The following is a 60,948-nucleotide window of genomic DNA, read 5'->3' on the forward strand; positions in this document are numbered from 1 at the left end:
ATTCTTTTTTTATAACATGAATATCTCTGGTCAGAATATTTTCAAGTGCATAAAATCAAATCATAGGATTACAAAGAATATTAATTGTATTGTGTGTGTGTGTGTGTGTGTGTGTGTGTGTGTGTGTGTGTTAAGAACTGGTTTATGGATACAAAGACAAAAAAATAAACTTACACTCTCAAGGATTGCTGTTATTTGTAGTGGGATGGGGCTCAGGAGTAAACATGTACATTATTTATAATCTTATATTTAATCTCTAAATAATTTATAGTTAAGTGGACTGTCATTCTGGTCTCTATCCATCATAGAACAGCCCTCAACTCCTATCAGATCTTGTTTTCCATCTATTGTTATTACTTGTCTGAAGACAAGTAGATGATTTATGAGGATCTCAGAAAAGATTAAAAAACATTAAATAGGGGTGCCTAGGTGGCACAGTGGATAGAGCACCGGGTCTGGAGTCAGGAGGACCTGAGTTCAAATCTGCCCTCAGACACAATAATTACCTGTGTGGCCTTGGGCAAGTTACTTAACCCCATGGCCTTGCAAAAGAAAAAAAACACATTTAAATAAAAAGGATTAAGTGCAATAAAAACTCCCTAAGAAAAAATGAGGAAGCATTTAAAGGATTAAAACCAACAGGGTTTATCTAGAAAACTTGGTCACTGTTTTCCTATTGTGTACCATTGTTCTGAGTCATTTTCTCCCATTTTGGAGTTATCTGGCAATTTTGACCACAAGGGAGAGATTGGGATTAGATAAAGGGTTTGGTCTCCATCTGCATAAAACAATCCTTTTCTTACTGCCTATAGCTTATTTCCAATTCAAAGATCAAATGTGTCCAAAACTGATCGACCTCTATTTACCCACAAAAAAATCTGCCCTCCCACCCAGTTATTTCAACTGAACACCACCACCTTCTCATTCACCCAGATATAAACTTTGGAGGATAAATCCCTTCTTCCTCAATCCTCACACCCAACCTGACTCAGAGATCTTTTAAGCAGCAGGTGGACAGCACCATGTACAGGTTGGACTAGATAACTTCTAAAAATGATGCTAACCGTGACCCATTGGTGTCCCTAAAAATATGGGATTCAGAAGAGTAAAAAGAAGCTTAACAAAACTACCTTTACATTAATTGGGGAAAAAAAATAAAATACTATTAAATTTTTTAAAGGGGGGGCAATGAGTAAGAGAAGGAATAGATGTCCAGCTTAAGCCTAGACATTTTTATTCTGTATTGACTCATTTACAAGGTCAATCAATCAACTTATAGCTGGGTTAGTTCTATACCAATTGATTAGGTTACAATTCTTTTTCTTAGCCACATGATGCAAAGACTCTTCAGTCTGTAAAGGAAGTAACGAGAGCTCTTGCTACAGGAGGTTGGTGTTTTTTTTTGTTGTTGTTAATCTGTAAGGTTGGAATTTTCTGCAAACGTCCTACAATTACCAGATGCCTTACTCTCAGAGGATCTTTTACATTCTGTGGAATGTAAATGCCAATGGCAAGCAGTTTTTCATCAAATGTTACCACAGGACACTAGACACAGGTTTGCAGAGTGCAATCTTGGAAGGTGAAGCTAGCTGTATTAGGCAGCTAGGTGGCACATTGGCCTCAAACTGAATTCCAAATACAGACCCTGGCCAAGTCACTTAACCACTAAAACATTAATTTAGTTTCCTTATTTGTAAAAGAGATGGTTAACACTTACCTGTTGGGATTGTTGTGAGGATTAAATGACCTAACAAAAGGATTTTGCAAAGCTAAGTTGACATAAATACTGTCCATTATTTTATGAGGAAGCCACAGTGGACCCTTGGGTCTAAACTTAGAAATCCTTTAGTTCATAGCTAAGTAGTATAAAGGATAGAATGTCTGAAAGCCTAAACTTCTTGAGTTCAAAGAAGACCTCACACTTCCCAGCTATGTGACTCTGGGCCAAGTCACTTAAAACATTCTCTGCCTGTTTCCTCATCTATAAAATGAGTCAGAGGAGGAAATGGCAAACTGGTCCAGTATCTTTGCCAAGAAAACCCCAAAAGGGATGAGGGCAGCTAGGTGACGCAGTGGATAGAGCACTCGCCCTGGAGTCAAGAATATCTGAGTTCAAATCCAGCCTCGGACACTTAATAATTACCTAAACTGTGTGGCCTTGGGCAAGTCACTTAACACCATTGCCTTGCAAAAAAAAAACCTAAAAAAAAAGAAAGAAAATCCCAAAAGGGATCATAAAGAATTAAACCGCAAATGAAAATGACTACAAAGGGATAAAAATAGAAACTTCATAATAAAAATCCAGGTGACAGAATGAGATCAATTTGGGGGTGTCACACTCTATTGTTTTAACTCCTCTTCCATAAGTAGACTTTAAGTCTTTGTCAAGGTAAAGAGCCATATTCACTGGATATGCAATTGTACATAAAATGCCATCTCTGTGCATGCTACACCACCTGATTGCATTTACAACATGGGCAACAGCTTGCAGAAGTACATAAAGGCAGGACATGGACTACCAAGTCTGAACAGATCCTAGAAATACAATTTAGCTGGGGGCAGAGGAAAGTTGGGGATCCTACCCCCAACCTTCCATCATGATGGAAGAGGGCACCACAAAGTTTCAATCAGAACCATTTATAGTATTTCTTGACCATTGCACATATATAAAACTTTCTTTTTTTTATTTTTGCAAGGCAGTGGGGTTAAGTGACTTGCCCAAGGTCACACAGCTAGGTAATAATTGTCTCAGTGGATTTGAACCTGAGTCCTTCCTGACTCCAGGGCCACTCTATCCACTGCACCACCTAAGCTGCCCCTACTCTTTCTTATTAAGTACTATCTTTAAAAAAAAAAGTAATGATTGGTAAAGTAAAAATTTTTCCCAGAAGCTCTAGGATTGCTTTTTGGGAAAACATGTTACAATATAACTGTACATTTAAGAGTATTTTTGCCTCTAGAGTTAAAGAAGTTCAGATCTCAATGTTTATCACTGTTGTGACCTTGGGTCACTTAACCTAAGATGAGGTTGACTAGTAGTAGCCTCACTCTTCCAACTCTATAGCTTTGATGACAATAAATGCATAAAGCACATTTTAGTACATTCATAATTTCATACTGATTCAGAGTCTTCTCTGAAGATGCAAGAGTAAATTCAATTCAAACAAGCATTTCCCAAGCTTCTCAGTGTGACAGATTTACACAAGGACAGTCAACTCATTTACTTCCTTCCAGTTGCTGGAACTATCATACAAGTTTCTATACTTTATTCAGAAGTTGGCTAAGATGTACCACATGATGGAAGTACTGGCTAGATTTGGACTCTTAGTTTCTGTCCTAAAATTTTCCTAATAAAAACTTCATAATTTATCTAACATCATCACATCACCTTTGAAAATGACTTTTACAGTCCCAGGCAAAGCTAGGTTTTCTCACATTCTGATCCATCAATAGTTTTGCAAGTCAGCCAAAGGAAGGATGCTTCAGTTTCTTTGGAAACTTTACACTTCTCTGAGAACTCAGTCTATCTTTCTGCATTTCAGCCCTAACTTTAGTGGTCTTTTGTCTCTTTTAAAAATTTTCACTACCTAAAACTAGAGAAAATGATCTGATGGCTCCCATTCTCCTTTTTTCCATTGACAAAATAAGTGAAACAGCTTCCTTATGGAAGAAAAATGTCCTATTGCTTCAACATGGTCTAAGATATCAGTAATCCACACTGAATTGATGCTGCTCCCTTAAATTGGTCCACTGATGCCGTACCACTTTATTCGAACCTATTTGAACTCTGCATTATTTAGGTCAGACTGGCAAGAAGAATTCAATCTAGAAAAGGGACATTATAAAGGCCTAAGAGCAAAGTTTTGTCGGTTAATTCTGTGAGAACCTAGAACCGCAGTGGGAATGAACCCTGGGGCACAAGGACTCAAGTGGACACAGGGCTCAAATCAATGACTCAGAATTCTTTCACATACACACTTTAAAAATTTTATTTATATAAAAAACTCATTTGTTTTTAAAAGCGTTAACAAGAAAGAGAAAAGGGCACGGAGCAGAAGACACGTCCCATGGTAGTGTTCGGTGGGGAGGTGGGATTTTTGGTTCTTCTGAAATTGAGTGTTTAGTGTTTTATAGTTACACAAAAAAATTTAAAAAGGTCCCCAAAGCCCATATCTGTACTGCTACCCACAACCCCACCGAGAAAACAAAAGAGCACCAGAGGAAAAGAGACAAAGGTGGAGGAGGGAGAGGGGGACCAAAAGGAGACCCAGTGCAGGGCAGGACCCTCCCCTCTGTGCAGTGTGCGCTCCTGGAGTCACAGAGAGAGCAAATGGCTCCCCTCTACCAGCAAGGGGTGGGAAGGAAATGGCGAGCACCCAAGCTTCAGGGCAAGGGACCTGGGCACTTCTACCCCTGCCCAACAATCAACATTTAGGGAGGTCTTCCAGTTGCATTGAATGTGGCTTTGAATTTTAGTGAGGGAGGAATAAGGTTAAAAAAACAAAAAACAAAAAACTTAACCACATAGCAGCTGACTCTTACTACCATGCTCAAATACACTAAGCTAGAGGGGTGGAAGAGAGCCCAGACTTCCCAGAAACCCTTCAGAGATGATACTGAAATTTGGGGATCATGTCTCACAACTTTTCCCCTGTTCCACCCTCCCCAACATTTTAAGATTTATCCAAGAAGGATTATTGCTGGAAATCCCAACTTTCACTGTTGGGTTGTAAGTATGTTAAGGCTGAAATAAAAGGTCATCCTCCCCCAGACCAAAAGGTTAATTTGAGTTTCTCTAGGCCCTAAGATCCAATCACTTGATCTCCCCTTAGAATCAGTGGGGGAAGCAACAAAATCTAATTTGCAAAATCATTGGATGAGGCTGCTTCGGCAAAGAAAGGCACATGGGGGAGAGGGGAAGGGGGACCACCCCAGGCTGAAGGCACATGGGAGAGGCAGGGCCAGGGCAGCCCCCCTGCACAGAATGAGGAAGGGCAGGAGCTATGTACATAAAAGTCCTTCTCTTGGCCAACCAAACCCCAGGGTAAAGCAAAGATAAAGTGTTAAAAAATAAAAAGAAAGAAAGAAAAGAAAAAAGAAAAGTTTTAAAGCTTCCCACCTCAACTTCAGACCAACCACCTTATGTACATTCCTCCCTGCTTGACAGATGCAGGAGCTGATTGTTTTTTTAATAACCTTATTCCCCCTTCCACTCCTCCAAACTCACTCCCCCAAGAACATTCCCATAACAACATAGCCTGATTCTCCTTCCTAAGACTTCTGAAGCAGATTTGGCCATTGATGAGGATGGCCAATTTGGCCATAGGATGAGGAATGAAGGGTAGAGACAGACTCAACAAGGAGTGGCAGTCACTTATAGTGAGTTAGAGTCAAAGTCCTTAGATGATCCCTATCGGGAGATGCAAGAAGATAAGGTCTACTGTGAAGGATCCCTTGGTGAGATGCCTCTTTCCCCAAATGGAATGTGCCAATGTTACCAACAATCTTTGCTTCAAAATCAAAATATTCATTAGGAATAGGAAGAGAGAAGAAACAAGAATTCAATCCTTGCTCAGAAAAAAAAAATTTCCTTGCCCACCAAAAAATGAGTCAGTCAAAACACAAGAGCTTTGATAGACACCACATACACTGAAACCAACTTCTAATTCTTCCCATGGCTTTAGATGAAGAATCTCAAACTTTCTCCCAACCTCCATATAGGATTAGAAGCTCCCAGGGAGCTGGCAAAAGAAATAATCTGCAGCAGTTTTTCAAGGCAGGAGAAATTGAGGCATCCTATGCAAGTGATTGAGTCAGACTCCTTAGGAGAAACTAGGGTCAGGAAGGGAAGGGCAGGCATCATTGGAAGAGGTTGGGGTTGAGAAAAGGAAGGCAGCCCGAATAGGGCAAAAAGGGCAGGAGGCAGCCTGGCAGTTGGCACAACAGTCCAGCGAGGGAGGGGGTAGAATCATCAGTCCATTTCACCACCAAAAATAAAAGTACATATATTATAAACCCGGATGAAGCTTGAAACAGTGGTGCTAAATCTTCTGCTGTAGAAAAAAAAAAAGAGAAGTTAAAAAAGTTGGTAGTGAATACAGTCAAGAAGGTAGGTAAATCTGCAAGGAGAAAAAGAAGCAGCACAAATGGGAGAGTCACATCACCAGCTGAATGTCCCAGCTTCCCAGAGGCATGATCATCGCAAAATTCCAAAGCCCAATATGGTCAGAAACATTCTTTGGTCAAATCTGATCATTCTGATTGACCCACAGCTGGCACACAAAGGTCTGATTTGAGAAGGACCTCGATGTGGCTGGAGGACATACCATGGAGGTATAAGACAATCGGTCCCCCTCATCATCCAATACCAAAACATCCAACTCTTCCTCCAGTGATTCCTGCCCTTCCTCCTGCTGTGAACACATGCAATTTGTTAGTATGTTAGTGGGTGCCAAACCCTAAGTAGGATTCAGAACTTCTGAAATGAGCAGTAACTAAACAGCAAGACAGGGATGAACTTTCAGGTAGAGTAAAAGCATATGGTTTAAGGAGATCAACAGAGGAGGGGGGTGTTAGTCATATCAAAAAGGTGCTTGCAGTCATCTTTTCCGCATTTCCATTATCTCACAGGGGATCCAAGAAACCTTGGGGTGGGGGGGTGGGGGGGAGATCTCTTTTCTTGAAGAGGTAACTAAATCAGAGTAGTGAGTGTGCTTTAAAAACAAACAAAAACCTCTCCATAGAGGAATAAAAAAAAAAAACAGACAACCTAGAGGAGCTATAGGACTGAAGAAATAGTTACCATTAATGGTGTTCCTTTCAATGGTTCCATTTCCCCCAGGTCCCCAGATCGGTCCAGTGTCCTATTGTGGTCTCCTCTCTCATTCAATGTGGCGTAATTATCTGACAGAAAAATCACACACAGATGTAATATACCCTGCTAGTCCCTAATCAAATCCTCATAAGTCCTTTTTGTGTCCTATATGAAATATAGACTGTCTTTACCCACATTTAGCACAAAACATATGTGAGAAAATAAGATCACTTTTGCTTAACACAGTATCTATTTATATACTGTCTTGTACTGTTTTCTAAATTATTTATCATATTTATCATAGACTATAAATGTGATAGTAGTTAGCAGTGAGCTGCAAGTCACAGATTTCATGGAAAAGGAACATGAAGAGGACCCTCTGAATATTATTTGGCTAGGCAACAAGAGGGTATAGCATTAACAGGGGTAATGAGAAAAAGCACAATTTGATGTATACAAGAATAAAAAAAAATCAGTCTACAACTTAACTAGAGCAGAGGAAATGAATAAAAAGAAAAATAGCCAGGGAGAATGAAATCAGCCATTGCCTTAAAAACAGAGCAAATGAGATTAAATTGTATACTGCTTAATTAGGAAGTAAAAGTTGCTGACAGTCAAAACAACTAGGAGAAAAGGGGAAATTAAAAAAAAAAAAAGAGTATAGATCTAGACTGCCACCCCAAATCCTGTTGAGAATCTACTTTCCTTATTATGGGAGAGTTAAAAACAAGAATCTTACCTGATGATTTGGTATTTGGACCCATGCTACTCATCTGAATTTCCTCCCGGTCTGGTTTTTTATCTAAATAAAGTCCAAGTGTGGCATGTCAAAAGCCAAACATTGAGGACCTGTACTTCCGGCTGTCATTTTTACTTTATTAAATATATAAACTTTCCATTAAACTACAACACAACCATCTAAATGCTCTTAGTAACTATCAAATTTCTCTGTTAAGAGGTTGATTTCCAAAATATATAAACACTAAATACTCAAAGAATATTAAAAAATACTCACAAGGACTATTGCAAACTATTAACCACTTGAAATAATTCAAATCACTAATAACATAAATACAAATCAAACAACCCAGTGATTTTATCTTGCACTCTGATAACTAATACAGCTCACAAACAAGTAAGTAAATGAATGAATGAATGAATGGCAAGGATCTGAAGAAATGAATCAAGTGCTACCATTCTGGAGAGCAATTTGGAATTACTCAAATAAAGTGACTAAAATGTCACCCAGCAACCCAGAGATTTTATTTCCAGGCTTATACCTCAAAGAGATCATGTATAAGAAAGTTCCTACATACACCAGAATACTTTCCATCAGTACCTTTTGATTGGGAAATGCCTAAATATACTGCAGTACATTAATGCAATAGCACTGTGCAATAAAAATAACTAATATGATGAGAACATCCCTTTGCAGGTTACAAGTCAATGAATGTTTATTACCTTCAATTTAGGGAGAAAAAAATTATCTTATTATGTAATTTTGCTATCTCTTATACTTTTCATCACATTCAACTGAGATCAATGTATACCATGGAAGCAATGTAAAGACTAACAGACTGCCTTCTGGGGGGGGGGGGGGGGAAGCAAGAATGGAGGGGAAATTGTAAAACTCAAGATAAAATCTTTCTTAAAAAAAAGAAGCCAGGGGGGGCTAGGTGGCGCAGTGGATAAAGCACCGGCCTTGGAGTCAGGAGTACCTGGGTTCAAATCCGGTCTCAGACACTTAATAATTACCTAGCTGTGTGGCTTTGGGCAAGCCACTTAACCCCATTTGCCTTGCAAAAAAATAAAAAAAATAAAAAAGAATAAAAGAAATCAATAAGTGTTGTACATATGTCTAGACATTTTTGATGTACTGATTGGCTATACTGATTTTTTCCCCTCTTTTTCTTGTTATATAGGATGGCTATATGGAAGGCTGAGAAGGGTCAGCAAGGGAAACTACAGTGAGGGGAAAAAAAACAATTAAAAAAACATGTTAAAACAGAAACCATTTAGATCCAGCACTTTAAGGGTATATTCCCAAGGGGGAATTACTGAGTCAAGGGATGACTAATTTTGTTACTTTTTTTGTTTGTTTGTTTGTTTTTTAGGGGGTTTTTTGTAAGGCTAGGTAATTATTAAGTGTCTGAGACCACATTTGAACCCAGGTACTCCTGACTCCAGGGCCGGTGCTTTATCCACTACGCCACCTAGCCGCCACCAATTTTGTTACTTTTATTGAGCATTTCTATATTCTTCCAAAGAGAGGTTTTTGCAAGTCTGAAATTCTACCAATAGTGAATAAATATATACATTTCTTTACAATCTTAACAGCATATGTTTTTTTATTTTACTTTCATAAATTAGATAATGTGAAATTATATAAAGGTTGGTTTAGTTTGTTTTTTTTTTTGGCAAGGCAAATAGGATTAAGTGGCTTGCCCAGGGCCACACAGCTAGGTAATTATTAAGTGTCTGAGGCCGGATTTGAACTCAGGTACTCTTGACCCCGGGACGGTGCTCTATCCACTGCACCACCTAGCCGCCCCTATAAAGGTTATTTTTAATTTGCATTTCTTATTATTAGTGAAATTTAGCATGTTTTTCCAAGTGATAGTCTTATATTTCTTTTTTTCTCAGTGACCATTATGCACTGGATGTTACCACAACTAATTGTCATTTTTATTCACTTGGAAACAGCCTTTACTGCAGTTTAGAAGGACTCATGTAAAGAATGAGAAATCCTAGACCAGGAAATTTCACAATCAAAAGAAAATGCATTAGTTTATGGTACACACTAGAAAAATGGGATTACTCTAAATTCACTAAGACATGCCCACTTGGAGAACAACAGCTTTCCCTTCATAAATGCAATCAACAAAATGAAGAAAGATAGTGTAAACTTTCCAAGAAACCTGTGCAACTATTTTCTAACAAAAGAGTACTCTGCAAAACAGTATCTATAGATTGGGGGTAGGGAGGAGAAGGTGGCACTGCTTTATCTTACCTGATTTTTGGTTCCTGTCAATAAGAGGGAGGGTGCTATCATCATAAGAGTGGCTGCTTTGGCTCCGAGAAGCATTATTTAGATTGACCTGGAGGCAAATGTACAAAACATATGTAAACTTCTAAGTTTCAAGTATCACCATGTCCTCTCTGTAGCAACTTTCCCAAATCTAATTTAACTTTGTCAAAATCACAAATAGGGAAATTGGCAGGCCAAATAAAACTATCCAATACAACATGATACTTGGTTAAGAGTTGCAGAGATATAATGGTATCAATAAATAAATTTAGTCAAACTACTTCAATGACTACCTCTTTCTTTGATCTATACAGAATTCTTATCAGCAGAGTAATGAATAGCTTTCATGAACTGCAAGTTAAAAAAAATAAGGCTGAATCAATTTTTTCATTTACTCTACTGTAACAGCGATATTGTTTAATGGTAGAAATGGTACACCGGGGGTTAGTTACTTTCAAGGCTACCAAAATATGAAAAAATTCCTTAAAGGAAGAAGAAACTTCTGTAAAATTATAGAAGACAATATAGAAGACTACTGGCAAATCTTTTTTTTTTTAGGTTTTTTTTTTGCAAGGCAAATGGGATTAAGTGGCTTGCCCAAGGCCACACAGCTAGGTAATTATTGAACTCAGGTACTCCTGGCTCCAGGGCCGGTGCTTTATCCACTGCGCCACCTAGCCGCCCCCTGGTGAATCTTAAATGAAGAAGAATCATTGTGATGAGAGCACAAGAAAGAACAGTGAAAGTATTAGCAGCTAGGATAAGAAACTGTCAAAGGCACTAGATTTTTCAGTACCTGAAAGTCTGATTTTTTCCAGCCTTCCTTCTCCAGTGGTTTCCTCAGTTCCTTGTACCCCCAAACTGTTTGTAAGACAAGTGCTGCTGCTCGAACCTCCTTTTCTGATCGATTACTATAGAGACAAAAAAACAAGAACCTGAATGAAAGAACATAATCTTTCCTCCCTTCTCAGAATATAGAGACATGAGCAATGCACATACACAAAGATTAGGCCTGTTCTGTTGATTTAATATAGCATTTGGCACCTGACAATTTTAGAATGTGGTATTAAAGAATCTGGGGTGACCATGGTTATTATCTTCTTTGGATCTATCTTAAAGGGTGTTTTTCCTTTAAATAGGTTTTGGGAAAATGGAACAGCTCAATTTACACTCTGTACGTGTGGGGGAGGGGGAGGTCTGTGGGGATGGTGTGTGTGAAGGTGGCACAAAGGCCAAGGAACTAAAGGAAAACGACTTCTCTGGCAGTGGAGTCGGACCTACCCCGACTTGTTGATGAGCACCAGCTTCTCGATGCCCTGGGTCTCCCGCAGTTTCTTGGCGGCCTCCAGGTTCTCTGCAATAACTTCATTGATGGTATTCAGCACAGAGACCACAGTGTCCTCTGAAAAGTTGCGGGAGGAGCCTGGCTGCCCCCCGGGCAGATTCTTCACCAGGTTGGGGATAGCATGCTTTCCTGTGCATTGAAAGAAGAGGCGAGGAGAGATCTGCTGTGAAACACTGGCAAAGGAGAGGATCTCCACTCCTCCATAACTGAGTCCTCCTCTGTGAGAGCTCACTGTGGGAGCCTGGGTTTATTCCAGGGTCCTGAATCTCCCCTGCTCCTCCCATACAACTGCCTGCCCCTCAGGCTGAGGCTCAGCCGACCCTCGTGAGAGCTGCCTGCTGTACCACGGCCACTCTGCTTTGCCTAGTCACATAACAAAGAGCCTCCTCCCTGGCTGGCTCACCAATCAGTTCCTTGTTCCGCGCATCCACAGCCAGGTTACGCAGTGCCCCAGATGCAGCTTTCACCACACGTTCATGCTCGCTGGTCAAAAGGTCAGCTATGGCAGAGAGGGCCTTCTCCTGGCGCAGAGCTGAGCGGATATAGCGGCCATACTAGAAGAGATCAGAGCAACACGCATGTGATGAAGCAATAATGATGGACCAGAAACTGGTTAAGCCCTAAGGACCCCTGACACAACAGCCAAACAGTTCTTTTTCTGGAGGAAATAACATTCAAGCATAGTTGAGAAAATGGATAAGTAAACACAAAATATGTACAAATGCAATATATACCAAGTGGATAGAGGAAGTTTTGGAGGGATGACCTAGTTACCACTGGAGGTAACCAGGCAAAGTCTTTGTAGAAGGTGGTACTTTGAGCTCAGTCTAGGGAGGGACGAGGAGAAGGAGGCAAAGAAATCTTGTTTATTGAGTGGGGGAGGTAGGGAGTGAGGGTTAGACCTGAATTTCATGAAAATCAGTTTTAATGGCTCTGAGGAGGTGTTAGTGTAGGGGAAGATGCCAGAGGCAGGGAACTCAAATGAGGTGATTCTAGTAGTCAAAGTGAGAGGTGATGGGGATCTGAATTAAAACAAAAGCTGCATGAGTAGACAAAGAAGAGAGACAGAAACAAGATTTGGAAAATGAGTGAGGAGCCAAAGAAGACACTGATATTATGAACCTGGAAAAATGAAGGAGAGTGATGCCCTAAAACTATAGTAGAAGAGGAGTGGGTTGGAAATGGAAGGAGGCTGAGGAGAGATGAGGATGTGCCTTGTAAATGTACCCAGAACACATCCAACCAAGTGTCCACCAAGCAGTTGGTGATGCGGGACTGATTTGGGAGTAGTTTGAGGAAAGATGGGAAAGATGGTAATGATAATGTGAGTAGGAACATAGAGTGGAGAGGTCCCAGGACAGGAACCTGGCCATACCCCAGGTGAGGAGTACTCATATAACTAAGAGAACAAGAAGGTCATGTCAGTCAGTCAATAAATGCTGAAGCCCTTCCAGCACATCATCCCTGCCTCCAGGATGCTCACATTTGAAAAGACAGCAAAAAACTATCAACACAGACAAAATACGTCCTGTGAATGGGAGATCATCTTCAAAGAATAGACACCACCAGGAAGAGATGCCTGCAGAAGGCTAAATCTTGAAGGAAGCCAGGGAACTTAGAAATTAGATGGAAGGAGGAAAAATCACTGCAGACCTAGGGAATAGCCACTACAAACTCTTGGAATCACAAGATAAGAGTGTTATGGGAAAGGAACGATAAGTAGAGAAATATGGATGGCTGACAGAATGAGAGAAAAGGAATAATGGAAAAAAAAAAGAAAAGGAAGAAAAGAAGAAAAAAAAGAAAAGAAGAAAAGAAAAGGAAGCCTAGAAAAGTAGGGAGAGGTCAGGTTGTGAAGGGATTTGAATGCTAAAAGGAGTATGTTATAGTATATCCTAAAGCTAAATAGAGATCTACCAAAGTTATTGAGTAGAGGGGAGCACCCATGGTCAGTTGAGCTTTAAGAAGACTACTTTGACAATGGAGAAGCAGCGTAGGGGAGAGACTTGGGACAGATAGATCAACTAGACAAATACGCAATAGTTCAGGCGAGAGGTGATAAGAGGAGAAGGGCTACCTTTTCATTCAAAGACAAAACTAAATGAGGAAATCATGAGGGAAGATAATAGTTTCACTGTGAAAATAAGAAGAATAGTGAAACAATTAGGAATCTGTAAGTAAAGGAACTACCCAATGAAGACCACTAAGATTAAGTAGTGGACTCAGTAAAATTTTTAATTTTTGACAACTTCATTCAATAACACATGAATAGGAGCAAAAGAGGCAAATGGTAAAAAAAAAATATATAAGGTCAAGTCATAGCAGGCTACAGAATACAAAAACCCAGAGTGGAGAGGAGTAACCATGAAGATAACAAGGAGTAACAAGGTCCTGGGAAAACAAGGTAGATGAGGCTAAAGAAGATGCCATAGTTAAGAGTTCATTTGAAGGAAATAGGTTTAGTTGAGTGTTGAGTGTTGAGGTTGGAAGCCAGATTGCAGGGGGATTAAGGAACAAAGACAAGAAGTAAAGGAAGTTGTTTAAGTGAAGACAGATAGTTGAAAGAATATGGGGGAAAGGTTGTGATTTAAGTTATATATGACAATTTCCTTTTTGTTTTTCCTCCTTTAAATCCATTCCATGAAGGTTGTGATTTAAGTTATATATGACAATTTCCTTTTTGTTTTTCCTCCTTTAAATCCATTCCATGAAGGTTGTTACTCACCGTCCAGCGGCCAGCACACAAATTCTGGATGGCTCCAGCTGAGGCCTCCAAAATGGCAGGGGTTCTGCTCTCCTTTAGAAGAGATATATATATACGAACCACCTCAGGCTGAAACAGAAGTTCATAGCCTGCATGGGAGAGGGAGAAGAGATAAAATACCCTCCCCCAAAGAGTTTTCACATTGATGAAATAAGACTATGAATATAATAAACTTCTCTAAACCATGACGCAGGAAACTCAGGTATCCACTTCCATTGCCTCCTGGAAGTCAAACTTCCAGGACAGCCTAGTGGGCACCCTAGAGCAGGGTGCCACAGGAAACAATCATGCCCTTTTCTTTTCTGCCTCCTTCTTAGCCTCAGGATTATATTTCCTAGGTCTATCCCTGATAGGGACACTTTTAGGAACTATTTATCTTCATTTTCCTAGTAGTACTCATAGCTAAAGAAGTTACCGGTCCTAACTCATTCATTTAAAAAAAAAATCAACTTAAGCCTGCCTTCTACTGATTCTTACACTTTTTTCCTTAAGGGATAATATATATTGTCCAATAAACAAATCTCAACATCTGGTCAACAGAATGAGCTGCGAATTACTGATGAGTTTTGTATTCCAAAGGCTTCATACATAAATCAGCTTTAACAACACAGCTAGAAGATCACTTGGAAATTTTTTAGGATCAATTCTACAGTGTTGTGCCATTTAGTAGATACAACCATGGTAGAATACAAAGAATACTATCCTTTAGATCAGGAGATGGGTGTTTATAAACCCATCTGGGCTGTAAAACTTACCAAACTATGTGTTTTTGTGAAATTCATTCTTAAAAGAGACTTAAATGACCTTCTTTCAACTTCAATTTCCTGAATTGTAAAGGCTAACAATTAAACTGATTATTTTAAAAGTCTATTGTAAGAAAAGCTCCTGTAAAACTTTAAAAAATTTCAAATCACAAAATGTTAATCACCATCAAAAGGAGAAAGAGTTCAAATTCTGCATGAAATCTACTCATCTACCAAAAATAACATTTTAGAAACTATTAGAAACTGACAGATCACTGCTTAAGGAGTCACAACCCTTTATTTAGTTTCTATTATGTGTGATGCACAAGATACAGAAAAGAGAATCCCTATTCAAGTCACTTCTATTTCACAAGGGAAACAATATATACACATAAATGCATAAAAAATATACAAAACAAATATACAAGGAGTTTCAGCTGCTGTGAGGCACTAGCAGTTGTCTAACTATTAACAAAAAAAGCCTAAAACAAAAACAAACAAAACCCCCACCAAAAAAAGATTTAATGTAAGAGTGGGCATTTCAGATGAACTTTAAAGCAAGCTTAGGGATTCTAAATATTAGAGGTAAAAGGAAGTTATGCCATCCAGATAGGGAACATAGTTTATACAAAGGCATGAAGATGGAAGCGGGAATGCTGTGTATGAGGAACAGGAAGTAGATCAGTTTGGCTGAACAACAAAGTATGTGAAGGACTAGAAAGGTGGAGAAATGTCAATTTGGGAAAGGTTTTCATTACCTAGAGGTAAGGAGCTATGGAAGCAACCTGGTCAGACCTGTGCTTTAGAACAATGCTTCTGCAACATTTGGCAGTCGTGTGGAAGATGTATTGGACAGAAGAGACTGGAGAGAACAATTAGGATGTGGTTCCAGTAGTCCAGGATTCAAGGAGGGTTACGATTTCTTAATAGAAGGAAAATGCTTACCTCGAGCTGGACTGGTTCTTTTTGGAAAATCTACTGTGTCAGTAGTTGGATCCTCCATGGGTTTTTTCCCTTTATAAAAGTAAAAAAGATAAAGGGTGATAAGAAATCAAATAACCAAAACACGGCCCTTTTCCCTTATTCTTCCTTTCCTTCAGTGTGAGTGAATCAGAGATATTCCATCCAAACACAGTACCATCTTCTTTCCTTCCTTCTTTTTTTAAATTAAATTCTCTCTCTGGAGAATAAAACAAAGGGCAAAAGAAACCATAGCTGCTAGTTTCTTCTAGCAGAGTCATGCAAAGACAAGGACAGTGGTGTGAGCCATATAAAGGTGGAGACAACCTATAACTATTATCATAACCTTAGGTGCTGCCAGGAAATAGCATGCCAAGAGCCATTAGTTCAACCTGTTTCATTGGGCTCTCCATACTATATTTCCCCTGCATGCACCCAAAGAAAAGGATTAAGACAGGAGGTGCGGTGCTAGAAAAGTTAAAACCAAAACATGCATATTAGATATAAGCAAGCCCCTCAAAAGAATCCACTCACCTCTGGAGAACCACTCATCTTCCAGTGCAGCACCCGGAGAGAGGAGGAGAGACAGAAAGGGAAGAAAATGCAGGAGAAGGATGACAATAAGACCGCAAATAGGCAGGAAAGCAGATAGGAAAAAGAATACAGGTGAAATGGGAAGAGTTGGGAATGGGGGAATTCCCAAATGAGTAGGATTCTCTTCCCATCACCACTATACCCAACCCATAGTCATCACCACTCCCAGGACAGCAGGGACACATACATAACATAACAACATAGGGGAAATAGCAGGACAGGGATGCTTATTGATATTCCAATCGTCCAGGACCTGAGCTGCTCGGCTTGTGGTTTGTATCAAGGGATGGAAGGGCTCTTTTCCTTAATCATTCCCACAGCAGAAGCAAGGACCAGGAGCTAGGCCTCACCTTTGCCTTTCTTAGACCCAAAGCAGCTGGCAGCATGAGGCCCTGTATTGTTGGTGACGTTAGGAGAAGATTCCTGGTATCGCTCTGCCTGGGGGATCTCTCGATGGACTTGGTATGATAGGTTCCGCAGAAGGCAGACACAGTTTTCCACCAGCTGAGGAAATGAGGTGCAAGGTTCAGTAAGAGGACAGAAAGCCAGATCATGAATAAAGAGAATCTATATAGTCAGAAAACATGCTTAATAGTGATCTAAGTATAAGACCTCCAGGCCAGTGCCTCTGGAGGGCTGTCAGCATACAAGGGCGAGTCCATTCTTCTGCAGTATGAACAACCACAGGAGCTTGAGTTAACTTGATCATTTAACTGATTCCCCCTATTCCCCCCCCCATAAAAAACAAAAATCCAGATCCAGAATACTATAGGTCCTAATCACAAGTTAGAACACCAACTATTTCATAAGGAATAGATTAGAGAAACAGGTTGACCCTTTAAAGGGTCATCATTCTGGTTCTCCTAGATTATCAAGCCAATAACAGAGAACAAAGATGGGGTGTATATGAGGTTACTCAGACATGCTGGACAATTGAGGTCTGACCCTCTTAAGGCCCAAATATTTCTTCAAGAACAGCATCCACACCATCCTTTTCCCCAGCCCCAACCTGTGTCTCTTTTTACCTTGCTGTCTGAGTCCTTCTGCCCAATCTCAGCCTGAACAATGAAGATCAGGGCATCCACCAACCCATCACATTCCCGAAGTTTTCGTCGGGCTTCACTTCTTTCTGAACTGACATTCCTGGGGGCGGGAAAGGGAGAGTCTAAAAGAGCTACATTTTCCAAATTCAGAAACCTTTCCAAACTCAAGCTACAATAGTGCAGATCACAAACTTTCATCAATATCTTTGGCTAAATACACATTTAGCCAATGGTTCCATAGCCTTCCCCTCCTTCTTTGATGTTTGGTAGCATCCAAGCTCCATCCAGCGTGTCCATCTTACAATGTCTGGTTCACCGTTTCTTGACAAAACTATCCTTTTCCCTTTCTTGTAAGTCAGCATTACTAACACACTACTGTCTGTTCTTTCAGTTATCTGTGATTCTTGGCTTTTTGAAACCATAGTAATTTATAAACCAGAGCATCTATAGAATCTTTTTAACAACTTCGAATCTTCCTCTATGTGGTCTCTGCTTGAGTAAACAAATCCCTATTTTGTGTGTCTCTTGAGCTGCAACTTAAGTCACTGAACAATTAATGATCTTCAAGGACACATCTATCATAGGATCTAAATATACATTGGAACTTTCCGAGGAGAGATTTTGCTTTCGGCACTAAAAAAATCAGATACTTTTCTGTAAACCAATAAGCAACGGACTCTTCTGTTCTCAACAGTCAATTGTAAAGCAGGCCACAAATGGACTGGAGAAAACTGTGGAAGCCTGTCTGTTTTCTTCTAAGATTGTTTGGCAATAAGTAACAGGCATAACAGATTCAAAAGATTTTATATGATGAAAAAGTAGACAAAAGTCAGCAGTGGCTGGGGTCTTCTTGCTCGCCTTTCTTGCTAATATCCTGATTTTTCTTTTATAATTTGTCAGTCAATAAATATTTAATAAGTGCCCAAGTGCTAGAGATACATTCTGGGAATGAGAGCAGCCATGGAACAGGGGATAGGGAGAGAGGGAGAGAAAAGAAGGAGGGAAGAAAGAGCACAACTGAAGTTTATCAAAAAGGGGCTAACATGATCAGATCTAAGCTTTAGAAAGATCAATTTGACAACTGAGTGGAGAATATACTGGGATGTGAAAAGACATGTTAAACAGACTAACCAATTAGAAAGCTAATGCAAATAGGTTAAGAATGAAGATTGAAGACACTTAAGGTTGCAAGTTTGAGAGACTGACAGGATAGTGATGGTCTCCTTTAACTTAAAAACTAATCCCTTTGGGACAGCTAGGTGGATAGAGTGCCAACACTGGAGGCAGGAGGACCTGAGTTCAAATCCAGCCTCAGCCACCTAATAATTACCTAGCTGTGTGGCCTTGGGCAAGCCACTAACCCCCTTGCCTTGCGAAAAACCTAAAAAAAAAAAACAAAAAAAAAACACCCTAATCCTGAACTATCCTAAACCTATGTTTGGTCAAAGTTCCTCACAACTCTGGACTCCTCCCAATGTCATCTCCCTAAGCACCTCTGCCATATCACATTCACATCAAAGTAATGGAGTCCAAATAAGACACTTTTTACTAAGGCTGATAATTTGAATAGACCACTATAGCAATACTGACAGATCTGGTCCTCTTTATATCCCTGAGACCAAGTTTTAACCACAAATACTCTCTGGGCAATCTGATGAGGAGGTATTGCTCAACCTTCTATCTTCTTTGGTAATGTTGTACAAATTATCTCCTACTCTAAGTGAACAGTATAATCTTTTTGCTTGCCAAAGAAAAACGGAATCTGCTGAATAAGAGTTGTTTCTAGGTTCTTTCTGTTTTCATTTGGTAATTTCTGCTTGACTTTCAGTAGTGTTGATTTTCTCTAGGAAACGGTGGTGTTTGTGCCTTCACTTTTACTCATTTCTTTTTTTTTCAGAGTTGAAAGCTGGTTTTTATACACTGTTTAGAACTGTTGTAAACTATATATAGCTTCTCTTTGCTTTTATTCTTCTAAAGTGCTGCCAAGTTAAACTCTTATTGATCAAAACAAAATCAACTAGCTGAATCTGAAATGAGTCCCACACCTGTAATCGGTCATTTTTGTCAAGCTATATTGGTGTCTGGAAAACTTTTGTTCTCATTTTTTAGATCTTGAATGACATTTCCATGTTTTTGCCAACTTCTACACTCACCAATTCTGGTATTGATGTCACCAAGTACAAAGAATACTGGGGATCTTGAAGCTGAAGTTTAAGATTGCTTTTGGGACCTCTAACAGGAATCATGAATCATTATTTAGTTACAGTTTGATTCTTTGGGTTTCTCTTGTAATAAGTGCTTGGCACAGTTCCTCCAGTATTACATCAACAGGCTACTCATTGAACAAAAAGTCGAGCGAGTGTTTGTACACTGCTTTAAAATTGTGCTTCTTAGGATAAGACACTTTTCCTGCCTACATTGGTGGGTAAACCCAAGGGACCACTTTTATATTTTTGTTTTTTTCACTATGGCGAACTTTTAGTAACGAGCCTCCCTATAGTTAGCAACACTGAACATTAAAACATCAAGTTTGATATGAAGACTGTGCTCAAAGGCTTTCTAACTTCTCTATCCTCCATTGGCAAGGCCTTTCAGTACCAGAACAGGAGTTCCGTGGAGGCTAACAACAAAACAATTCACATATGGATAGCTCTTAGAGCATCTGTTGATACCTGAGGCAGCCAGCTGTGTTGGTGAGCACTGACTCCCATTCAATATGGCGAGGCTTACTATCTTCATTGGGCTCCCGTTCCCAGCCAGAATGTGGGATGATCACTTCATCTGTCAAAGCATGCAGTGCATGATCTACAATCTCCATCTTGATAGAGTCATGAGATGAGAGGTTCCAAAGTGTCCCTGGTAATAAAGATTATAAAGACCTGGTGAGCACTGCTCTCTCCACATGACCCCACGACAGGACTCCGAGGATGCCCAGGATCATACCACTCCTCACGTTCCCCCAAAGTAAAGCAAGTTGGAAGAAGGAAAGGAAGGAAGCAAATATCCTTTTCCACTATAGAGAAATTCCCTCGAGAGGACAGTTCCTGGACCAAGTTTCTCTCTTTTTAGGCACAGTGCTTACCTGTGATGACTTCTGTGAGGTCCATGTCACGGGCCTTTCGCAGAAGACGAACAAGTGCAGGAACACCATCACAATTCTTTATGGCGATCTTGTTGTCCTGGTCACGACCAAAGGAGATATTTTTGAGAGCCCCACAGGCCCCATGGTGTACCTCCTTTTTGGGGTGGTCCAACAGACCCACCAATACCGGGATACCCTTAAGTTTCCGCACATCGGTCTTCACTTTATCGTTCCGATAACACAGGTGCTGCAAATAGGCAGCTGCGTTGGATTTGACAGCATCCAGGCGGAAGCCCAGCATGGCAATCACCTCTGGCAATTCCGGCTGCCTCCAGTTGGGAGGTGGAGGACCTCCCTTCCTCAGGCTATCCAGACTGGCTAAACTACCCCTTTCATGTTGAGCCAGGGGAGCCCAGTAGTATTGGTCTGGAGGCACTTCCTCACCAATTATATCTTCATAGCTCCTGAATGATTTGAGAAAGCAAAGAAAACATAAACCAATGGGATCTGATCTTTCCTGTATATACCATCTAAACCATGAAATAGGGGTATAGGTAGCTCTTGGCACTCCCAGATCTCACAGACAATCTGACTTGCAAGTCTGATATTACCAGCCTCTCTTAGCATGGAGTGCAAAGGACATTACTGTTTTAAGGGATGCCTTGTGTCATTATCTTTATATGATTAATGTCATAGTTTTAAATACTTTTTTTATCTACTGCTTACACAAGTGGCAAACAGGTAAAAATCAAGAAATAAACCCTTCAGGATGCATTTGAATGACACTTTACAGTTAATGACATGAGTATAAAATGACACTAAACCTTAAACATATATACATACATATATATGTATTATATATATATATAATACATACATATATATATATATATATATATGTATGTATTTGTGGAAACAGAGCAGGCAGTTAAAGCAATGGTTGGAGGATACATAAAAAAAAGTCTAGGAATGGGATTTATAACCTCTAACTAAAAAAGGATATAAAGTACTTACTTGGCAAACAGGTGAAGATTAGACTCCTTAGAACACTTTCTAAACCTCCTCCACTCTATTCTAGAAAATGTGAATGGCACAGTTGCACATTCAGATTGGTGTCTGTGGTTTATTTTTTCGTCACACTTATCACCATTGTTATACTTCATTCTGGCATCACTTCAGGAATGTTACAAGTATGATTCCAATCTGACTTCTTTTTTTAAAGACTGAGTCCTTTTCCGTGAGCTTTGCTCCAGTGGAGGGCTCCACCACAACCCTGGCCCCAAGCAAGAGAGCAAGGCGGTACCACCAACCAGCCACTAGAGGGGGGGGCTGCCACACCATGACTTGATGGTAGCCACCAGGAAGAGACCCCCTACTCTCTGGAAGGCATCTCCCTCCTCGACTCCCCTCAGGAGAAAGGAGGCTATTGTTTGCATCTCTGAGGAGGAGCGACGGTTTTTCTGACTTCTAGTAGTTGCCAGGGTCTGTGAAGACTCCCTGCTCAGTGCCCTAGAAGACGATGCAAGCCGACACTTCCCAGTTCTGTCTCCAAGTGCAGCAATTCCCTTTAGAGGTCATTGTCCCCTCCGGGTCAATAACCTTGACTATCTGGCCAGAGGCCTCCTCCTCACCCTCGTGGCAAGAATAAAGACCCTAGAGCCTGGTCAACTATTGCAGTAAAGATAGGGGTAGAAAAGAGCATTCCAACTACATACCTATCTTTTATTGATAACAGGTTCCCATTAAAACAATAATCAAAGGCTAAAGTACTCACAGCAAAACTTCAAAAAATTTACAGTTTTTTAAAAGATTATAAGCCTAGTATATATAAGGCATCGGGGAAAATGTCCACAGGAAATAGCCTCAAGCTCATTATGAAAAGCAATAGAATGACCTAAGAGCAACCTCAAATATTTAGTGTGTCTGCCATTTCTCTTCAGCGCCCGTGTGAACAAGAGGCCACCTGGGTCAGTCCCCAGTCAAGTTCTGCCTGGAGGTCTCAGGCAGTCCAGGCCTCGCCTCTGCTTTTTTTCCTAGGCTACATTGCCACATTGTTTAGACTTTGACCTTGCCCTACTCTCTCCTAGGACCGGAACAGGAAGCAGCAGAATGTTCTTGCTAGACAAGCAGGTTTTTAATCCAAGGTTATCCTGGCGAGCCTCCAGAGACCAGGAACAGAAATCCACCTCTTAACATGAACTTTTCAGTCCTCCATAAAACCCCTGTGGTCCACACCCTCCTAGAGTCAATCATGTCTGGTGAGGGCTTCGTGGAACCTCGCCCTCAGGAGTCTCCTTCCTAGATGACCGCTGCTCCCACTGTTCTAGGGGCAGGTGCTAAACCCGGTGTCCCTTATGAATATTAGATGAATCAGAGAGGAGGGGCAAAGACAGTCTCAAAGAGCACCACAGGGAGATGACTCAGGTGGAGGCGAGCAGGATCCCTTCTTCCACTGCTAGTGAAGTCATTTAAGCACCAGACTGACATTTTTAGAAGGTCAAGCCTAAGATTTAACACTAAGTGATAGTGATCTTAAACTTAGTAAGTAGCTGGCTGACATAAGGATCCTGGTTAATCTGGGAGAATAGATAAACAAAAGTAAAAAAAAAGTCCACAGGAGAGAGTTCAAAAATGGATGGAAAGAAGGCTGCCCAAGCTGAGGCTTGCAGAGGAGGCTGGTCAACGACAGCCATGAGGAAGGCAGGGGAATGCATCCTTTAGGAGCATCTTCATCTTGGGTCTGGAGAAGAGCCCTACCTGACTTTCCTTAATCCAGAGCATCATGGGAGAGATCTGGGCCTGGAATGGAGCTTAGAGTCCAGGCCTACGTTTACAGAAGAAGGAACTGAGGCTCAGGGTTAAGTAATTCACCCAGTCATAAAATTACTAAGGAAAGCCAGACCAGAAAGCCAGCTCTCTGCTAAGCCATGTGACCAGAAGAGAGGACAGGTTATAGGACCCCAACACTCAGAACATCAACAACACCCACCTCCCAGCCCTGCAAAAACTAAGGTAAAGGGATAGGATTGGGTTTGAGATGTAAGTGATGATGGAGAGCTAATGAACTTTCGTTTGGCTTCTGTGTTCTCCTCACCCCCCCCCCCCAAGAGAACTTGAACTGGAAAGGAAAGAACAAAAATGGCAACAAGGAGTAGAAATGCCAGATAAGGAGAAAGACACCAAGCCACTACACCTGGATGTGCTGCATCACATGATAGAGAACAACAGTCACACAGGATAAGTTGAGACATTGCCATTGGAAAGGGGAAACTGTCCCAATTCTCAAAGAAAGGGTGGAAAATAAAGCCTACAAACTACCAGATAACAAGTTTAACTTTGATCCTGGCAAAATTTTACAATGTACTATTCAAGAGCATCTAGAACAGGGAGCTGTCTATCTTTGACAAGGTTATTAGATTGGCGAATGAAGAGCTAATGCCAGACCCATTATTTAACTAGACTCTTGCAAACACTTGGCAAAGATATTATCCTTGTGATTAAAAAAAAAAGAAAGATGAGAGCTAAAATAAACAAACCCAGTGTAGTCAGCTGGTTCCTTACTTAAATAAGAAGTGGACCAGCACAGAAGTAGTATGGGGAGGGATCTCATAGGTCAACTCGCCTAGTCTGTCACTGGACTAGATCCCACCTATACCCCACTATCAATCTAATGATAGCTAATCAACTAGTCACTCATCAGGCAGCTAGGTGGGTGACAAGGGGGATAGTGCTGTGGGCCCAGAGTCAGAAAACCTGAGTTCAGATCTGAGCTACAACACTTCCCTTACTTTGTGCCTCTGAGCAAGTGACAACCCCTGTTTACTTCAATTTTCTGATCTGTAAAATGAAGATAAATAATAGCACCTATCACCCAGGGTTGTCAGGAGGATCAAATGAGATGGCAAATACTGTGAAGTATCTGCTATTATTATTCAGCCTTTGCTTGAAGACTCAGTGAAGGGTTGGGGAACCTACTTCTTAAAGCAGTTCTATTTGATTTAAAGAACAAAATACATAGATCTTTTTCAGATACATTGTTACTGGCACATCTTTCACCATTTCGTATTTGTGAAGTTGATTCTTGAACCCAAAATTAAGACACTTAGATTTTTTACTATTAACTTTCATCTTGTTCAATACGGTCCAACACTCTAGCCTACTGAGATCTTACTCTTTGATGCAGTCATAAGTCACACTTCAAAGAAAAAGAGGAAAAGGATCCTTATACATGCAAAATATTTATAGTAGCTCTTTACATAATAGCCCCAAATTGGAAACCATGGAGGGGTTCACCTCTTGACTAAGAGGTTATGGACTTTTAAATGCAGATGAAACACTACATCAATGACCTCGATTTAGTCATTTCAATATAGTTAAGGAGGGGGTCATTCAGCAAAGATGACTGTCAAAATTCTTAAAATAATTGTCAAAAATAAGGGTAATAGTATACTCATTAAATGATACAATGATTATTTTAAAATTATGAACTTAGCATCAGATACAAGCATTTAAATAGCTGAACATTCAAACTAACAAAATTAAAGATTCTATGTTATATGTTATAAGAGCTATCTCTCTGAAAGAAAAGGTGAGGAATGATACAGGGGAAATTTTAAGCAATGCAAACCAAAGATGGACAAAGTCAAGGTCACAAAAGCTGTGGAAAGTCCATTAATACATTGCTGGGTAGAATTGTGAAAAGCTCAAAAACCATTGAAAAGCAATTTGAAACTAATATTTTTTTAAAAAGAGACTAAAATATCAGGATCTAACTACCATCTACTAAGTCAGAGAGGTTATACCATCAGAGAGATGTAGAATAGATAAACATTTCCAGAAAGGACCACTGTATGATTTGTCTTCCTCTTACAAAGGAAGGCTTCCTAAGAGAGAAATTGGTGGGTTCTAATTGAAATGTCCCCAAGGCAAGAAAAGAACCTAAGTGATACAGTTTTTTAAATACACAAAATAGAAGAGAAGGAAATTCAGAAGGGAACTTAGACAAGCAGGTAAGTTCAGTGACTCTCATGTGAACATTCACTTAAAATCCAAACATGATAAAATTTCACCATTTCATACATGATCCTTCTTTTCTTTGAATATACTAATGTTCATGTTTCTTGATGTTTACCAAGTTCCCAATAAAAACCTTTTTTTCCTTCAGAAGCAGAGAGAACACTCCCTAAATAAGAAGCTCTCATCTCACTGGTCTAGCCTTTATAATTATAACTTAATCTGAAAAATGATGACGCTTGTCCTTCATTTTTGAAGAAGACCTTGACATTAAGGGAGGTGATGCCATGACATACAAGTGAATTGAATTTGAGTAAAAGGAATGCTATGCTTAGTTACCAGTCTCACTTTCTCCTCTGGGGCCATCTAGGTCCAGGGACCAAGATATGGATCAGGATGATAGGACCTGGGCCCTGATGCAAGGCAATGGAGTTAAGTGACTCGCCCAAGGTCACACAGCTAGGAAGAGTCAAGTGTCTGAGGTTGGATTCAAACTCCAGTCTTCCGGACTCCAGATCCAGTTCTCCATCCATTGCACTACCCATCTAACCTAGATGGAAAAATAATTTGTTAAATGATCTCCAGACAGGGCGGCTAGGTGGAGTAGTAGATAAAGCACCGGCCCTGGAGTCAGGAGTACCTGGGTTCAAATCTGGCCTCAGACACTTAATAATTAACTAGCTGTGTGGCCTTGGGCAAGCCACTTAACCTCGTTTGCCTTGCAAAAACCTAAAAAAAAAAAAAATAATTTCCTTTTGGGGCGGCTAGGTGGCACAGTGGATAAAGCACTGGCCCTGGAGTCAGGAATACCTAGATTCAAATCCAGTCTCAGACACTTAATAATGACCTAGCTGTGTGGCCTTGGGCAAGCCGCTTAACCCCATTTGCCTTGGAAAAAAACCTAAAAAAAAAAAAGAAAAATAAAAAATAAACGATCTCCAGTCAGGATTGCGTAAGTGCATGTTCCAAAGCACAAACAACCACTATAAGCTAACACTCATAGCTCCAAAAGACGGTCAAAGTCGACCAGATCTGGGAGTTTCACTGACCTCGCCAGATCCCTGCCTACCTGAGACGTCGGCGGGGGTCAGATGGTGTCCCAGTGCGGCGGGCAGTGCCATAATCAGGCATCATGCCATAGTCCAGATCATCGTAGCCCATACTGCGCTGGTCGTCCTCCAATCCATAAGGTTCTGGATGGAAGCGATGTAGATCCACACTACTTCCACCCACTCGAACTTGGGGTTGAGGCCCATAGACATCTTGCCGACTTGGAGCCCGATATCCCTCCATACTGGGACGGTATCGCTCTTCAATTCGCGTCACCCGGGACAGGCTACCATAGTTGTCGCTGCCACTAGGATAGCCATCCTCATAGTGACGGCTGTATCCATCTGGTGGATAATGGAAGTTCCTGGGGAGAGTGGCAGTGCCTGCCTGCCCTACATAAGGGCCAGGCCCCCCATTGCCATTCTTGCGGAAGTCACGGCCCAAGGTTTGGATATAATTATTAGAAACTGAGGAGCCATCCACAGGAAGCCCATCTGGTCCCATTGGGACTGGCTGTACTGTTCGTGTTGTCACAGTCTTTACTACTTTCTTGACCTTGAAGGGCAGAGGAGATAGGCATTGGAATAAATTAAATGAAGGGAACCTGTCATAGACCTATTCTCCTAATGTGCAGGGGTACTTGAGGAATGATACAGCTACAGCTATGGGAAGAGGTATTCTGGACCAATATTTCCTACCTTTTCTCTTCACTAGTTACATAATTTTCCCAATACAACCTTCCAATCCACTATGGCAAGGATCCAATAACCTAGTAGTAAAATTCTTAGCCACCCCTTCCAGATTCTTCTAAAGTGCCAACTCACTGTGGTCTCTGTTCGGCGAGTGGTCCCATCATCAGAAGTTTCCACAGAAACAACTGACATTGCTCCCTCAGGATCCTCTTCTGTGTAGGTCTCCACAATTGGCCCTGGTTCTTGCATCCTGGAGATGGTGCTGTACAGAAGATGACTATGGTCCTATATGAAATAATGGGGAGAAAGTTACTATGGTATGGCCTGAGGGAATACTGACATTAGAAAATCCAGCAGGAAGAGATTTCATAAACTCCCAAACATTAAGGATAGTGCTGCTTCTCCATATTTGGAACTTACACAAAGGGCAAAAATGTGGTTGCTGAGAATCCCATCACCTTCTTGAGCAGTCAACCATACTGGTGCCTGCCTGGTAAGAGCTCTTTCATGAGTAGCCAACCTACACATAAGATCTTTGAAAGAGACATTAGAAAGCCCTACTTCAGGGAGCTTAAATAATTGGTTCCAAGTTGAGAAGCAGCTAATTTTCTAGAACAGAAGTAAAATTGGAGAAAAGTAGTATTTTAATTGGAAGTGAGTCTGTTCTCAATTATCTAGATTCTTATAAAGTCCCAATTACTATCACTGAATCCCAGAATCTAATGGAAATGAGAAGGGAAGAAGAAAGGAAAGATGCAGGCTCCCTAATCTCTAAAGAGATTACCTGGGGCCCGTTGAGTTTCAAATCTGAAAATTTTTGCCTCTCAAGGTCAGCATCGCCCACAAACCGGCCGTTCTGAAACATACACCATAGAAATAGTTTACTTCATTATATGGTTTCCCCATATTCTCTGAAATACAAACATCTACTTTTAAAGGACAAGACCTTAAAGAGACTATTACCAATTGGTGTTACCAATGTATATGGGATTGGAAACCTGGCTCTGTCACTTAGTTACCTAGGTGACCTTGGACAAGTTCCTTCCACTCTCTGGACCTCATTTTCCTCATAACCTCTAAGTTCCTTCCAGTTCTAAATCTATAATTTTATTATTTTAAGTATTCAAATCTCTTGTTGTTTTCACCTCACTGCTAGGAATCAGAATTAATCCTGTGATTCTGGCAAGTCTGGATCTCTAGGACAATGGTGCCTGACAAAAGAGCCAGGAGCAGTGAAAATGAACACAAGTTCTCAGTTTTGCTTGGAAAGTTTTAACAGGGCTAGCTTAGATTTCCCCCTCAAAAAAACTGCTCCTATACCATCCTTCCTTCTCAGAACTGTGGGAAAGAGGCAGAAACAGAACTCTTGCCTACCATGTATGACAGAGAACCTAAATTGGTCTTAAAAGTGGCACCAACCTCCACCATTAGCTCCACCTCTGGTTTCTAAAACTACTGAACATACTATGACCCTTTTTCCTAGGCTGTCTGAGCCTTTTTATTTTTTTAAATCATATGACTATTGCCTAAATTGTATTTGCTAATTTCTCCTTCAAGGAACTTCTTTCTCTTTAAGCTACAGAATAGAATTTTAAGGATGCTAACATTCATTGAGCAGGGACAAAAGACCCAACTACCTTGGGAGAAGCCCTTATTCCATTATAAACATGTTTCAGAGAGAGGAAGTAAAACTAGATTTCTTTCAGTGGAGAGGAAGGGTGTGGTTTTTTAAGCCAAGGAAAATTCAAAGAAAAGACTATACTTATGATCCTGGAATTCCCCACCATCTCACTGACTCTTACCAGGACTACTTTCTGCTGTTCAGAAGCATCTTAAATCAACCTCCTTTTTGTTGCTTGAGAATGAGTCCCAAGAGGGGGAAAAAAATAATTGTCAAGGTGGGGGTCCCATTAGGTGATTTGCTAAAGAAATCATCCTCAGATGGAAGATAGGTAACAGGACCTCCATCTAACTTTCTTACTTCCTTGTTACCAAGGATTTTCTTTTCCATCAGCCTTCAAATTCAAATAGGTTGTTGATGGGGGAAAAGTCCTAATGCTCCTCCCTGTAGCTCTCAAGATTTCCTACTGCCCATCAAGCAGCAACTCCACTCCAGAAAGTAGTAAACTGGACAAAACCCCAGACAGAGAACATCGCATCAGAACTAGATGAAAGACAAGACACTTCTCATTCCAATTCTCTGAGCTGCTAACGCCACACCAGACTAGGAACCCCCAAGGTTGCTGGCTCCTGGGGTGAGCAGGAGTGAATAGCAATGTGGTATTCCCTTTCTTTCTTCCCTTAGCTAGAACAGGAGGAGCCATAACCCTTTCTCATAGACATGACTTACACAGGAAAGCACACAGGGCCACCATCAAGAGGGAGGACTCAGACCCATCCCTGAGGACTGAAGTGAAGCTAGATCACAAGCCACTCAACCTCCCCAATCACTGAGACAATTGCCTCCCCTCTTTCCTGTCCTATCCCAAGAAAGCTACAGAAGTTAACACCAAAGGAGTTAAAGAAAAATAGATCGTTTCATTGCCCAGCCCTGAATTGCAAGCTCTACCACTGGTGGCTCTGCAACCCAAGCCAGAAATACCAATGCAGTAGAACAGGCCAAAAGAAGAGTGCTCACCAAGGATGAGCTCACAGTGTTCCAAGCCGCCGCCAGCTTCCCCTAATATCCAGTAGGTACCAACCCAGAAGATGCCTATTCACTGGAAAAGTTTACCATGAAGCATGGGCACCATGGAAAGTCCATCACCATCAGAAGAGTGTCCTGGGAAGACTCTCAGTTGCTCTGGTGAGCCTCTCAAAGTTCTATCTGCCCATCTGAGGGGAAGAGAGGTTACCTGATGCCGGCGGGTGAGGGTGCCGTTGGCCATGATAGCGTTGGCATCCTGTGGTGAGACACGGACACGCTCCAGTTGCGCCGAGACGTGGCGCCGTTCCTCCTCTAATGCCCGGGTCAGCTTCTCAAACTGTGCCTCTTGTTCCTTCACAGAGGCCAAGATGCTGGCGGTCGACTCCACCTCTGAGTCGTCCATGACCCTGAGGGACGGAGCCGCCGCAGGGCAGAGTAAAGGGGAGGTGGATCACAGAGGAAGGAGGGAGACAACCTCCCCCCTCACTTCACACCACTGGGAGGGGGCAGGGGAGAAGAAAGAAAAGGTCAAAGGTAAGAGAAGAGAGAGAATCATCAATCCCAGAGCCAGGTTTGTTCCATAGTATAGCAAGGAAGCTACCACCAAGCTTAGTAGCCCATCACCAGGGTCTGGTCAAGCAGAATTACTCTCCTACTAGTTTCCCAAGGCCTAACCAAGATATAGCAAAAGCTAGCCCCAAATGACCTAAAAAACTAGGCCTGTTGCTAATTGGAAGTTCTGCTGATCTTAGCAGCAACAAAAAGTTGCAATTCATAAATGTAAATATATCATAACACCATCTACTAAAGGCAAACCTAGTCCAGGAGGGAACTTCTCTCATAAAGAGAGGACAGCCTCTCTTCTGGAACTAGCCTATCCTAGTCTTTATGATAATTAGAATTGCTGCTGGGGAAGTTAAAAATTCCAGAACAAAATCCCAAAGAAAGAACTGGAGGTCTTTCTTAAAGTAGTTCAGTTTCCCAGTAATCAAAAAAGGGTAAGAAGTGAAATGCAAATTTAGGGTCCTGGTTCAGAACTTTGATGTTCCTGGATCTGGTAGCTCCATATTTAAAGCCAACAAGTTCCCAGGCATAACAATTGCCAAGATAAACCAGGAAAACATTAATAAAGAGTGAAAAATATCCTCAGAAAGTCTGTATTAAATAAGGCAAGTTCTGGGAAATTTAGGCCAACAGGGAATCAGTTTTAGAGTTCTCAAACATTGGTTTGAGCCTGAAACATCTCAGGTAATTGTCTTCAAAAAGTCCAATGAGATATATTCCCTAAACTCTAATTTCTCAGTCAACATTAGGAAGTTTGGGGAATACCATTTCATCTATTACCATGATTCCTTCTCTATTGGTTCACATCTTGGACCCTGTAAGGTTCCTAAGTTGTTACTGCCTAGACTTCTGCAAGGCTTGTGTGTGTTGGGGAGACAAAGTAAAGAGAGAGGGAGGAATCCTATGCCTCTCTTCTGTGTTCAGAGAAACATGTTAAAGGAAACCATCCCCAATTATTACTTCAATCCAACAGCAAATTGTTTTCTTGGCTAGAAAATCAAGGGGAAAGGATATTAATACTGAGGGCCTAAAGATTATACATATATAACATATCGGGATGAGGGTAGGGAGAAGTGTGAGAGAGAAAATTTTACAAAAACAAATGCTGAAAATTATCTCTACATGTAATTAGAAAAATTATTAAAAAAAAAACCCACTGGGGACCCTAGAGGATCAATATAAAAGTTTGCATCCCAAACATACCTCACTGGGAAATATGATTTTAAACAAACCCACTCCACCCACATCCCAACTCCTTTTCCCTCCTTACCCCAAAGAGAAAGCAAAAAAAACTTATTTATATATATATATAGATAGATATAGATATATCTATATCTATATAGATATAGATATATATATTTTTTAAAGTTTCCATACACACCTGTTAAGAAGGGAAGGTCGGATTTGATTGGCTTAACAGAGAACAGCCCAGTCTAGATGCAAAGAATCATGGAAGAAACATCTCAGCCACCACCAGGGAGGAAGCAGGAAGGAGAAAGCTGCAGAGATAGTGGGGAGCAAGGGAATGGGAAGGAAAATAAATACACCCAATAAATAAACAGCAGGAACAGAGGGAAGTATTAAGAGAAAGAAACTCTGGATATGGAGAGGGAAGAGTTCTTCACACCAACAATCCTTAGACGGCTGTTTCCATATGCTGTCTGGCTCAAGGACAGACACAATTTTTGATGAACTCTGGATTCCAGCCCCATATTAGACTCTCCCAATTTGAGCTGCTCACCTAAGACCCCGGAGAAACTTAAAGCCTAGGCAGAAAACTACCTACTTTCTCTTAGCTGTGAGCAAACACAAAGGGAGCTGCTATCAGCGTGTCTTTCCCCTCCTTTCTTAGCTCCCCCTCCACCCCAAGGTGGAAACCAAAGGGCCCAGTCGTGGCATGCCTACAAAGGCGTTTGAGAAACTAGAGCAATCGTGGGGGGTGGGGAGGGGGAAAAGGGAGAGGGAAGGAGAGGCTTGTGAGGACTAGCCTTGCCGAGCCTGGGCCTCTCGCCTCAGCTCCTTTTCCCACGCTCCCCAGAGCCAGCCCACCAGGACCCATCTGTGATAGGTCCCATTTGCTCAGTTTTACCAGTTCAGGGCGTGTGCAGTCTTCAACTATCAACCATGCCCACAGGAGGCTAAAGAACAGGTGCCCTCTTAGTTCTTCCCATGCCAAACGCACCTGCTCCTCCTCCCGTTCCTCCTTCCTTCTCTGAAGGTAGTGCCTAAACCCAACAGCGCCCATGGATGCCGTCTCACACCTTGTCCCACTTCCTATCCAAACTGAAATCTTACAAATGTCTTTCAACTATGACTATAGTCCTCCTCCCCTACCTCTCAAAGAATGAGTCTTCCCTAAGGGACCTCTCCAAGTTACAGTGGACTCCTTTAACTTGAGTGTGCACAAAGTTCATCTGACTCTTTTGATGTGGCCAAAAAGATGAAGGGCAAGGAGTAGAAGTCTAACCAAAATTCTCCTTGTCACTTAGCTTCAAGTGGGCCTGGGTTGCATTTCCTACTGACAGCCTCCACCCTGTAATCTTCCTTTGCTAAGAAAGGCCCCAACCATACATAGCTACCATAGTTCATACAATGACAACCCTCCCGGCCACAGGGAAACATTTTTCACCACAAGACCACAATAGCTCTCTCCTCCTTTCTCCTACCAGATTGGCTCCAACACGGAGTAGCAGCAAAAACTACAGATGAGAAAAACTAGACCTCTAGAGTTTCTGCTTCTAAAAACATTAGATTCTTAGAGAGGAGCAGGATCAAGGTGGGGGGTTGAGTAGGAAAAAAAAACAACGAAGAACTTAAAATCTGGAGTTCTACTCCTGGCGCTGCCAAATGCTTTCTAGAGGCTTCTCCCTGTACTGCTAGCTCCTCAAAGGCAGACTGGGTTTAGGGGTTTTGTCTCTGCACACTCGGCAGCTGGCATAATGCTGGCACAGAGGGTAAAAAGTATTATTATATACAAAGGCCTGGTTCAAAGCCAGAAAACCCAAACTCCTCACCAAAGAAGTCTGCATCCTTAGGCAGGGGAGGAGGAAGGGAGAAAGCAAAGACATGCAAATAGAAGTAATATGGGGCGGTGGAGGTCCAACTCTGCCTTTGCTGGAGTCAGGACTCCTCACCACCTCTGTCAAGGCCCAGTGTAGCTGTCTATCTGCATTGGGAGCATCTGACAGAGTTCCTTTATCATATGAAATCCTAGGTCTGGAGGTCATAGGAAAATAGGATACAAAATATCATTGAGAGGGAGAAAGTGCTAAGGTTTGGAGAGGGAGCCCGGTCGAGGAATGTCTGATCTGTGCTTTGAAGGAAGAAGCCTGAAGTGGAGGCAGGCAAAAATCAATCCCAGGGAATTGAGCAAATTAGATGGAAGATCTCCAGAGGAACAACGAGCAGGCCAGGTTGGACAGAAATGCAGAGTAGGTGGCAGGAAATAATAGGAAAGCAGTCTGGAAAGGTATGTGGGAGCCAGATTATAGAGGGTTTTTAAATGACAGAGGATTTTCTATTTAATCTTAAGGGGCAATAGGGAGTATGTGGAGATTTCTATGATTTAGATACATCTAAAAGAAACAGAACAAATGATTTCTACTTTCAAACCTCTTAATGACTGGTATCTGCTTATGATAAGTCACAGTAAGTAGGAAACTCCTTACAGATCATACTTCTGCTTCTTTCAAGAAAACTACCACTAGAAGCTTCATTTCATAACTTTTTGAGAATTTCTGATCTAAAGAGATAATCATAGCCATCACTAAACCAAAGCAGGTTCTCTAGGGTAAACTCAAGATGAACAAGGCATGGACCAGCATTTAATGAGAACCAGGAGGTGGGGGAGAAGGGGGTTCAGGGGACTGCAATGTCAGTAGGCATCAGGGAGACACAGCAGCCAAAAAAGTGACTAAATCTTCAGCTGCGTGAACAGTGGCTCAGTGTTGGGAACTAAGGAGGTGACTGTCTGGCTCTACCCTGGTTGCACCCCACATCGAGGTCTGTCTTCAGTTCTGAGCACCATGTTTCAGGAAGGAGATTGATATTATGGAAAAGAGCCAAATGACCAATAAGATGTTAGACCAGCTAGGAAAAGACAGAGGGACGATAATAGTTATTTCTGAACAAGAGATATATAATCAAGCACAGTGGAACATGTTGGACCTGGGGTCCAGAAGACTGGTTTTGAATCCTGATTGACTATAGTTATATGTTCACTGTAAACAAATCACTTAAGCTCTCAGCCTGTTTCTTTATCTTAAAAAATGAAGACAATACCTTATTATTTTAGGGCTTTTAAGAGATAATGCACATAAAACCCTTGAAAAAATCTCTAAAGTACTGTATCAATATCAACTCTTCCTATTCCACTTCCCCCAGGAGGACAGACCTAGAAACCATGGGTGCTAATTGCAAAGAAGCAAATTTAGACATGAGGCAGCAGAAAAAAAATCCCAATAATTCTAGCTATTCCAAAGTGGAATGGGCTCCCTAAGGAGGTAGGCAGATTGGAGGGGCCTTCTGAGTCCTAGAACACGATACTTTTAAATCATCTGCCTCAGAATTAGACCAGGAAGAGACATCTCACAATCCACCTGGTTCAACCAGTCCCAGATCAAGGAAGTCTCTACAACAGGCCTTGAAGGCTGTACTTCAGTAAGGGACAACCCCCCCACCCACCTCTCCAAAGACAGAACATTTTCTTTTAGATAGAACAGAAAAGAGCCTCCACAGTCAACCAGTTCAATCCCTTATCTGAAAAAGAAACATTAATTGTTAAGAAATTCTTTATATCGAATCTGAAGTATGCCTACAACTTCTACCCACTGCTCTTAGTTCTGCCCACAAAGACCAAACAGAACACATCGAACCTCTCTTATACTTGATTTTTAGATGTTTAAAACACAAGAAAAATTAAACTGAATCTCTCTTCTTCAAATAAACTAGTGCTATTTCATAAAAATAAAACTCTGCTTCAATGTTTATGAGTATATGTGTACAGCAAACCAGAAAGTGAATTCCTGGTGTCCTGACCTCCCGTGTTGTGGCTTGTGAGGAATTTTAGAGAAGCATTTTAATTACCTAAATTAGTGTTTGTCTCAAAGGTCATGGACACCATTTTTTAATTCTTAGGGAACCCCTGATATAACCAAAAGGAAAGTCATTTTTTAGAAACATAAATCAATACCAGAGAGCGATGCTTTCAACTGCAGGGAACAAGGTTCAAATTCTAACTACTAGACAGAAGGAACACACTATGAAGAGAACTTGTGTCTTTCTTCCCATATGTTCCACTTCCAATGTCAACCTCTTTCTGTCTCCCCTAAAGAGACACATGACAGCAACAGAAAAGAAATGTTCTTTCACTCTAATCCCCATTACTGGATGGCATACCTTCTCTAAGGCCCACAAAATTTCTTCTTTTCCCCTTATGGCCACACTGAAAAAAATTTTTAAAAGCCCTCTGCAGCCCAGAACCTGTATTTGAGAAGTGGCGTTTACCTGGGTTTTGGCAGTTTTCACTATTCCCCCATGGTTCTGCTTCATTTCTGAACCTGGTGCCCACCCTTAGAGCACTGCTAAGGAAAACGAAAGGATCCTGCAGGACACCCATCGAGGGAAATCTCATTTCAACCCATCAATAATAGTCATGGTTAAATGTGGTTGTGTGAGCAATCTCTTTAAAGGAAGAAAAACATTCTGAATGGATGGATGTTGAATACAGGAGACAAGGCTGGAGTAACAATCCAAAGAGTAGAAAACCAAGTTCCTGGATTGTTCACTAGTTGTGTAATCATAAGCAAGTCACTTAAAATCTTTTAGTCTTAACTCTTCATCTAAAGGGCTGGATGGCATCTTTGTGTTCTTTTTAGTCATGGCTATGATTCTAAACACTTTTACTGAGACCTAGGCCAGGCCTCAAAAGGAGAGTGGAATAGCAGCTATGGGTCAACATGGTACTTAAATCTGATCAATTTTATTATTCTGATCTCTGTACTCTATCATCAGTCTTTCTGGTTTCAAACATGATTTACCTGAAAACAAAACATACCAAAAAACCCTGTTCCTTTAGAAGTTCAGAGGAGAATTTCATTTGCTTCCTCCATGTATTCTGTAGGGTCTTTCCAGTCATAATCATAGTAATGAAAAGGCTGAGAGGTGCTCTCCAGCAAGGTGGCAAGGCAAGGGTGTGGTCCTCACTAAAGAGCTGAGGCTGCTTCAGAAAGAAACCAAACCTGCTTCTCCCCAGAGCCTGGATGACACACACACAGGACTGGTCGAACAAGTCCTCTGATCTCTCAGGCCCAGCCAGCTCGCCCCTTCTCCTCCCCCACTCTCCGTGGGCCTCCTGAGGGCCCCCACTTGGGACTGATAACCCAGAATTCTGAGCCCAGAGTCAAGAGATTATTACCTGTGTCCCTTGCCAAAGGCACCTCACCTAGCCTTCTAAGGAGAGGCAGATTGTTAAAAACACTAAAATAAGGAAGGCCGAGAAGGAAGGGGATTCAGGGGGGAGGGCCAGAGGGGGAGAGGTCACACTTCTTTTCTCTTTCTCTAGCAGAGAAATTTGAGGGGGGAGAGGAAGTCAAGTACACAATGGAGAACAGAAAGCAGAGGAAAAATGAAAAGGGAGCAATTAACTGTATTTTGGGGTTTGGGGGCATTTTTTTAAGTCTTGTTGATGTACTTTTTTCAGTTATTTTAGAGGGCTGGGAAAGCCAAACTCTTAGAGTACAAAATTTTACCTTTATTCTAAATTCACGGATTTATATACTCCAATACTAGCAACAAAGTACATAGAGACTCCAATAACATCTAAATCCCAATACTACCAGGATTCAAAAAAATTACCTTCTGAAACACTCGTTTCTCTTATTTGGAGGTGGAGAGGTGAAAGAGGCAACTACTTACCAAAACCCTGTCTTTCCTGTCATCTCAAATTTCCTACAATTTAGAGATACCCTAAAAAGGACAGGGAGGATTTAGTTTGTCATGCTACTCATCCCAAAGCCTCTGGAGAGAAACTGGAAGCCACTCAGAGTTCAAATCTGCTTTCAACCATGAAGGATGTTCCTCTGCAGAAAGTCAAAAACCTCCGAAAGAGAGAGTGGTAAGAAGACTAGTGGAGGGGGGTAATAATACTTCTGTACTGACAGCAGAAACAAGAACCACTTCTTAAGTAGTGAGAAGGGAGAAAGGAAACCTGGCTTACAAGAAGAATATCATTTCCATTCAATGATGAACTACACTGAATTGATGCTTGGGGGAGACAGGGGTGGGGAAGTGGGGTGATTCAGAGAGAGAGGTCAATGTATTTGGAGATGGCAGGAAGGGAGAGGCTGCTGGGAGGTAATCATCTGGACCTTTTGTCACCCCGAGACATTAGCTATACCCCTAGCTAATTTTTCTGAGAAGGCAGAAAGGGAAACAGATGAGAATGAGGAAAAGGTAACAAATCTCAGATGCCCTATTTAGTCATATATACATTTATACATAAATATCTAAGGGGTGGCTAGGTGTCGTAGTAGATAAAGCACTGGCCCTGGAGTCAGGAGTACCTGGGTTCAAATCCGGTCTCAGACACTTAATAATTACCTAGCTGTGTGGCCTTGGGCAAGTCATTTAACCCAAAAAAAAACTAAAAAAAAAAATCTAAGTACAGGTATTTGCTTTATACCCAAATATCCCCCACTTTAAGGAGTGAAAACATAAAGGAACTCCACAAAGGAGTGGTCACTTAAATCAGACCCTAAACCAGTTAAGCACTGTACAAGACAGGTGACTCACTGGTCACCTCCATCTCAGGAAGTTAAATCCTAGAAGTATTAGCTCCATGATGACCAGGTCAAAAGAAGGAACCTTGGAGGGTTGGGATAGGAAGCTAAGCAAAGAAAGAAACAGGGCTGGTTGACAGTAGGGCAGAGAGGAGGGATTGTTCCAGAGGTATGTTAACAATCTGCCTCCAGGGCAGCTGTCCTCCTGGGCAGCCAAAGTGGGGTTTGTGTGTGAGAGCTCACCAAACAGCCAGCTTGGCAAGAGGCTGAAGGCTTAGCCACCCAATCTACAATGTGACAAGTAAGAGATGCCTGTTCTACGGCTGAGGTAGAAAGGAGGCTGAAACAACAACAATGAAATGAGAGGAAGAGGAGGTGGCCAAAAGAGTATGCCACAGGTGCTGTTGCAATCTAGACAAAAAAGGTAAAAATTATTTCAAGAAAGCTGCAGCTGGAGAGAAGAATCAGGAGGCTCCCAGGCCCTTAGCCAGAAGCAGGGGTCATTCTTGGGAGAAGGCCTAAAGGAAGGGCCCCAGGCCCTCAGTCCTGTCTGCCTATTCTTGGCAAAGGGTAGACCTGACAGTTAATAATCTAATTAAAGAAGAACCTCTTTCTTTTCTTTTTGATGAACACTACATCCATCTTTATTTTAAATTTTTTTTTTAAATTTTCTTTAACTGATTTACACATTACTAAAATACTCTTGTTTAAGAGTAAACATAGGGGGTGGCTAGGTGGTGCAATGGGTAGAGCACGGTCCCTGGAGTCAGGAGTACTGGAATTCAAATCCGACCTCAGACACTTAATAATTACCTGTGTGGCTTTGGGCAAGCCACTTACCCCATTGCCTTGCAAAAACCTTAAAAAAAAAAAAAAAGTAAACATAAACATAAACATAATACCCCTTCCCCCACAAGACCCTCTTTTCAATATTTACATCCTTTGATCCTAAGCCCCCAGAAAGTTTAAGCAATGAACATACTAAATATCATCCCAAAATAGTTACTGGATTTTTTGAGAAGGAATATCATTCTCCTACTCCCTTTTCCAAAAATCCTTATGGTACTAGAAACTTAGAGACCAGGCTGTCTATCATAGAATCAAGATCTAAACTATGCTAAGGATACTGGCATTAACATTTCAAGACAGAATGGCCAGCATCAGCACCCTCCAGTGCACCCTGCAGTCTACCCTCCAAGCCCGGAGCTGCTGGAGCCCTGGCCCACACAAAGGCCGCTCTCTTCTCAGCGGGACTCGGCAGCAGAGCTGCTCTCTCCAGGGACAAAGGGATTTCACAGGAGAACCACAAAGCCGGTGCCCCTCTCCCGTCCCCCCACTCCCAGCTTTCTCACTTCCTGTCACAGTAGCACCAGACCACAGTCTCCCAGAAACAAACAAATACAGAGCGCTGGATTCTGGGCGGCTGGCCAGACACATTCCACGGCATCCTGTCTACCAATCACCAGCCAGAGCTCCCACTTTGCCCAGTTCAGTTCCTTATCATGTTCGGGAAAACAACCCTCCTCTCCCTGCCCCAAACCAAAGCTCCAGATGAAATGCAAGCCTTCCCAAAACAGCAGCCCCGTTTAGTATCCGGGTAGGAGGGGAGAGGAAGACATCCTCCTTGACCATCAAGCACCCCCTCCCTTTGTGGCAGCTGCCCTCCCTCCATCAGGCCAGCCCAGGGGGAAAAAACCCTCTCCCCTTCCCCCCAGCAGGGCCACCTTCTCCAGTCACCAACACTGCCCCACCCCGAATCTGCCTTAGGACTGCAAGACCAACCCTCCCTCACGCCACAGCCTTTCTTCCATTCCCAAACTGCCCAAAGGAGAGGCCTTGCAGAATAGAGCCTCCTTATATCGGGCTGTATATGGATAACGGCTTATCACCACCCACGGGCCAAAGTCCATTCCAGTTCAGGGAAAAGGAGGACAGAAAGCCAATAAAGAAGGATATCTCAGCCATAGTCCAAGTGGAAATGTCCCGAGGTGACAAAAGGGTCCCGTGGATTACCTCCCACCAGCCTCCCTCCCTCCCAGCCACCTCCAAACACAAACGACCCCCGAGGATCACAGAGAGCTGCCTGGGGTCCAGGGGCTTTAGAGGCAGAAGCGAGATGAGGCCAGTCTAGTTCATGACAACAGGAAAAACAATGCCCTTTCCTCTTGCTGCAAAAGCACGAGTCTCCAGAAGGGAAAGACCAAGCTTTTCAAAGAATTTGCCTGGGTTTCCGCCTTCCTAACTCCTTGGGTCATTCCCAGCTCCCTCATCCCGCAGTCTTCCCTCCATTTCCAAACTGGCCATCCCCAGCACAGCCTCCAATACTAGTGGCCGGCACACTTTCCTTCTCCCTCTGGGCCTCTCAGACTGACCCTGGTCAAAGAGGAGCGATATATCCAAGCAGTTCACTGATTGACAAGAAAAACTGCAGCGCTACTATAACTGCAGAGAGGGTGTTGTGGATGAGGGGAAGCTACTTGAAGTCTGAAGACAAGGATAGAAAAGGAGGTGAAACAGTTCTGTGCTTTACATGTTGAAAATTATCATAGCATGAGAACATCCTAGAAAGCACCTGGCCCCAGCTCACTAAAGCGCTGTCCCTTGTCACTTCTGACAGGAAACGGGTGTAAAACACAAGACCTTGAACAATGGACCTTATTTTTTCATATGAAGTGGAAGGTTAAAAAAAATTCAACTGTATGCCAACACAAGCTCTTTCTCCTCTAAGACACAAACTAAGATAAATAACAGGACAATTCAGCATCCTTTGAGGGGAGGGTGGTCCTAAGACAGTTGATTCCCTACAAAGGTAGGTGTACAAAGCCCTGGGAACCAGACACACCCAAGTCATGCCACTCTCCTTCCAGAACTTTGGGCAGGTTCCCTGCTCAGAGGCACAGGTGAGACAGAACTAATGACTGCTGACTCAGAGCCCCCGGTCCAACAAGGCCAACCTGGGGCAATTCAGCATGACCTCATCAGGTGCCCCAACTCTCTCTGCTGGTAGATGGATATACACAGACCAATAAAAGATCAGTCCATGTGCGTGGAAAATGCCGCTTGAGATCTAACAAGACAATCAAAGTATTCTTGCTTTGCCATCTGACCTCCCACTCCCCAGTTCTAAAGCTCTTTGGAAAGAGAAAAAAATACAGTAGACATGATGTTTGGCTCTATTCTACCCAGCGAACATTTCCCCATGGAGTTAGCTCAGAATGCCCAAGAGTCCAATCTCAGATTTACTCGGACCTTGCCAGTCACTACACATTCTGCTGCAAGAGAATAGTGGAGTTGGGCTGATGAATGCACCAGCTGTTTCCACTCCCTCCCTCTTCCAATCTCCTCTACTTCCCTCCCCCCCCCCAATCCCAAGGGCCTTGAGCTCAAACTTACATCAAAAATTTAATACAATTGACTGGTCAGGAAGAAGCAGCTTGGACTAGAATAGCAGCAAACATGCCAACTGGCCCTCCTTAAGATGGACACTCCTCCCACCTTAGGCCCATTCTAAAAATAATAATCTTTAACACCCCCTTCCCAGGAGGGTTCTCTGCTAACTGCACCTTCACAGACAACAATTTAAAAAGAGGCTTCCCAAGCCCTTCATTTTACAGTGAAGGAAAAAACCAAGACATGAGGAGACTTGCCAGAGGTCACAGAGCGAGTCAGGGGCAGAGGCGAGCTCCGATGGTCGGCCTCCACTTCAGAATCCAGTCCTCTCTCTCTCCACAGGCTTTGCCTTGTCTGGTTTTCCGATGTCAGTTAGCACAGGGGAGGTATAAGGGCTAGGTGGAATGGGAAGCTTTGTTCCTTAGGCCCTTTGTTTGTTTTGGAACAAGACAAAGATCTCGACAGCATGAGAGGCAGAGCTCCTAGAAGGGCAAGGGCAGGAGAAGTTGCCCAACACTCATACCAGAGCAGTTTCAAATGTGACACAGAAAGGAGGAGGCTGAGTGTGCAGCATGCTTCAGAAATGACTGGGACCTCTGTCAGATTCCCCAAAATCCAGGGAACCAGTGGCAGAAAGCTGCTAGTTTCCTCTCCCAAGCAGAGTAATCAGGGAAGGAAGTCAGAACTTCCTCTTCAGACACGAGTGACATCATGCCTTCCCCTTTCCCGTAAAGTTCTAAACAAATGGTCCTGCTGAGCCCAGGCTGGCCAGACATCCTCCCCGACAGAGGGAAGCCCTGGGACCTATTCTGTAGCATGGTTCCTCCCTGCAGGTAGGTCCTCCAGGCCCTGCTAGGAGGCCTCTCTTTAAGAAGGCCTGGGAATGGCTTTGCTAGGCACTTTAGGAAGAACTTGCATGAACAAGACCTAGAACACAGTGCAGGAATGAATCACTATCAACTAAGGGATTCTGCCCTTCTCTACCTCTAGTGTAGGGTAGGGTACACCTACCACAGTCATCACCCTCATTTATTTACTCAGTCTAGAGAAATGTGCTAGGTATTAGGAAGACACACAGATGAGGATCATTACTTCTAACCTCAAGAAGTCTGGTGGGAAATAAGAAACACAGATTGCTAAAAAAATTTATGTTACATCGTACAAGCACAAAAGCAAGTGTTTTGTGAGGTTTGAGGAAAGACTCCTGACATGGGTATGGGCTCTTGTGTGAGCCAGGCCACCAACAGGTCCCAGTTCAGGACTCACCTGATCATACTTTGAGCTCTGATGATTCAGTGTGGGTAAATAGCAATTGCTTCTGTTGGACCAGAGACCCTGAAGGTCTTCGACTGATTTTTTTTTTTGGATTAGGTAAAAGAGGCCATTTTTTGTCTCAATTCTTACCTAGCCTTAATGACTAAATGCATGTCGTTTCAGACCTTCACTCCCACTGCATGCAGGGCCATCTCCAGTCATCCTGACCTCTATCTAGATGGCTCCTGAGGGGTAAGGCTTTGTACAGCTTAAATCCAATTCACTTGCAAGTCATGACATCACCTTCCTGATGTCATGATCTTTGAGAAAGAAGGTTAAACAACAAAACTTCCAGTTAACCTTCAGAAAAGGGAGAGGGAAGACATTCCAGATGGAGTTTAGAGATCTAGAAATGACCTCAGAAGCTATCTCCTCCAAAACATTCATTTTGCATAGCAGATAAAAAACTGGCCTTGTAATGAGGAAGACCCTGTTTCAAGTTCAACATTTGACACATAATGGTTGTGTGACTGGGGGTGGGGGGGAAATCACTCAATTTCTCAGTGGCTGAGGAAACTATCTTGGCAGAAGAGTTGTCCATATGGACTTGTAGCAAAAATGCCCTGTATCCATAAAATCACAGCTCTGAACCAAAAAAGACTACATAATGTTCTAAGGTTTATGAAATATCTTACACACATTATCTCATTTGATCTCCACAGCACCTTGTAAGGTAAAAGTCCTACAAATAGTTTTATTCCCTTTGTATAGAAGTTTTATTGTATAAAGAAACTGAAGATCAAAAAGAAAAGTTTTAAATGTTTTGCCTAGGTCACACATCTAGCAAGTCTCAAAAGGCAAGATTCCACCCCAGGTCTCTTCTGACTCCAAAGTTCATTGTTTTTTCCCCTATACCAGATACAAAAATATTTTCCAGAAGTTGAAACAGGATTTAGTAACACTGGATATGAAATGAAGGAGGAAAAATTTTCAAATTATCAGTTATGAAATTGAGACACTGAAAGAATTGTGGTAGCAGAGACAAAAATAAATGAGATAAAAAAGGAAGCAAGAAACTAAACTTAGTTTAATAACAGTTAACATTAATTTTGGACAAGATGAATTTTATATATCATCAGATGGAAATGTTCTGTAGGCATTTGGAGTTGTAGGTCTGGATCTCAGAAGAAAGAACAGAACCAGTAATACAGATCTAAGAGTTATTGGAACATTCAGAATCTAGGTTTCCATCAAGCAGATTTACTAACTCACCTTCCCAAAGGGAAGTATAGAAGTAATAAAATAAATCATTCATGAACAATTCATACTCATCTGACACAAAGTGTGAACTCAACCAAAGAGGCCACAGGTATGAAGTCTTACTGGCTTCACCAAATCCTAGACACATACCCTACCCCAGAAGAAAGTACATAACAAAAAACACACCCTTTCTCTCAGCACCAGATGATGCTGAGACTCAAGGGTCTATAACTGCAGCCCAAGAGGACCCCCCCAGACACACCCAATTCACACCAGACTGGTTATACTATCAGCTTATCAAGAAACAGATTTTTTTAAAAAGCCAGAACATTTTTCAAAATGTCCCATGGTGAAGAAAGGAAAGTATACAGGACCAGAGGATTACAACAGTGTATGGTTCCCACAGCATTTGTTCATTCATTTTGGTTGTCTTCAGACTCTTAGTGACACCATTTGGAGTTTTCTTGCAAAGATAATGGTCATTCCCTTCTCCAATTCATTTTACAGATAAATAACTGAGGCAAACAGGGTAAAGTGACTAGTCCAAGGTCATACAACTAGTAGGTGTTTGAGGCACCATTTGAACTCAAGTCTTCATGAGTCTTAAGCCCTGAACTCTATCCAATGGGCCACCCTGATGTCCTAAAGCATTCCTATTCAAATTACTCTCCCAACTAAAGACTTTCCCCACTGCCTACCACATATAAAGTCTTCAACTCATTAAGTGGCCCCAAATGTCGGCTGATCTAGAAATCAAGAGAGCATTTTCATCCTGACTGTTGGAGTTATTCTCCATTTTCTCATCTGAAAAATGAGCAGGTTAAAAGAGAAGCATTCAAGTCATTTCCAACACTTAAAGTCAATAGTTTTCTTTCCACTGCTTTCCTCTAATCAATATAAACTGTACAATTCAGCTCATTAGGCCACTGGATCTTCCCATTGCCTAGAATGTCCTCCTCATCCTTGCCTCACATCTTTATCATTCAAATATTATCTTTCAAAGCCCATCTTGCATGTTACTTCCTTTCATATCTTTCCTGATAACCGATCCCCTCTTTAATCTTCCCTGTTAGAATGTAAACTCTTGAAGGACAAGGACCATGTCTTATTTTACACCTGTGTTTTCCCATATTATTATACCTTACATAAAGCAAGGGAATCAAGAATTATTTATTAAAAGTGTTAGCTGTTGGGAGAATAGTTAAGTTGAACTCTTGGAACAAATCAAAATAATTTTATCTGAACAAGAACAGAAAAAAGTCATAGGTAAGAAGTCTTTGGAAACTATCAGTTGGATTATATAGAAAAGCAGGGAAAATGGGTGGCTAGGTGGCATAGTGGATAAAGCAACGGCCTTGGAGTCAGGAGTACCTGGGTTCAAATCCAGTCTCAGACACTTAATAATTACCTAGCTGTGTAGCCTTGGGCAAGCCACTTAACCCCATTTGCCTTGAAAAAAAAAAAACCTAAAAAAAAGCAGGGGAAAAAAGTATGCAAGGTAACAAGAGATTATTCTATTAGGAGACAGTATCAGAATAGTAGAAAAGAACGCTAAATCTGGAGGCAGAGAACGAGGTTCAAGATACCCTTGCTCTGTCATTTATGACTATTTGACCTAGCCTAAGCCATATTACTTCATATCCTCATATCCCTCACCTGGAAAATGAAAAGACTTAGCTGAAATGGCTTCCCTCTTTTGAGGAGGGGACTATTCCCACCTTCCAATCACCCAAGTTCAGCACCTCAGTTTCATCCTCAATTCCTCACTTTCCCTCCCTCCACATATCCATTTAGTTGCCAAATCCTGTCTTTTCTTACCTGGAGAACATCTCTAAGCTGTCCTCTTTCTCTGGACCCATGGCTAGCAACCTAGCTCAGGGTCTCAGATGGGCTGTTAGTAAGAACTCCCTGCCAAGACTGTTCTCTTCAACTTGCATACTGATACTGAGTGGACAGAACCAGGACACTTCACCCTTACAGCACTCATTACAATGGGTGATGATCCACTATAGTGGTCTTGTTCATTTTAGCTGTACAATAATCAAAATTCTAAATTCAAAAAGACTTGTGATGGAAATCCAAATCCAGAACTATGGAGTTTACGTGCAGACCATTAATAAGCTTCAATTTTTAAGTTGTCTTATATGGTTTTTTTCCCCCATTTTGACTTGATTCTTCTTTCACAACATGTTTAATATAGATTTATGTCTGACATAGTTAAATATGTGTAACCTGTATTAGACTGCTTTCTGTCAGGGATGGAAAAGGAGAAAAACATGAAACTCAAAACCTTGAAAAAATGAGTTAAAAAATGAAAAGGGGAAAAAAGAGTCTCCTCTTCAATCTATCCTCCACACAAATTGTTATTTAGGAAGCACAGGTGTGGCCATGTTACTCCCTTACTCAAACTACAATAGCTCCTTATTGCCTCTAGGATCAAATATAAACTGCAGTTTGGCTTTGAAAACCCTTTGTGACCAGGCCCCAAACTATCTTTTTAGCCTTAGCAGACATTACTCACCTTCCTATACTCTACAGTCTAGAAGTCTTGCTGGTTTTCTTGGAATTCTTCACACACTGACACTAATATTCTATTTCCAATTCTTTTCTGTGGTCTTCCCCCTAGCCCTTAATCTCCATTCTTCTCCCTTACCTTGACTTCTAAAAGTTCTTTGTTTCCTGAAAAATCCCACCTTATAAATGAAACTCTCCTAGTTGATATTACATTACCCTCTAAAAAAGTTACCTTGTATTTATTTTGAATATAAATAACAAAGTTTGGTCCCAAAGAGATGATATGGAAACCCCCACCCCTCTTTTTTATAGGTGGGGGACTAAGGGTAGAACATTGCATGTCACTCTTCTCTTTTCTGATATTTGGTTTGGTATTACTGAAATCCCCTCTCCTCTTCACCTCTTCAATAAAATGAATTTGAAGATTTGGGGATGTGTGTGTGTGTGTGTCTGATCTCTTCCAATAGAAGATAACTTTTCAAAAGAGCAAGACTGTTTTCATTTCTGTCTATGGATTCTTAGTACAATGATTGGCACTGGGAAGCCCTAAGTGCTCACTGAATGTGTAATACTTTTAAATCTGTGATCCTCTAACCACTCCTCTACTGCCTCTCCATTTAAATGAGTGAAATATGCCACCCACTTAATTTAATTCTGAAGTCTTCAGGAAATCTGTAGGATTGTCTAGATTATTTCCTACACCAAACAATAGTTACTTGACAAAGGGAGAAGTGAAAGAAAAAGAAAAAAAAATGCTTCCTGCTTGAGGTCATCTCCCAAGAATGATATGAAGTTAACAGAATGACAATTAGATAGGTGTAATTAAAGGGAAAGAAGAGGATAACCAGGTCAAGCTCCAGGGCTACATTCCAAATCAAGAAAGAAACAGAGACTCTTTCACAGAGTTGCAGAGTGACTATACAAGCCATGAAAGAGAAAGTATAAGACTGGATGATTCAAGATAGAGGGAGGTGCTTATATCCTTTAACTTTCTCCTAAGGGATCAGCCTAAAATAAGCAATCATTAATATTGATCTCTCTTCTTCCATTTCCAAGTCAAAATGGCAACATCTGTTTCTGATACATAAAGGAACATAAAATTTTGTCTGATCCTTCTTCCACAGCTCAGGAGGCTGTAGATGTGAACCATCAGTAAATCTGTCCCTCGGTGGGCAAGGAGATACTTCAAAGGATGAAAGGACAGGAATGGCAAAAGATTAAAAAGCTAGCATTTCATTTTAAATATCTGGTCAAGATACTGGAAAGAAATTTGAAACAAGGAACCAAAAATCATTAAAGTCTTAGTTCCCCTTTGACTCAACCATACCATTATTAGGCCGATACAAAAAAAAATCAACCAAAGATGAAAAGAATCCATATGTACAAAATTATTTTAAATCAATTCTTTTTTAGTAGTCGGGGTGTCACATATTCAAAGAATGCCTGAGGGGTGGCTAGGTGGCACAGTGGATAGAGCACAGGCCTTGGAGTCAGGAGTACCTGGGTTCAAATCCAACCTCAGACACTTAATAATTACCTAGTCATGAGGCCTTGGGCAAGTCACTTAACCCCACTGCCTTGAAAAATCTTAAAAAAAAAAAAAAAGAATGCCTGAGCGAGTTATGCCATGTGAATATAATGGAGTATTATTCCAAAAGTAATGATGAAATGGATTATTTCAGAAACCTGATGCACAGTGAAGAGAGTAGAACCAGGAAAACAAAACAACGTTGAAAGACTCAGGAACACCAATCAAGGCAAAGGCCAACTTTGATATTAGGGGACTAATGGTGAAGCTCACTACCCACCTCTTGACAGAAAAGCAGAAAGAAACCAAAAGGAAATCCAGAAAGCAGATAAGCAGGAAAGTTGGAAAGCCATAGGCTTAAGAAAAACAAGCTGAACAAAACTCAAACCAGGAGTTTCAAGTACAGTCCTCATTATTTATTCTACTATGTAAAGTGAAATGTTTCTTGTTTATTAAGTTTAAGATAAAATTAACTTTTGACTAAGGGCACATCACACTTTAGACAAAAAAGTTCTCACTCTTCAGAAGAAACACAATTGGATCCAGTTCTGTCTTCTGCTCTAAAGGGAACTGCTCAGGAATAGACATAGCTTGGGGACTATCTCCAAAGGCAAGTAGAATCTTCAACCTCAATCACCAAACTTTTCCAAGGCAACGTTTGGTCATTTTGATTGAAGCATCAACCACCTAAGCAAAATATTGATACTCCACAGAACACATAAAGACATAAAGAATACATCAGCAATTGGGAGAGGGGAGGAAGCGAAAAGTTGTAGGAATATGGTAGAAGGTAACCTGCAACATCCACTCTGAAACTTCTAATTCTAGACATTGTTCTTTTTTTTTTGGGGGGGGGGGACTTTCTACACTATTTCCTGATGAGCTTTCAGCAGGTTAGATGTTCATGTGGCAAATTCTGGCCTGCTTCACAAAATTCTAAAGGTAGTCAATGGAGAGAAAAGTTTTCCAAATTTCAACAAAGGAGCAGTGAAAAGCAATCAGATGGGCACCAATTTCTCTTTTAAAAAAGTCTACTCTCTTTTAAAAGTGTGCTGGATATGTAGTCTTTAGTTCAGTTCAATGAGGATCACTTCACTTGCCCTGAAATGGGAACTGCAGGTGCTTTGATAACTGTATTGAAAGGTTGGCCTAGTTTCTCTAACAATGTCTCATGTCTTCCATTGACAGTGTGATAGTTCAGCTTATTAAAATTCCTTACCGAAATCCTTTTCCCCCGAAGTGGGACCTACAACCTAAAGTACGACGGCAATTCATTAATGTATTTTAGTCCTACCTCCAGCGACCCACACAGGGAGTAAAAATCTCACTGGCATTTTCAGGGAAGCCTATCAAAAACCAGTAATTCTCTCAGAGAGAGAATTTACCTCTTTGGTCTGCTATTTATGAAATATCAGAACCACTGGATATTGAATTCTAGTTCTGTCACTCAGTAACTACTTAAAACTTTATCTCTGAATCTCAACTTTCTTGTCTATCAAAATAAGCATAATGGACTAAATGATAGTCAAAACACAATCCAATCTAAAACCCTCTAATTTGATACAATGACATTGTGCATTATTAAGGACAGTGGCAATTCTATTTATACAGAATTCTTATCTTCCTTCAAGGCTCAACTTGGGTGCTTGGTTCATAAAGGCTTCCTCTATTTCAATCCCTCCCCCTCACCAAAGAATGATGTTCTTACTTTCAATTTTTCTTTTACCACATTTATTTTGTTTTATTTATTTTTTTTAGGCTTTTGCAAGGCAAATGGGGCTAAGTGGCTTGCCCAAGGCCACACAGCTAGGTAATTAGTAAGTGTCTGAGACCGGATTTGAACCCAGGTACTCCCGACTCCAGGGCTGGCACTCTATCCACTGTGCCACCTAGCCACCCTGCTACATTTATTTACATACATGTTGTATCCCTATAGTAGATGTTGTCCTTGTAGACAGGGACTGTTAATTTTGTGACTTTGAATCCCCAAAATATTAAACCCTCAATATGAATTGAACTGAATCGCTAGTTTTACAGTTTTTAATACAGATACAGCCTAAATAACTTAGAAGCAATTTCTTCCCCTTAGAGAAAAAAAAATATAGTTTATGCTTAGAAGTAGAACTTCAACTAATGAAAAGGACCATTGGAGTCAAGCAAGGCACATGAATGATACTGAGCAGAGTGAGAAATGAAAGGAGGGCAAGTGAAACAAAAGAGAACAGAATCAGTCCTTCAGAGTGGAGGAGACAAGAATAAGAAGTGAAAGGAAAAAAGGATCAGGAGAAAGGTCATCAGAAATTGCCTCACTGCTTAGGTCATGGTTACCTGCTCAAGAATCACAAAGTACCAGAAATGGCCGATAATTTAAAGTATAAAGTTATTCAAATAAACAAGAAGCAGAAGAACCTCTCCAAACTATCAGGGCCATCTCGTGGCTTCTCTCTGTATTCCCAGTTCCTGGTCCACAGTAAGCACTTCATGCTGGTTGACTTGACTTTCATCATAGTTTTTATAAAGTGTATAAAGTGTATAAAGTTCTGAAGTTCAAGCCATCATCCTCTCAGGAGCTCACATTATAATGTGTTCTTTCTCACAACTACTCTGTAGGATACACAAACCATCATTAGCCCCATTTTACAGACAAGGAAACAGACACATGGTTGCATGGCAGAGTCAGAATTCAAACTGCAAGTCTGACAAAAACTCATGGGGAACAGAAGCTTTTACAAGGTTTCTGGACACTGAAACAAAAAATGTTTGATGAATAGAACCATGAACTAGAAATTCCATCCTTGTAAGACAAATGAGATTTAAGGCTTAAAGGTCTTGGTTCAGTTTTTAATATATTAATAACAGTTTGACAACTATTAATAATATCAGTCTGACCAACCCATTTCTAGTCATCTCTGATCACTAATTAATGGACTACAAGAGAAAACACACAAAGTCTCACCTGCCCTTAAAATAGAAAAACTTGGATAGCTATTATGAGGTTCTTAAGGAACTTAAGGAGCCTAATCATTTGGAAATATATTTGAACTCTTGGTATCAATTTATCACATATCAAAATAGGATTTCTGTTTTATCTCCAGACTCATCTAGTTGTCCCAAAACATTTCACTTAAAGACAGAAGACCAAAAGACATCTGGCAGTAAAAGTCATTTTTAAAAATTCAAGTGTATACTAATGGTTTTCAGCAAGAGAACATTAGGTCCACTTTATTCTGAACCTAATGTTTACAAATGACTTAAAGTAAAAAACGTGATTCATTTGTTAGCAGTAAGCATTTTATGAGAATATTACTGAATGCTATTATATATCACTTTATAAGACATTTTGCAACACTTCATTGTTTTACTGTTCAATTTACATTAGTCAATGGGAAGTAGGGAACTGATCATATTCTCATTTTAGTATTCTTCATTTTCTTTAAAATAGTCCTGCATTTTTTCAAGTCATACAACTTCCTTTTAGAATTTGAATTTTTCATGTTTCAAGTTTCATGTTTACAGACACATGAAGAGAAAAGCAGAAATGTTATCAATCAGGGCAGAAACAAGGTTATTGATTTTACCCAATTATCCTTAACTGATGTTAGTATAAAATTATTTATAAAAGCATTAAACTATTGTTAAAGGACATCTGTTAATTTGATGCATTCCCTTAAGGCACACTGGTGGCTGTTTTGAAATCAAACATTGAACAACTTTTATCAAATGAAAAAAATGTTCATATCAATGAGGAAACTGCTCAAACTGGTCACAACCAAACACATTATTCAACAATGTCTAGTGATGCCATAAATCATCATCTTAGATCACCTCAAAGATCTAATAGATAAGCAGAATATGGTAAATAAAAGTGCCTGCTAAGAGTGCCAGATACTTCTCCAAGAAGCTGGGCACTTACAGCTCCCATTTCAAAAAACCTAAAGATTCAGCAACCTCAATGGGTTCATGTTTTTTATATCAGAGATAAAAAAAGTATCTTTTAAAATGGAGTTCTCCTTAAAAGAACCCCATTTGAGAAATGAGTGTTGGAAGGGGTAGGGAAGAATAGGAACACTACTAAGTTATTACAGGTGCTCTGAAGCAGCCCAAACCTTAGGGAAGCAAGTTAAAAACACAACAAAAACTTGTCCACACCTCAACAATCCCACTTTTAGATATATACACACAGAAATTCAGATGGTAAGAAACAAAAGATTCAATATATACCAGGAAATTCATAGCAGCATTCTTTAAGAGTGGCAAAGAAACAAGGAAAAAAAAGTAGGCGCCCATCAATTGGAAAATAGCTGAACATGCTATCATATATGAATGAAATATTACTGCACGGGAAGAAAAAGTGGATTTGAAAAATTCAGGAAAAAAACCTTTGAGTTTTTATAAAGAGAAGTATAATAAAATAAGTAGAACCAAAGCATATATACCATGACAAGAATGAAATGATGATCATTAAAGTAAGTCTATTTCTGAGTAACTGAAAAACTAGTGAAGATCTCACACAACAGGTGAAGACTGGAGTAGAAAGAGAGAAAAGGCAGAATATTGCATATAAAATGAGATGTGGTCACTGTGTGGAGTGTCTTTGCTCTGTCACAGAGCAGGGAGTTGAAAGGACTAATAATAAAAACCAATAAAACTTGAAAATTATTTTATTTATTTTTTTTTTAGGTTTTTTTGCAAGGCAAATGGGGCTAAGTGGCTTGCCCAAGGCCACACAGCTGGGTAATTATTAAGTGTTTGAGACCGGATTTGAACCCAGGTACTCCAGACTCCAGGGCTGGTGCTTTATCCACTGAGCCACCTAGCTGCCCCGAAACTTGAAAATTAAAAGCCTAATTGTTCTTAGTGTGCTAAAATCCACAATACTTAAGGAAACCAAGTAACATTGTTTAATAAAAGTACTATGATTGGGTAACAAAATGCAGAATTTGGGAGGTCCTTTTGAAAGCCCATTAGTCTATATGAGATCTAATGCGTTTTATTTAGGGCAATGGGGTTAAGTGACTTGCCCAAGGTCACACAGTGAGGCAATTATTAAGTGTCTAAGGCCAGATTTGAACTCAGGGAGCTAATGCATTTTAAGGGAGACTTAAATTTCAGCTGGGAGTTTTACTAAGCCAAGACAGCTGAGTTCCATTCTCACTATTTAATATTTAATAACAAATTATTATACAAAGTATAAGTCTGAAGAGACAAACTACTTTCAAAATGTCTAATAAGCTATCCAACAACAACAACAACAAAAAAAAAAACACAAATCAATGCATGCACTCTACTCCCCATTGGTCATTCTAAACCAGAGCAGTTGTTCCTTCCTTCTAAAAATCTCCTTGCCAGGCTCCATCAATGCACAATTGGCAACCTTGGAGGCAGCTGCATTTAAGCAGAGAAATCCCTATTTTCAACTGAGTGACATGTTAACCCTTCTTGGAAGGGAAAGGGAGAATAAAGAAAAATCCCCAATAGTTCATTCTTTTAAGTAAGGTTCATAGAAAAACAAGCTTCATGTTATTATGAATGTGGCTTAAGGATGAAAAACATATTAAACTATATGTACAAAAAAACCTACAGCAGAGTAATGGTGTGATGTGGACATCATTTTCAATGACTAAGTGTGATCAAGCCGTGCTTCTCCTAGAAATATTCAGTCAAATGTATTCATTTCAAACTTACAGAAAGGTTCAAATACTCAGTTTCAGTAAAGAATCAAGTATTTCAGGTAGAAAATGAATAGAACCAAGACTGAACCATATCTTTACACTATGAATCTTCCCAAAGAGCCACATAAAAAGCTCTTAACTGGTGTTCAGTATGCTAATGAAGGGTATGGTGGTTTCCCTTGATCAGGGGCAGCCTAGGCCCTGGGACTTCTAGGTCTTACTTTAAGCATTAAATAATTTTGCCAGTAGGCATGCAATAGGGGGAAAAAAGCTAGAACTTACATTCTCCATAGTCAACAAATCAAGTTTTTAAAAGGTGAGGAAGAAGAGTAAATATCCAGCCTAAAAGGCTGGTAGGTTTTTAACTTGCATTTAGATTTTATTCTTCTATTACCAACACTTTCCTCCAAAGTTTGGTACTATAGCCTCAGGGATCCTATGCATGCTAACCAATACAAATCTACCTACAAATGACTAAGAAATCAAGATTAGCTCAAATCACAGCCATGTTCATTGGAGAAGAAAAAATATGGGTGAGACACAGGACAGAAGGCAAGTTTCCTCCTCCAAAAGTTGAAAACAGTATTCCTTTCTAGCCCAGGTTCCTTTCCCCCTCATGGAAATAGTAGATAGTTAATAGGTTTTCCTTTAAAGAAATAAGCAGGAATGTTATGTACATTAAACCAATATGGAAAAGTCAAGTGAGGCCCTTGAACAAGATGAAAACATTGAGCCACTCGATCGAGTCTGCTTTTTAAACCATCATCTGGAAACAGCCGAAGTCTTGGTCTGGGAAGTGGAAGTAAAGGGGAACCAGCTATCAGATGCTTTCTTCAGGAAGCCCTGAGAGGGCCATTCCTTTCCAGTTATTTTCTCTCCACTTTAGAGAAACTAGTTAACATACACAAGACTTCCTTTACATCTCCTCAAGGAAGAGGACACTCAGTTACCCTGGAGATTTCTTACAATGGGAGATTTTTTAAATATCAGATCAGTTGAAGACAAATTTTCTAGTACCATTTCTGTATGCCTAAGAAAAGAATTATGGAATCTGCCCCTAAATTCGGTTCAATGCTCCTGGAAAAATAAGAGGAACCCCACAATACCCCACTTAGAGATTTTTCAAAATCAAAGGTCACTGGAACATTTAACAAATAGGCCACTGATACACAAAGCAGAAAACAAAACCCTGAAAATATACCCACTGAGCCTATCTCTAAAATTGGAGGGTGTTCCCCCTGCCCTGCCCCCACTTCTGAAAGGGCAGGATGGTAACCAATTCCTAAATTCCTACAATTCTTGAAAATATAACAAGAAATGAAAAGACAAGTCTCCTTCCTTATCTAAAAACAGATCAGTGACAATGTCTATAGCTGCCTTCAAGAATTCTAGACCAAAGGTTTCTTAACCGGAGGTCCAAGGACCAAAGGATATTATTTGCAGGGGGAAAAAAGGATTCTGTGTGAATCTGGATCAGAAAAAAAAAAAATCTGTTTTTACTTATATCTAACTAAAAATAGGCATTTCCTTCAATTATTAATTTTTAAAATTTTCTGAGGTCAATAGGTTTCACTTGACTATCAACACAAAAGGGTTAAGAGCCTTTTCTAGACATTTACTTGGATCCTCCTATCACTGAGCAATATCTATCCACTTTAAGGGCAGACCCCAACTGCTACTACCCAGTCTTCGAGAACCTATTTTCCATTTTCAAAAACCTATTTTCCATTTTCAAAATGCCTTTGTAATCTTTCTCAACAGATAGCCACTTAAAGGTTTAAAGGGATAATGGTCAACCGGTAATTCAAATCAGTTATCCAAAAGTCTACTCAGAACCTTGGGCTAGAGTTGAGGCAGAAAAAGAGAGACAGTCTCCAAATTTTTCTAATTCAAATAAAAACTACAGCCCAAGGAGCTAAATCAGTCATCTAGAGGAATGCTCCCCATAAATGTGTCACCCTTTCTTTTTAAATTTAGACTTGCTGAGTTCAAGAAGAAAGAAGTATGGATAGGACTTAAAAGAATCACTTCACTTTAGTCTTCCGGCATTACCCAGAAAAGGAAGAAGTTCCATTTTATTTTGAGAGCCCTAAGCAAGCAACTCCCTAGGCCCTCTCTAGTTTTGCATGGGGGAAAAAAAAAAAACATTTTCAGCTGTTTCCTAATTAAAAGGGGGAAGAAAAAATCCATAAGGGATAGTTTGGGTCCTAAATAATGGGTACTGAATTAAGACCCACCTTGTTGCAATCAGGTCAAGAATTTAATTCCATGAAATTTTTAGAGTAGCTCTGATTATTTAAAAGGCAAAGAAAAAAAAGGACGTCTGAGTCTTTAGATCATGATTTGACTAGATGATCCATGTGAAAAAAACTTCCCAAATAAGAAAGGTCTAAAATAAGAAAAAAAAAATCAGCCCAGGATAAAGATGTGTAGGAAATCAACCAAAAAGCTATTCACCCACACAGCTGACCTTGATTTTTTTTAACTACCTTTCCTTTTAAAACTCGTCAAATGAATTGGAAGTTTTCGGTTCACCTTGTTTAACCTCTCCTCCCTAAATAAAAAAGCTAAAATCACTTCTTCTAAACTATTTTTCTCCTTCACTTAAGGAAACAGATGACCTCTGAATTTCAAAAGTTTCTAAGTTTTTGCAGCTTTGGGGTGTGTGTGTGTGGGGGGGGGAGTCCTAAGCCAATTCAGGTAGTTTTAAGAAAAGGGAAAAATGCAGTCGATGGGGCTCCATTTGTTTTCTTTGAAAAGGCAAAGCAGCAGGACCCGTCCTAGAGAAAGAGGCTCCCACCCGCCGCACCTGGAAAAGTAAGACGGGATCCACCCAGGAAGGCGCATGAGGCTGAGGCGAGCCTCTTGGGGGTGGGGAGGGAAGAGGGAGTGGGGAACCACTGGCAGGGCCGGGGCCGCAAAGCTCCTCGCGACTTTCCACGTCCACAAACAAGGCAAAAAAAAAAAAAGGGAAAAATAAGTTTTCAAACCTCTGAGAAGCCATCTGTGTAGCCAGCTTGGGAGCTGGAGCCAAATTCCCGGCCCGGCCCGGCCCGGCCCACCCCACACAATGCAGCCCCGATCAACTTTGGTAATTCCGCTCCCCAAGGTGGTGGAAATGTGTCCCGGGGCCCCAGAAGGCGGCGGCCGGGCAGGAGGCAGCCCGAGAGGCCAAGTCCCAGGACTGCCCTCCGCCCTCCGGAGCTGCTCTGCCAGCTCCCAGCGCCCAGAGCAGACCCACAACTTTGCTCTTCTGGCTGTTTGGCTTTAAAAAAAATATATAAAATTTAAAGTGGGGAAAAAATGGAGAGGAAAAAAACTGGTTCGAGAATCAGTTAGTCTAGCTGAATTTCTCCCCAGCAGCCAGCACCTGGTGGAAAAAAACCCCTCTGGGTAGCAAAAAATTACAAATCTGAGGGGCCGGCCTCGCCTGCCCCTTCTGTCCACCTTCTCCCCCACACGTACACACACACCTCGGTGGCAGACTTCTACAAAACAATCCTGGGCGAAAAGGGGCTCCGATCCCGGCCAGGAACCCAGCGAGGCAGCCCCCACAAGGCGAGGGGTCCTCGGGCACCTCGTCCTCCTCTGCGGCTCCTTCTCCGTCCTCCTCTCCTCCTCGCTCTCCTCTCCTCTCTCTCTCTCTCTCTCTCTCTTTTTTTTTTTTTTTTTTGCTTTCCTCCCAGATCCAACACCTAAAATGGAAGTTGCACCCAGCCAAAGGCAAGGGAGCCTGGGTGGTGACAAACTGCTCTGCCAGCCCTGCCCCCTCACTCTCCCGAGTGATGTCAGCCTTCCGGCGCTTCCAATGGGAAGCGGGCGTCAATCAGGGAGTGGGCCGGATCCAATGGGAAACTTTATTATAGGAAGGAGAAAAAAAAGAGAGAGACAGAATAAGACCCAGAACTTTTAAAAATACATATGCAGAGAGAGAATATGTCTATCTGGAGAGATAAGGCCCCAGCCCGGGCTGTACCAGTCTGCGGGACTGGGTGGTGAGGCTCTGGCCTGGGGGGGGGGGGGGGGGGCTCAGCTATTTCCTTCGATCTCTTTGATGATGGGATGGGGGGGGGTCTACCAATCCCTCCAGCTTTCTGATGGGGGAGGATGTCCAGGCAAATGATAAAATATACCAATTTTGGGGTCCTGGGTACTTGGTGGGTCCCTTCTCCTCACCCCTGCCAAGCAGTCCCAGGACTTGGGGGGTGGGGGGAGTATTGGATGCCTTTCTGAAGAGGTGGGAGGGGTCTTTTGTGTGAAGTGGAGGACCAGAGATGAAGGCTTCCCCAGTGTCCAGGGTCCTGCAAGGAGGAGAGATCAGAGAGATACCTAGGTTCTCCCGAGGTGGCCTCACCACTCTAGTTTAACTCCCACTGCCCCCCCCCAGAATGATTTTTCTTCTTTTTTTTCTGATACAGTGTCTGGTAAGAGTTTGGTTTGGATTCCAGCCGGCTGGCCCTGGAAATTCCAGGAGGGCAGGAAAGGACAAGAATCCCACCAAGTTGGGGGGGGGCAGAATGGGAGAGATTTCAGATTCACCCTCAAGGAACCCCAAGACTCCCCACCCGAGGCTGCCTCCGGGACAAAGTGCATTCCGGACCTGGGCCCTGCCCTTCTCCATCTTACCCCACCCAACTGCCCCAGGTTTATCTGCCGACTCTGGACTGAACCTGCCCTCCCCAGGAACTTAATCCTGTCGCTCTTCCTGGAGAAGCCCCTCCATCCTTTCAGCCACCTGGGTAGATTCTGCCCCAAACTAGTGTTCTCTTCCTTCTCAGACAATTCAATCCCTCTCCATTCCTCTAGGAAGCCCCACCTCTCCCTAAATCTTGCTCACAGCACTGCATGGTTCTTTGAACCCTAAGTAATAGAACCAGCACAGAAATATTAAATCCAGGCCCCTTGTGAGAAATACCTGTGGCTAATTTTTTTTATAAAGAATGAAAGAAAAAAGCGTGATGGTTAGGAAGGATTATATTGGATAGCATTGGAACAAGAGAGACCTTAGAGATCATTCTAGTCTGATCCTCTTATTTTATGGAAGAGAAAAGTGAAGCTAAACTAGCAAAGGGAAGGGAACTGCTTAAGGTCACAAAATCTTTTAAGTAGCAAATCACTGGTCAAATCTAGGCCCTTGGATTCTCAAACTAATGCTGTTCCCACTTCTTCTGGCCGCCTAGAGAAGAAGAAATGTAAAAACCCCAAACCTAGTGAAATTGAAAGCAATAAAGAGTGTATGGATCCATGATCCCAATGCATTGCACATATAAGTAATAAATGTTAATTGAATGATTCACTGATATCCTGCCAGGCCAACAAGGCAACCTGGAGAAAAGAGAAAGGAAAAGAAGTGTAGGACAATAATCCGCATAGTACAGTAATTGCAAAATTGCTTCAGAGTGATTAACAAAGAAGTCAGTGTTCCCTTTTATTTTTTTTTTAGGTTTTTTTTTGCAAGGCAAATGGGGTTAAGTGGCTTGCCCAAAGCCACACAGCTAGGTAATTATTAAGTGTCTGAGACCGGATTTGAACCCAGGTACTTATGACTCCAGGGCTGGTGCTTTATTCACTTTATTCACCTAGCCACCCCTAATCTATACTTCTCCATGAGATCTAAACACTGAATGGAAAATACCTCTACAAGAAATTTAAAAAGAATCAAAGGGGGGGAGGGGACTGTTTCACACTATTTTACATTTCTGCACCTATATACATGTTTCTGCAAAAGAATGTAAACTACTCTTTTTTTGGGGGGGGGGTGATTTTTCTATCCAGTGCCTACCACGGTTCACTGTATATTATCAAATACCTAATATTTGTTGAACTGCATTAAATGCAAAAAAATCAAGGTTGTATTATGAGCATAGGGAAAAGTCTCTGCTTGATTCTTTAAAATGCACAGGATATATTGGGAATTCTCAAAGTCTGACAGAACCACCAGCAGCAGCCTCAAACACAAACACATGAGTTGATCATTTAAATTGGTGAAGTAAAGATTAGGAAGAAAATTTTAAAAACAGAAGAGACTAAACTTTTTTTTAATATAAAATCACTGCAGAGTTTATATATTTGCAAATGGATCAATGTTGAAAAACTATCCTAGCATGTGGAAAAATATCAATGAAAAATATCCATTAAAATAATAAAATGTGCAATACACACGATATCAATTTATTTTTAAAAAAGGTATCTAATACAACCCCCTCATTTTACACATGAGACAACCAAGTTGACCTACTCATTAAAAGGCTAGTAAGAGGAACAGTACTATATTGGTCAACTTTGGAACTCTAAAGAGATGAATAGCAAGCAGTAGAGATTAATAAACATTCAATATGATGAAAGTTTTGCACAAATACAAAAAAAATGTACTTTTGTCTTCTGTACCCATTTTGGTTCCTAAATATCACCTAACATGTTTCATTTTTGAAATTTAGAGAAGAGTTGTAATTTGTCATTTCCTTTAAAAATTCTGCTGACCTAAGATGAAACTTTTATTTGTGCTAGTTAGATAAAAATAAAAAAGATGACTGTCTTGACTTCTTGGTACTTAGTTTTGCCCTGATATCCAATGTTCCCAAGAAGATAGACTATAATCTTAATCTCTTTGCTTCAACCCTATCTCCTCACTGGAATGCCAAGGTCTGAATCATCTAGGGTTACTACAGTGAGACATTATAAACATTTAGGGTTCTGTCTTCTGTCTTTGTTTTTTCCTGCTGGCTCCATCTAAATCTGTCCTCCTTCTGTTCTATTTCCTCTCCATTCTTGCTTCCTCTAAAAAAAACCAACCAACAAAACTTTATGTTCTATTCCTTGTTTGCCTTCCCCCCCCTTCTTGAATCGGGAGAAATTTTTGAAATTATTAATTGAATGATACAATTCATTACTGGAAGAGATTTTAGAGATCATCTAGTCCAAGGGTGTTAATTGTGAGTAGAATCCCTGTAGGGATTGATTTTGAAAACCACAAATTAATATTAACTATGTTGTGTTGGATTTAAAAAAAATTTTTTTTTTTGGTTAAAAACTTCCTCATTGCTCAGCTCCGCTAGGAGCTCTGCAGAGCTTTCAGCCCATCAGTTTGATACCTCTGACTAATCCAGTTCCTTCATTTTACAAGAGAGGAAGCTGAGGTCTAGAATCAGGAATGATCCAATTGAGATCGCCCTTCCTCAATCACCTGCCAAACCCTTGCCACACCTGTCCCCTA

General features: G+C 41.1%; 1 protein-coding gene across 9 annotated transcripts; it reads right to left on the reverse strand.

Moving 5' to 3' along the window:
- Positions 1-3,971: 3,971 nt before the first annotated feature.
- CTNND1 (catenin delta 1) lies at positions 3,972-57,478 on the reverse strand. Of its 9 annotated transcripts, none has more exons than XM_074231462.1 (21): positions 57,209-57,478; positions 31,721-31,838; positions 29,984-30,182; positions 27,913-27,984; positions 27,261-27,413; positions 26,456-26,991; positions 20,374-20,837; positions 19,964-20,147; positions 17,274-17,391; positions 16,599-16,752; positions 16,189-16,206; positions 15,640-15,708; positions 13,913-14,040; positions 11,591-11,741; positions 11,124-11,316; positions 10,639-10,753; positions 9,825-9,912; positions 7,554-7,616; positions 6,803-6,903; positions 6,327-6,413; positions 3,972-6,053 (listed from the first exon to the last, which is right to left on the reverse strand). In XM_074231462.1, exons 3-21 carry the CDS (start codon positions 30,176-30,178, stop codon positions 6,042-6,044), a joined length of 2,901 nt encoding a protein of 966 aa, XP_074087563.1. In that variant the 5' UTR covers positions 30,179-30,182; positions 31,721-31,838; positions 57,209-57,478; the 3' UTR covers positions 3,972-6,041. The 9 variants fall into 9 exon arrangements, with proteins under 9 accessions (XP_074087563.1, XP_074087564.1, XP_074087560.1 ...); XM_074231463.1 differs by having other exon boundaries at positions 3,972-6,050; positions 29,984-30,271; XM_074231459.1 differs by having other exon boundaries at positions 29,984-30,271.
- Positions 57,479-60,948: the final 3,470 nt, after the last annotated feature.

Source organism: Macrotis lagotis, chromosome 3 (genome assembly GCF_037893015.1).
Source record: "Macrotis lagotis isolate mMagLag1 chromosome 3, bilby.v1.9.chrom.fasta, whole genome shotgun sequence".
Lineage (NCBI taxonomy): Eukaryota > Metazoa > Chordata > Mammalia > Peramelemorphia > Peramelidae > Macrotis > Macrotis lagotis.

Coding starts and splice junctions, on each gene's coding strand:
- CTNND1 (XM_074231462.1), bottom strand. CDS start 30,178: ATGGACGACTCAGAGGTGGAGTCGACCGCCAGCATCTTGGCCTCTGTG. Junction 27,414..27,912: donor TGAAACTCAACGGGCCCCAG/GTAATCTCTTTA, acceptor TATTTCATATAG/GACCATAGTCATCTTCTGTA. Junction 17,392..19,963: donor AACACAGCTGGCTGCCTCAG/GTATCAACAGAT, acceptor TCCCGCCCCCAG/GAATGTCAGTTCAGAAAGAA.